Below are 72089 nucleotides of genomic sequence, written 5' to 3'. Positions count from 1 at the left end.
CATCCAGCAATGTGACCCAAGAGAGGCTGCAGCATGAAGGGCTAAGGGCAGGAAAATGCCAACTTTCTAAATGTGGCATTTTCAAATCTGTAATGATAAATTAAACTTTACCATTTATGAAAGTTTTCATGACAGTTCCATAGGTACCAAACTAGATATCTACCTCCTCTCATTTAGAAGTTACAGTTCATTAAATATAATAAGAAATCCCCAATGTTATCCTATGCGAGGGGTAGGCCTCACAGTAGTGAAAAATGCATTTGAGATTTGTTCACTTCTAGGACATCTAAAAATTAAACATATATCTTCTACCTTTTCATTACACCGTACCCTGCCCTTTGGGCTACTTATGGCCTACCTTAAGAGTGACTTATATGTAACAAAAGGGAAGACTAAGGCTTGGCACGGGGTTTAAATGGCAAGTGAACATGGCAGTATGACACTTCATTCAGTCTGTAGTGCCAAGCTTGGGGCATGTTTTAGAGGGCTACTTAAGTGAGTGGTACAGTAAGTGCTGCAGGCTCACTGGTAGCTTTTAATTTAGAGGCCCTGGGAATGTGGTATGCCACTCTACAAGGGACTTAGAAGTACATTAAATCTGCCAATTAGGTATATTCCAAAGGTACCATCTCTAGTTAAGGAGCACAAGCGCTTTAGCATTGGTTAGCACTGACACAGAGTCCTAAGGCCAACAAAAATGAATTCAGCAAAAGTAGAAGGAGGAAGGCAAAAAGTTTGGGGATGACCCTACAAAGAGGGCAGATTCCAGTACTGTTCATCCATATGTTAAGTGTTCTTCTCAGTTGTTCCTATCACTATTCTATTTCATCCCATATGCAACTCCAATCCTCTGTGCTGTGAAGAGTAATTTGACTCAGTGATGTCTAGGGTTGAGCCCATTTGAGAATTGTAGTGATCCTAAGGAATTGGCAGGCTCATGGACATGGGAATCTTTTAATGTTGACATCACTTTTGATACACAAGTCAACTCAGTGACATAGGAAGTGAACAATCCATTCTCTCTTCTTCAACAAACTAAGGGGCATATTTATACTTTTTGATGAAAAACTGCATTAACATAGTTTTGCATCAAAAAGTTTAGCACCGGCTTGCACCATTCCTAAGCACCAGATGGGCACCATATTTATGGAATTAAGCAAGCTGGTGCAAAGGGTGGTCTAGCGTAAACAGAAATGACGTTAGCCGGGTGGGGATGGCGATATGGGAGAAGGGGGGTTTGCACAAAAAATGAAGTTAGGCTGGTTAGAGGCAAAAAAATGCCTCTAACCAGCCTAGCATCATTTTCGGACGCAAAACCGCCCATACCACATGACTCCTGCCTTAGAAAAGACAGGAGTCATGCCCACCACTGCAGTGGCCAGCACAGGGGACCATTGTCCCCTGGGCATGGCCATTGCACCCTGTGCCATGCAGGGGGGCTCATGTTAGACCCCCATGGCACTTTAATTTGAAAAAATAATACTTACCTATACCCATCCTATTTACCTGGGATGGGGTACCCCATCCTCCGGTGTCCCTCTGGTATGAGTGCGGGTGTTCCTGCAGCTTCAGGAGAGCACTTGTGGACCCATTCCAGGGTGTTTAACCATGGAAATGGGTCACAGGTTCCCTAACGCCTGGTCTGACCAAGGCGTTAATTAATGGTGCAAAGCAAGCTTTGCACCATTATTTAGCCCCTCCTCCCACCCGATGGCTTGGCAGACTGCTGGTTTCAGCACCAAGTGCTGATGCTGAGCATAAAGGAGACATTCAATCTCAGATAGGCAAAAGTCTGCCTTGCATTGCAGTAATAATTTAGGAGAGGCGGCGCCAAAGATATCCAAGACCATCCAGCATCCTTTCTACCATGTTCTAAATGCAGATCCATTCCATGTGGGGGTGAAAGTGTCATTATAGTGTATAGATGTATGGGGGAAAGAATACATTACTAGCCATCTGGTCACCACAAGTGTCCATGCCCTCAGGGTAGTGTTTACAAATGGTCTTAAATATTCATTACGAGGTACGTAGGGTTTCTCTAAACAAAATAGATTACATAGCATTCTACAGGCAATGGCATGGTCCATCTGTATGCAGCTCTTTCTGATTCCAGCTTGGGATTGACCAAAATAAATACTTTGTCTCTGAAACTGAAATGGCTCCTTCCACTGGCACAAGAATTAAACAATGACATTAGTTTGGGTTCCAGCTAAGAGGTAGTAAAGCCATCCATCCCTGGTGCCTTGTTAGGTTTCAAAGATTTAATAGATAGCTTAACCTCTTGCAGTTATTTCGGTTGTTCACGTTGTGAATTATTAGAACTAGGAAGATGCACTTTGTCAAGAAATTCCAGTTGACGTGTCAGTGAGCATTTTTTCTTAGTTTAGAGGCTAGCATAGAAGCGGTGAAACTCAGCAGCCTTGTCTGCATCGTTAAAGATTTGCTCATCTCTAGAGTTCAAGAGGACCTGTAGATGGTCCTTTTCTCACTTTCCCTACAGTAGCTAAGCAAGCTGGGTTCCCTCCTTTTCATCCTCCACATACATGCACTTTTTAAGATGCAGGAGGCCTATTTCTGCCCTATCGGTGTATCTGTCCTCTAGCCACTATCAGATTGCACATGAGTTACGGAGTAGGAGTAGTAGCCCTCTCCTTCTCTAGGTCTCTGATTGCCTGCTTTAATTTATAGATTTCTAATTTATGCTGATGGAGGCTCTCCACTGCTACCGCAATAAACCTATAAGGGTAAAGTATTTATTGATATGATGACCCATCTCCTCGCATGTTATGGGATTCCTCAGTAAGGATGGTTTCAGGTGTGGGCTTCAGATGTGACCCAAGGCCCTTAGCACTACAGTAAGGGTACCGGACATGCTGTCAGAGACCGAGGTAAAACCAGTGTCAGACAAAAGTACTCCAGTCATGAATGTATTACTAACAAGGGCATAACTGATACCGGAATGGATTCGATGCACATGGGTATAGAATATATATTACATATTAGTAGGAAGCAGCTCCCTCCTTGCATTGCCCAAGCCCAGTTCTCAGAGATATCTCTGTAAGTGCTTGGGAAAATGTCCTCCCTGTCCCACCTGGGAGGTCTCCCTATCTCTTTGGTGATCCCAGTCTGCATTAAAGTCTTTAGTAAGCACTACCTTTACCTGGTCTATCTCTTCCATTGTTAAAAATTTGTATGGGAAAAATATCTTATGCTGTGTGGGATGCAAAGACTGAAGAGCGAGTGTGTAACCCTATAGAGGGTCAATTAAAACGAGGAATCTGCCCTCTTTGTCTATCTTAACAGAACCAACAATTCCTGAAAGAGAAAAACCCACTGAACAAGAGAGGATGTTGATTCTCTCAAAATAGCAACTTCAGGGAAGAAAGCGTTATCCCTGCAGCTTCCAAGAACAGGCCAGGAATGCTCTATTGTGCCGGCTACCTCCTCCACATGGCACCAAATCCAGAAGATGAGAAAAGGGGTCTGTCCTGCTCATAATCCAGCCACAAAAATAAAACATTTACTCCTCTGAACGAAAGCAGTGACAGAGAGGCGAGCACCTTAGCCCCCCTACAAACTATTAGATCCAGGAAGGGGCTGCTCTACAGTCTGAAGGTCAAGCTCAGCATAAAGCAGCACCAAGCATTGAAGCATCATGTAGAGGTTGAAACCCCTCAATGAGAGCAGTCAAATCATCCATCAGACCGAATCATTTCTGACTGGAGCTGTTCATGATCCTCTTAACCATGCATTGTAGAAGCACAGCTTCTTGGGTGGCTCCAGAAATTAAAAACATCATCAAAAAGCCAAGGTGCCAGATACTGGGTGGCATTCCACATCAAGTACCCTTGTCAACTCCAGATACCAGTGTATGTCTAAAGGGCTCCTGAGACAGGACGTCAAATCTGCCAAAGCGCCTCTGTATTATTAGACATCACATGTATTTTGCTCTAAAATTTAAAAGAAAGTCCATCTATACTTAATGCATCATCAGATTTTTTGTGACAGGATGCAGATCAGTGCAGTGTTGGAGAGTTCTCCGAGCCAAATCCTGGTATATCGCAAGGGAGAAGTTTTGGAAAGAAACTATTTGAAGTTCTCTCACTTTTGGGAGGACTGCCTCCTTCCCCACAAGAGTGACTCATCCACTTAGTGAAGGGCAGTGGATTCCACTTGTGTTAGTCTAGGGTCACCTCTGTACTTACTTTCACACCTCCACTGGACAGTGAGTTGCTGTACGACCAGAGCTCAAATCAGCATAGGTGTACACTGGGAGGGAGGGTAGCGCATCGGAAGCCAGCGCTCACTGGAGCAGATGCATTACAGAGGAGATGAAATAGGTGCAGCCCATGTGTCTTTCATCTGGACCCTGATATGAAGGCAGCGTCCCAGTTCTTTAGCTTTTTAGAGTTCCAGCCCAGTCTTCTTAGTGGCCCATCAGCAGTGCGATCATGCAGGCCAGCAGAGGCCCAACATGGCCTAATGGACATGCTGCTTGTTTTCTGAGTCATGGATCCTGGATACAGCAGGCAGGCCTGCTCACCTCACTGATTTTCACAGGGGCACTGACGGTCCCACAAGACACCACATGGCACTGTTCTCCAGAGAGCCAGTAGCACAAAATATCTCAGACAAACTTGGCAAGATTGGAAGCTCCAGGAGTGAGCGACCAACCACAAGCTTTCCCTCTGATGGTTTCAAGTTGCCTTGGAAGCCAAAGCAAAAAAAAAAAAAAACTACTGCAATCCAAGTCGAAGTAGTGCACAGAAGAACATTTATCAAGAAATCAATCAGTAACTGGCCCACGCAACGGGGAACAAAAGAAGCACACAGAGATGAAGTGAAGCCGACTGGTGCAGATACTTGCTCACCAATGAAAAGGAAAAAATAGATTGTCAATGAAGCCAACCAATGGTAAGTAATGGGTGGGCTAAAAGCTCCTTTCCAGCACTCTTTTTTTAGAAACAGATATTTACAAATGACAGCACATGCACTGTCTCCGACGAGACCTTACAATTGAGAAGATACAACTGATGTCCTCAAAAAATCATGAGTTACCACACTAAGGCCCTCATTACGACCCTGACGATCGGCGGTAATTTGGGGAAAGGTACTGCCAACAGGCTGTCGGTACCTTTTCTCAAATTATGACATTGGCGGTTTGGCTCAAGCCAAACTGCCAATGTACCACTCTGACCGCCAGCGTGGTAATGGGTGCTGAGCTGGAGACTTCGGTCTCCAGACAGGCGGCCGTCACAATTCCACCCTCGGGATTATGACCTCACCTACCGCCATGGTTTTCGTGGTCAGCGTACCGCCACGAAAACCATGGGGGTAGGCAGTATCAGTGCCAGGGAATTCCTTCCTTGGCATTGACAGGGGTCTTCTCCGCCCCATACCCACATCCACCAACACATACACACATAAATGCCCACACACCTCATTACACACCAACATACTTTATCGCACACTCCTATTCACAACCCACCACATACACGTACACTCACATTCAGGCATTCACGCACTCATTCTATGCGATTCACACCCGCATGCATGCATACCAAAACAGACACACACACCTCCACACATGCACACAACACCCCTGACCCCCTCTCCTGTTGGAGAACCCAACTTACCTGCTTGCAGGGGGGTCCTCCCGCTGGAGACGGGATGCTGCTTGGCTGTCAGCAGCAGCGTCCGCCAGCAAAACACCGCCAGGCCGTATCATTGCTCATGATACAGTAGGTGGTGTTTTGCTAGTATGGAGCTGCTGCTGACAGCAGCGCCACCGTACCGCTCTCTGCTGCCATGACCGTTGACGGAATTCTGCCAGACTTCTGGTGGAATTCCATCGAAGGTCATAATGCAGATGGGTGGCTGGTAGCCACGGTGACGGTATGTTGGCGGCCATCGCCGTGGCGGTAGGCGGCAGTTACTGCTAAAGTTGAAATGAGGGCCTAAATGTTTATCACTATGGCAACAGCCTCACGTTATTACCAACAACATAACTAACCACACATGAGTATGCACACAAACGAAGGGGCATATTTATACTCTGTTTGCGCCGAAATTGCGTCGTTTTTTTTGACGCAATTTCGACGCAAAACTAACTCCATATTTATACTTTGGCGTTAGACGCGTCTAGCGCCAAAGTCCATGGAGTTAGCGTCATTTTTTAGCGTGGACACCTACTTTGCGTTAATTATATGCAAGGTAGGCGTTCCCGTCTAAAAAATCGACTCCGAGGCATGTGCGTGGGATTTATACTCCCGGGCAAAAATCACGCCCGGGAGTGGGTGGGTCAAAAAAACCCGCATTAGCGCTGGATTTTAGAGCCTGGGTCAGGGCAGGCGTTAAGGGACCTGTGGGCTCAGAATGAGCCCAGAGGTGCACTCCCCTGCCCCCAGGGACACCCCCTGTCACCCTTGTCCACCCCAGGAGGACACCCAAGGATGGAGGGACCCACCCCAGGGACATTAAGGTAAGTTCAGGTAAGTATTTTTTGTGAATTTTTTTTGTGGCATAGGGGGGCCTGATTTGTGCCCCCCTACATGCCACTATGCCCAATGACCATGCCCAGGGGACAGAAGTCCCCTGGGCATGGCCATTGGGCAAGGGGGCATGACTCCTGTCTTTGCTAAGACAGGAGTCATTTCAATGGGGGTTGGGCGTCGTAAAAAAATGGCGCAAATCGGGTTGAGGCGATTTTTTTGCCTCAGCCTGACTTGCACCATTTGTGGACGCCCATACGCCATTTTCCCCCTACGCCGGTGCTGCCTGGTGTACGTCGTTTTTTTTAACGCACACCAGACGGCGCCGGCGGCTAACGCCGGCTAACGTCATTCAATAAATACGGCGCCCGCATGGCGCTTCAGAATGGCGTTAGCCGGCGCTAATTTTTTTGGCGCAAAACTGCGTCAGCGCAGTTTTGCGTCAAAAAGTATAAATATGGCCCTAAGCATTCATCTTAGATTGAAGTTGTTGTATCATCTTTATTTACTGTAGGCAGTAGTTGTGTCATGATGCAAAGACCAGAACTTTGAAGAGCAGAAGCCTTCTAGCCTCAGATTCTGACACTAGAAAGACAGATTCCATTGTAGAGATGGGCAATGTTAGATACTGGGTTACTGGTTCACTCTGGTGTGAAGCCTGGTCCAGCAGCAACCATAATCCTTGTCAGGGTAAGAAACAAGTGAACTCCAGTTTAACCTATGCTCACCTTCAGGTAGCTTGGCACAGAGCAGTCAGGTTTAACTTAGAGACAATGTGTAAAGTATTTGTGCAACAATTCAAACACTAAAACAGTGAACACACCACACAAAAGAGAAAAATAGAATAGAGCCTAATTTAAAAACTAAAATAAGACCACATGACAAATATCCAATCAGTAGAACCTGATTTACAAATTTGTAAAGAATAAACTGTAAAATAGTTCCTAAAAGCATAATGCACCAACAAAGGATATCTGGTTGCCCCAGACTGGGACAAAGTCACAAGTTCAGGCCAATTGCTATGGAGTCTGTGCCGGCTATGGGAACTAGACTAAGCCAATTAACAAAATTCATTAAATCTTAGTTGAGGAAAAATTTGTGGGTCAGATTCGAAGATACGCCATGCAGCAGAAGTGATGCGTCATTTCCAAGATGCATTGAGGCTGCAGTGTGAGGTCCTGTTGTTTCGTCATTGAGGATCCTGTCAATGGGGCTTCTGGTGCAAAGTCCGGTGTCGAGGAAGCAAAGTGCAGCTAGAAATGCATACGTTCAGAGGCACTGCGAGGATGCAATACTGAGTCCAGTGTTGTTGAGGCTGTGGTCAGCAAAGGTTGCAAGGACCTAGGTCGGGAATTTGCTGGGCCTTTGGGGCGATGCATCAGTTCTGGGGGCTCTGGAGGTGATGCCTGAATTTGTGACAAATCCAATCCATGCAGCAGCAGCGATGTATTGGTTCTGCTCGGAGATGAGCTGCTCAGAAGAAGAGAGGCATTGATTCTGCTGACAAGCACCTTAGGCCCACTTCCAAGGTTAAACGAATGGGGAGGCACCATTTGGCAGGATACACTCACCGATGACAGAATTTATGTGCTGGTGCAAAGTTGTTGAAAGCCTGTTATGTCCCTGAGACTTCAGATCAGGAGGCCAGCCTACTAGCCCTGAAGTCACTGTGGACTCTCGGTTCAAAGGATGCAGGTCCAGTGCTTCTTACCCAAGCAAGAGGACATCAGGCAGCAGTGCAGCACAAAAGGGCATCACTTCCTTCACAGCAGCAGTCCATCAGAGTAGCAGTCCTTCTTCCTGGCAGAATATCAACAGGTCCAGATGCACACTGAAGTGGTGTTGTGTGGGGTCTTTGAAGTTGGAAGAAACTTCTAGAGGCATGCCTTTGAAATGCACAGATGTCCTGCCTTCCTTACCCTGGCACCAGACTAACTACTGGGGGTATGCAGTCCTTTGTGTGGAGACAGGCCATAGCCTATGCAGGTGTAAGTGAGGCTGGTCCCAGTTCCTCCATCCCATCCTGAAAGAGATGGGCCATTTAATCACACCTAAGCTCCATAGGCTGCCTAGGCTGTCTAGGAAGAATACCGAAAGCCCGACTGCCAACTATACTCATTCGTATGAACAGACACAGGTTGCAGGCACCAAATGGCTCAGCAAGAAAATGCTAACTTTCTAAAAGTGTAACTTTCAGAATTTTTATGTAAAATCTGACTTCACCATAAGTTAGAATTTTAAATTAAGATTCTAGAGACACCAAACATTAACATATTGGGGGTCATTCTGAGTTTGGCTGGCGGCGGGTGCCGCCAGCCAAACGGGAACCGCCAGAATACCGCTGCGCGATCAAAAGACCGCCGCGGTTATTCTGAGTTTCCCGCTGGGCGGGCGGGCGACCACCAGAAGGCCGCCCGCCCGCCCAGCAGGAAACCCCTTCCCACAAGGATGCCGGCTCCGAATGGAGCCGGCGGAGTGGGAAGGGTGCGACGGGTGCAGTTGCACCCGTCGCGATTTTCAGTGTCTGCTATGCAGACACTGAAAATCTTAGTGGGGCCCTGTTAGGGGGCCCCTGCAGTGCCCATGCCCCACGACACCCGTTACCGCCAGCCAGGTTCTGGCGGTCAAAACCAGGCTGGCGGTAAGGGGGTCGGAATCCCCATGGCGGCGCTGCCTACAGCGCCACCATGGAGGATTCCCCAGGGCAGCGGATAACCGGCGGGACACCGCCGGTTTTCCGTTTCTGACCGCGGCTGTACCGCCGCGGTCAGAATGCCCATGGGAGCACCGCCAGCCTGTTGGCGCTGCTCCCGCGGTCGTTGGCGCCAGGGTCAGAATGACCCCCATTGTCTCCTCCTATTTAGAAATTATACTTATGAAATGTAATGACACAATTTCAATGTTATCCGATGGGGGGAATTGGCTTGGCAGTAGTGAAAAATGAATTTAAGATTTTTTTTTCACTAACAGAACATGAAAAACTTAAAAATACATGTCTAACTTTAAAATACATTGAACCTTCCCCTTGGGGCTGACTAAGGTCTACACTAGGGGTGACTAATATGTATTGAAAAGGAAGGTGTATGTCTGTCAAAATGTTGATTTTGCCAGGTTGAAATGGCAGGTTAAAAATGCACACACAGGCTCTGCAATTGGGGGCATGAGTCATGTTTAAAGGGCCACTTGGCATAATCAGTGCCACAGGCACACTAGTAGCATTTAATTTACAGGCTCTGGGCACACGTAGAACACTTTACTAGGGACTTATAAGTAAATTAAATATGTCAATTGGGTATAAGCCAATGTTACCATGTTTTAAGGAGAGGGCTGTCAGCATCACCAACCAGGCCCATGACATTCAAGGGGCTCTGTCCTATGTGGTTTCTTAGAGTGGGAGGCAGTGGCCCCATGCCTAGGGTCTGCACTCTGAGGTTGAACAGAGGCTGCCCCTTTATCTGGGGCCCTCTACCCTCCACTTGGGAGTGGTACCCCTAGAGTACTGAACTGTCTGGTGCTCTGGGCAGCCACCCCTCCCAGTTCCCCTGCCACCGGGAGGCAACTCATTCCCCAGATTGCAGTTGCTGGGCATCTGGAAACTAACTATAACTCTCCTCTGGGTCTCCTCCCTACCCTACTCCATGGATGCCAGGGCCATAGGGCCAAAGAAGTCCTGCTTGGGACCTGAAAGGGCCTACGTTATCCTAAACACCTGGCTGGTGTACTGCTCTGGAGAAACTAGCCTTCCCACTCCCATGTTCTGGCTAGACCCTCTGTACCTCAGAGCAGTGACTGGGACCCCATACACTTTCACCTGGTGGAAGTGATGGCTGCCAGCCTCAAGGTTCACCAACTCACCCTCTAAGTCAACGTAAGGGAGATCACAAAACAGTTTATTACCCTTCCCCTGGGGACTACTTACCCCTCCAGCCACATTGGTCACTCCTGTAGAGGTCCCACCAGTGGGTGGCGTCTTTGGACAGACAGAGTCCCTTTGCTGTTTCTCAAAAGGTGCCTGGGAACCCTCCCTTACCCCTTTTACTGTGGGACCTGACTTTGTCTCCCTAGACCTCCCCCCCACTCTGCTGGGGAGAACCTGAACCATCCTTCTTGGGGTCAGTCCCAGGTACCTTCTTTTGGACCCTGGTCCTTATCCTGTGGTCTGCATCCTTTGAAAGGTCCCTTAGGTGAGCGAGCTAACTATCAATCAGATGTTGGTGCAGAACTGCAAAACAAAGACTGAATATGCATTCCCTTACAATCAACTTGTACAGCCCCTGATAATCATTTAGTTCACTGCCCTTCACCCAACCATCCGGTCCTTTGCCGAGGGAATCCTTACAATGCACCAATGTTTGTTGAGCCAGTTTGTGACTGTCCCTAATCTTCTGTCTGTGCTTTTTTAAGTTTATACCATACTTCAGTACAAGGGGTTCTTTCATGGGGTAATACCTTATCCTGTCTCCCTTCTCTCTGGCGAGTAGGGTGTCCCACCCTTCACTAGGGATATATCATCTAGGGACTGCTCTCCCAATCCTCCTCAGGGATCCTATGCATTTGTAGGGCAATTTCATAAGCTGCAAAACACTTCTCACTATCGTCTGCCACAAATAGTCAGGCACAAGACCTTTAGAAATATAAACCCTCTTGTCTCCAGGGGGCACAGTAGAAATGTCACCATCACTGCTATAATCTGCTTCTCCAGCCTTGATGGCCAGCTCCGTAAGGCTCCTACGTGCCAAAAGCTCCAAGGTAAGTATCTATTCCATGGCCAGTTTCTTTGCTCCCCCCAAAATGGCCAGTCACTTTTCCTTCATTTTGATCTCCGCATTTCTAGCCAGTACTTCCTCTCCACCTTCCTCTCCGCCTGCTCCTCTAGGGACAGCTTTTAGGAGGGCACACTGCTCCCTGCACATGAAGGGATCTCTATTTCTGGAAGTAGGTTACCCCCTTCCTCAACTGGTCACAATCCAAGACCCTCCTGTGGGTCCTGCTCTGATCCTTCCTCATCCTTCTGGTCATCTGTTGAGACTGGCAGTTGATGGACTTCTCTCCATGCTCTCAAGTGTTTTTTGAGCTCCGCCTTCTTGATGCTCCTTCTAGAATGAAGACGCAAGTTCTAGCAAACCTTTTTGAGCTGAGCCACAGTATGGCTGTCCAGGTTGACAAACTCAAACTCTGTCTTTGCAGGTGGGGCCACAGACACAAATATCCAGGTAGAGTAAGAATAAATTTGGAAAAAGGAAAACGGCCAGTCACTGATAAATTGAACTTGAACTGGTATTAAATATGAGATGGTAGTGTATACCAAACCACTTTATGACACTGCACAATACAAGTCCTATCCCACCACTGCCACCAATGTTAGAAATTGTGTTGCTATTTGACTGGGGTGTGACTCCTGTTCAAGCAGCAACAACCGTCATTGTCAGGGTAAATAACAAGCAAACCCGAAATTAACACGTGCTCACCCCCTGGTAGCTTGGTACAGAGCAAAAAAATGTGGAAGAAGCAGAGACAGCATGGGGGTATACAAGCGCTCGTGTAGTTGATGAACCATTAGTAGAGAGGGATGCAAATAAAGTAGTGCTGGACAAAACAAGCATCTCTATGACCGTTACTGCCTCTCCTCCACAGACAGCCAGACATTGTGAATTTGTGCCGAATATATGTAATTCAAGAATACATACCTCTTCATCGCCAGCAATGGTGATGAAAATCACAGAGAATATAGCTGAATAGCTAGTTTACTGTGTTTTCTAATGTGGTGTATGCTGTTTCTGAAGCTAGATTAACACTGTACTCTATAAAAAAAAGTGACTTTTTCTCCAACTTCCAGACTAGTTGTTAATGCCATTATGTTTTCTTGTATTGCTTTTAAAATTTGATTGGAATGCCAAAATTCAACCACAAGCTTTTCTTCACTAGGCAGCCAGCTTATAGTAGGTACAAAAAAGTATCACATTGTTTCTGTACTAGAAAATCTAAATTGGCTCCCCTTGGAAATTAGGATTACGTTGAAAACTGCCTGCATTATTTTTAAAGCACTCTATCTTAAACACATACAAATACATGCACAATTCACTGAAAATTTCTGGTTTTCAGAGAAGTATAATGAGCAAAGACACTTTCCAACTGGAAACAAACAAAAAAAAACTTACATCATTGGGTTGCTAACAAGACTTTAACTGGACGGCCCCAACACTTTGGCATTTACTGCTAGGGGATTTCAGGTGTACTAAAAACTAAAAATACAAATATTCCAGCTCTATCTGAATGCTTGTCTCCGTTTGTGACTCATCAGTCGTTTTACTTTCCTGTTCTCTCATGATCCTCCTGCTTATGTTGCACATATCTTATTATCCTCCTCTATTGAGTCCAACTTTTCTCTCATTTGAGATTGAACTAAATCACAAAAATGCTTCCTGAATAACTAAATGTTACTTTACCTTTCTAAGATTCACCTTTACTTATTGCATCTGCTAGAGCAGGTGTTTCAATTAGAAATTTTAAGGAGTGTTTATTTAATTTGAAATATGAGTTTATGTAGAAAAAGAATAACGCATAAAAATAATCCACATGTTTAAAATGTGACCTCGAAGAATGGCCACCAGTGTTCATGAAATGTACTTTTATGATTAATACTTATGAAATATTGAAAGATGTACTAGATTAATGCAGTAATATGTCATATTAAGGGTTTGGAGTATGCTCTACTTTTATTAATTGTAGGCCTCAAATTAGCAAGTGTCTTGGCCTAGTTTGCCAGGCCTCATGCAGAAGCTATTTCTTAGCATTTAATAAAAATGCTGACCGAGTGAACTAAACTGTGAAATGTCCATTGACTTGGTAAAAGTGCTTAATAGAAGCTTTTTGTGAGAACCGACTAACAGGGGATGATGTTCCCCACTAGAGTACCAACTTGTGTGCAATGTGTGTGAGATGTACTTTCCCAGGACTAGAACAATGAAGTCACTGACTGGAGCTGAAGATGCAACAATATTGTTACCTGATGAGCCGGATGATGAGAACATCATAAAGTGAACCAATCAACTTCATGAGAAGAGTGAAATATTAGTATTCATAGATTTGGTATAGAAATATTATTGGGTAGAGTATAACCGTACTATTAACTGACTAATAGGGAATTAGGGGATAGTTTAGGTGACTTTGATATAACAACGTGACAGAGAAAAATCATTCAGACTAGAGGGAGATTCATAACCTTATTCCGATTGTGAAGAGAGAAGAGAGGTTCAAGATTCGTTCTGTCATTGGGCTCATACTCTCTGACTGAGAGCCTGATGCTTTGCTGATCGATTGATGACTTGAGGATGAAGACTGTTTCTGCTTGCTGACCAACTGTGCTGTCTTGATAGATCCATAGCTAGATGTTTTTCTAAAATTGTGTTCTAAATTGTTTTGCATGAAGCCCAACATGCTGATGCTAATCTGACGTTAGTTGAGGGCACTCAAATTGACTGATGAGTTACCGGGACTAATGACTGATGAGTTATCTTGCTGAAATGCTACGTACATTATAACCTTGTCACAACTGACTCTGCTGTTGATTTGTACTGTAGCTCTAGAATGTGTTGTGATTCAAGCTTTGGTTAGATTGTGTTTCTTTCACCGCTTTGGACAACCAGTATTGTTTTTATATGTGTTTCATTTGATTTTGAAATTAATCTACATAACTTTAGTATTGTTAATATAAGGGAAATAAACATACTAAACTTTTACTAAAGGTGTGGTTATTCATGGCTGAAAAGTCATGGTGTGTGACATTTACTGACTCCATTGAGTATTGACTTTATTGATTATTAATGATTATCGATTATTTTGAATTGATTGTTGATTTGTACCGGAGCTATGGTAAGAACATCTTAATACGAGTCAAAAGGTTCATCGACCTATTCGCGTCCACATGCAAGTTTACTTTTTGAGGTCTGATGCGCTAACAGTTGTGGTAGCAGACTGATGGTTTGTCTCTTTAAGAGTTTGCCATAGGTGTCCGGTGTAGAGTGATAGGTTTTACGGTTATGGTAGCGGTCGGAAGCTGGTCCTTTTGAGAATTTAGTATTAGTGAGATTTGGATTTTGTTTTTCAATAATGAGAATCAGAGAGAAAATTATGTCCCCTTAAGCCCAGAAATGACTTTCCCAGATCTTGGATCCTGCTAATGGTTGTTGAAGATGTTCCCGGTGGTCTAGTGATAGAGTGAGTGAATAGGTTGCGCTTGCATAGCTTATGCAAATCGCAGGTGCTTTGTGAGGTTGGAAGGATTTAAGGGAGTTTGCGTACTCCAAATTAAGTTTTAAAAGGAGTATGTGTACTCCGTAGCATGAGAGTAGGGAAGTTGTCGAACTTCACATGTGCGTGGCACTTTGTGCTCAAAAATTGTCCATGTGATTGTTGATGTATGGACCCTGCGTGGTCCAAGACTCCGGGGTATATTGAAAAGTGTATGAGACACTTGGTTACATGTTGTAATCTGTCTGGTTTAGTAGGTTTATCCTGCGTGGTCAACAAGTCAGTGTGTGAGTTGAGGTGGGGGAGAGGAAAATTTCAACTGAGATTTGGCGAGTCCTATGTGCACCAGGACAGATGATCAGCAGAGAGTAAAATTTGCGGGTCGAATTTTGCTTGCAAATCTGGGAGACTGAGAAAGAAGAATAGCTGCATGCGCGAAAGAGCCATCAGTGAAAATCTGTTAGGTTTCTGAAGCGATTGTGTTACCTTTCCTGCAGTGAACCAGCAGATTTGTTTTGGGTTTTTGTTTTTTTATTAGTGCTCGCAATATTTTGTATTAGTTTTGTGTGAATTGGAGTTTAGGAGGACGAGCTGCAAGACTTTCTCAGCCGCAGTACACGTAAGTGTGACGTCATTGAATCAGCGCTGGGATGGGTTGTTTAGTGAGAAGGGTCGCACACGGATTGGCAGCTGTCCGTGAGAGGCAATTGGTTGAGAACGTGGGTGAAAGGAATCTTGTGATTAAAAGTAATTTCGTGATTTGATTTGAGTAAACAAAAAGTAGAAAGGATGACGTTTTTCAAGGCATTGAAAAGTGCCCTAAGGGGAGATACGTATATTGAAGCGAGCGTAAACACCGCCAGAAGGTACACCAGCTTACATTGTAATAGAAGAGAGAGGTGCAGCCCCATGTCTTTGGTTAAAGCAATGGTGCAAATTGAGAGAGAAAAATGGGAACTTAGTATTTCCTGAAAATGGGACATTCAATTTGAGAATTCTGGAGCAATTGCGGATGGCTCTGTATGAATCGAAGCCCCTTCCGAGACCAGTACAGTTTGAAGCATTAGCAGTTTGGGAGCTGGTAGTTAGACAGCAACAGCAATTGAAATTTGAGAGAAGAATAAGAAGAGTAGAAAAGACTTTAGAGGAAGTGAGATGGGATCGGGAGCAGAAGAAATGGAGATCAGAGACTTTGCAAGGAGTTAAGTGGTTTCCAGCTGTTACGCAGGAAGATGAGGAGGAAGGGAGGAAGGAGACTGTGAGAAAGTAGCCTCTTTCTAGCATGGTTACGGCCACTTTTGGCATATTTGTGAGTGCTCGTCAGTTTGTTTTTACTGTGTCACTGGGATCCTGCTAGCCTGGACCCCAGTGCTCATAGATAAAAACCTATATGTCAGTGTGTTTTGCCTGCCTCACTGGGATCCTGCTTGCCAGGACCCTAGTGCTCCTAGTTTATGGCCTAATGTGAATGCCTGTGTAGTGCCTAACTGTGTCACTGAGTCTCTGCTAATCAGAACCTCAGTCCTTATGCTCTCTCTGCTTTTAAATTTGTCACTGTAGGCCAGTGACTTCAATTACCAATTTCAATTGGCACACTGGACCCCCCTTATAAGTCTCTAGTATATGGTACCTAGGTACCCAAGGCACTGGGGTTCCAAGAGATCTATATGGGCTGCAGCATTTCTTTTGGCACCCATAAGGAGCTCAAACAAACCCTTACACAGGACTGCCATTACAGCCTGCGTGAAATAACACACACGTTATTTCACAGCCATTTAAACTCCACTTGAGTAATTTATAAGTCACCTAAATGTCTAACCTTCACTTGCTGAAGGTTAGATGCAAAGATACTAAGTGTGCGCACTAGCAAAGGTGCCCCCACATAGTTCATGGCCATTTCCACGGAATTTGTGAGTGTGGGGACACCATTACACGCGTGCAGTACATGTAGATCAATACCTATATGTAGCTTCACAATGGTCACTCCGAATATGGCCATGTAACATGTCTAACATCATGGAATTGTTCCAAATCTGGTATTGGGGAGCCAATTCCATGCATCCCGGGTGCTCCACCATGGACCCCCAGTACTGCCAAACCATCTCTCTGAGGCTTGCACTGCAGCTACAGCTGCTGCCACCTCACAGACAGGGTTCTACCCTCCTGGGGTCTGGGCAGCCCAGTCACAGGAAGGCAGAACAAAGCATTTCCACTGAGAGCAGGGTGTTACAACCTCTCCCTTTGGAAATAGGTGTTACAGGCTGGGGAGGGGTAGCCTCTCCCAGCCTCTGGAAATGCTTTGAAGGGCACAGATGGTTCCCTCATTGCATAAACCAGTCTACACCGGTTCAGTGACCCCTTCTCCCCTGCTCTGACGCAAAACGGGACAAAGGAAAGGGGAGTGACCACTCCACTGTCCATCACCACCCCAGGGGTGGTGCCTAGAGCTCCTCCAGTGTGTCCCAGACTTCAGATGTCTTGCTTTGCAAGGTGTGGGGGCACTCTGGAGGGCTTTGAGTGGCCAGTGCCAGCAGGTGACGTCAGAGACCCCTCCTGATAGGTCCTTAGGTGATAAGGTAGCCAATCTGCCTCTCAGGGCTATTTAGTGTCTCTCCTGTGGGTTCTCTTCAGATTCTGCATGCAAGTTTCCTTCAGGAATCCTCTGCAACAACTTCAGACTCTTTTGTCCTCGGATCAACCGCAGCCTGCTCCAAGAAATGCTGTAACTGCAACAAAGTGTCTACAAGAGACACTTTTCTTCAGCAACCTCAGCTTCAAGTCAGCAACTGCAACAGTTTCCATGGTGTGCATGCTCTGGAAACTCCCTGTCTTCATCCTGCACCAGAAGGACCAAATAAATCTCCCGTGGAGTAACGGAGTCACTCCCCTGCTCCAAGCAGGCACCTTCCAAGATGACGACCAGTACCCTGGGACTCCTCTCACAGCAATAAGCCTGCTCCTAAGGACACAGAGGGTGGACATCATCGACATAGACTGTCCTGAGGTCCTGCTGAAGCAATTTGGCAGAGGTAAGACCTTGCCTTCCCTGAGAGCGATGGTAGCCCTGTGTGCTGCATCTTCTTCACCTCCTGAGGCATCTGTGCACTCTTTGCAAAATTCCTTTGTGCACAGCCTGGCCCAGGTCCCCAGCACTCCATCCTGTGATACTCAACTCACTGAGTTGTTCTCCGGCGGCGTGGGACCTTCTTTTGTTGTGCTGCATCAACTGCATTTTGCACCTCCTGTGAACCCGGATCCTGTGGCTTCTGGGGGAGCTGATTGGCATCCTGAGGGCTCTATAAAGTGCTGAAGGCCCCCTGTAACTCCTCACATAGAGTTGAGGCCCCCAGGTGCCTCCTAGGTCCATCCAGTGCCATTTTGATGTAAAACACATTTTTGTCATAGCCAAGGCTTGTTGGCACCTTCCCACATGAAATCTCATCTGCAGCAATCTTCACAGCGTGGTACATCTTTTGCATCATTTAGAAAACCACTGGCACCTTCCTGGGGTGCATTTCTGCAGTCTTCGACCCACAGGGGACTTTTCCTTTGCACCCTCTTCTGGGTTGACAAGGGATCCTGTCCTTCCTGGAACTTCTTTTGACTTCTGGACTTTGTCCCCTTCCTTTGCAGGTCCTCAGGTCCAATAATCCATCAGTTGCTCTTGGCAGACTTGGTTGGCTGCTTCAAAATCCCCAAAATGACGTGTATTGTGTCCTAAGGACACTTGCAGTACTTCACTCCTGCTTTTCTGGGCTCTTGGGTGGGGTAATTTACTTACCTTTACTGTATTCTTACTCTCCCAGCGATTCTGCACACACTACACTTGTCTAGGGGGGAATTTGTGATTCACATTCTACTTTCTTAGTGTATGGTTTGTGTTGCCCCAGAATTATTTTCTCCCATTGCATTCTCTAGGATTTCCTACTCTTTGCATTGTTCTATGACTATTTATTTGTCTAATTTTGGTGCCTAGTGTATATATTGTGTATAATACTTACCTCCAGAAGGAGTATTGTCTAGAAGATATTTTTGGTACTGTGTCACCCAAATAAATACCTTTATTTTTGGTAACACTGAGTATTGTCTTTACTTGTGTAGACGTACTGTGTAACTATAAGTGGTATTGCATGAGCTTTGCATGTCTCCTAGTTCAGCCTAAGATGCTCTGCTATAGCTACCTCTATCAGCCTAAGCTGATAGAACACTACTATGTTTCACTAATAAGGGATAACTGGACCTGGTATAAGGTGTAAGTACCCAAGGTACCCACTACAAACCAGGCCAGCCTCCTACAGCAACTAGAAAAACTAATAGAAGTCTGTCTGAGAGTAAGGAAGCTAGAAGGTCTTCAACAGTAGAGGAGTAATCAGATGCTGAAGATCTTGTTACAGTTATTGAGAGATCGACCACCACCAAATATGGTACATGAGAGAGGTCCGAGTACTAGTGCTGATCCGACAGCTCCGGCACAGGTAACGGGGACAGCAATTCTGGTACAGGTTAATGCTAACCTGACACCAAATGTGATGATAAGTTATTATAATGTGCAGACTACTCCTGTAGTGCAGACACAGATACAGCCACCACAGATACAGAGAATGTATCCTCATGTGCCTATTTTAGATACAACTTCAAATTTAGTGGTGCCTACGGAGCAGGTGATTCCGAGACCATTGCTGGTCCAGACTGAGACGACTCCAATTTTGTTGCCCCAAGTGCAGCCGCAGGTAATGCCAAGATTTACACCAATGACGGGGACACAGTAAGACATGACTCCGATAATGAATGAGAGTATGGGAGTTACTCTCCCACAGAGAGTAGGTGCTAGAGCAGCCCCTGATGCAATATCACTGACGATTACTGTTCATCCAGCGGTACCATTATTTGCACAAAAGAAACCAATTACAAGTGAACAGGGAGCAATGACCCAGAGTCTAATGAGGCGAGGACATAATGAACAAGTTCAGGTAGTCTCTTCTGTGGGTCAGACTTTTGATGGATCAAGATCATTGTTAGATCTTAGTCCTCTTGTTGCACTTCCAGACGCCGTGACTGGACCAAATGCAGGTTAGAGCATGAAAATATTGACACCTCAGACTCCGAATGCAGGGGTACAGCGGGTGCCACCGGTCCAAGTGAGTAACATTTTGTTACAGGGACTGACAGCTCAGTAGTTGACTGAATGGTTAGACAATCTGGATAATCCACAGAATGCCTCCAAAGGTGAGGAGCAATTGAATTGTGTCAGATGAAGCATGGAAGTGGGTGAGTTAGTTGAAGAAACGATGGGGTGAATACATTAGAGTCTTACACAGAGCCAGAGTTGAGATCCTGGTGCCCAAGGATTACGAGAGAGGTGAGCAAGGTATATCAGAGATTAGCAGATTTGGCAGAGAAAGATGGCATAGAAATTGAGAAGACAAAACATTTGAAGAGGAGTTACAGGTTAGATTTTGAAGCGAAAGATTTTGAACACATTAGGTCAACCGGAATGAAGGCACACCTTAAGGAATTACTGCAGAGTGCTCGGGTCTAGGGAGCATTATACAAGTGGGAAGGTAGATGGGTAAAGAAAAGAGACAAGAAGAAAAGAGATTCCTTGGAGCTGACTGAGAATGAACAGCAGGATAAGGATCCAGTGACGATTTTACCAATGAGGGAAATTCCAGGGGGAAACTTTGTTCATGTCCCTTGGAGTAGGAGTGACATTCTTTCATTCACAAATGATTATCCAAAATTGAGAGAGAAGCCAGTTGAATGGTATCAGGAGACAGACAAGTTCTTTAGACTTGCAAAGTGTTTGTGGGAAGACTTGAACACATTACTGCAGTTAGTGGTTCCAGCTGACTTATGGTTTGAATGTAAAAGGACCGTAGACTGGCCAGCAAGTGAACTGGAGAGAGGTAAGAATACAGGTGCACCTTCTCCTGAGGTAATGAAATATTACTGTAAGGTGATTGAGTTTCTGAAAACAAGGATTTCGCCCAAGAATATTGATTGACAGAGGATTGATAGGACAGTGCAGGAAGCAAAGGAGTTGATAGATGCGTACTATGAGAGATGGTTGAAGGCGTTCAAGGAGTACAGTGGTAGAGAAGCAATTTAACTGAAAGACATGTTGCATTTTGCATTCAGATTTGTGGAAGGATTGAGACCTGAAATTGGTTAGGTGATTAAGAGTTATTTGATTTGCTGGCAAGCAAAGACGATTGATGAAGTGTTGTGGTATGCAAAGTACTGTAGTGATGAGATTGAGTTGAAACAGAAAACGTTGAATGAGAAGGAGATGGTGATGCAGATTAAAGCAGCTTGAACAGGAGTGCAAGGAAATTTTGTGCAGCAGATGCCGCAGCAGCAGGGAAATGTCATGTTTCAGGCCCAGATGAGAGGTAGAGGTCGTGGAGGTAATATGAATTGTGATCCAGATTTGAATACTGTAATGGTTCAGAATGATGTGCAGGGAATGAGAAAACTATTGCTGTGTCACATATGTGTAGCCGTGGGGCATTAGAAGCTGGAGTGTCCTATGAAGGTGCAGGAAGTTGTTGTTCAGCAATGTAATGACATCAATTAATTTCAGAATATGAGAGGACCAAGACTAAGGGGTCCTAATTCAACTTTTCAGAATAATGTGAATCAGATGCAACATTTTCAGCCCATGCAACAGGTGCAAATGCCCTGCAGACAAGTGTCACAGTTGCAGCCTATGCAGCAGCAGGTTCCCATGGTACCTAGACAGCAAATGCAGATACCTCAAGCCCTGATGAAGCAGCAACAGATGACGCTTTCTCAACAAGTCACAGGTCAGAGACAAGATAGACATAGTAACACAATGTACCAATTCCCAGTACACAGCGAGGATGAAATAAATGGTGAATGGATGAGTGACAGTTCAGAAGAGGAGCCATGTGTGCTTGCGACTTCTTTGGAAGTAGATCAGAGAGGACCCTATGTGAGGGGAAGGTTATGGGTCCCAGAGTTTAATTCTTGGTGGACACAGGAGCTACATGCTCTACAGTGAGAAGCACAGAAGTCCCGAATTTGCCCCTTTCAGGTAGAACAGTTCAGGTTGTGGGGGTAGCAAATCAATATCTGACAAACCCAATCACTGATCCAGTGCATGTTGAGATTGGCAACTTCCAGGGACTGCATGAATTTTGTAGTCTGCGATTCATGTTCGGTATCCCTATTGGGAAGGGACTTATTGTGTAAGACAAAGTGTTTGATTACTTGCTCAAATGATGGAACTGAGATTCAGACAAATTGCGATGATGAGGAAGACCAAGCCCCAGAAACATAGTGTGAAACTACAAATGAGGAGTGCCCCTTGATTGAGTTTTTCCCGCTGTTCACAGTGAAAGAGCTCCATTCCAATTTGCAGGGAACAGTACAAGAGAACGTGTGGGATTTGACAGGAAAGGAAGTAGGTCTGATCAAAGGAGTGGAGCCAGTCAAGGTTACCTTAAAGCAGAATGCAGTTTTTCCCCAACTTCCACAGTACAACATGCCACAAGATGTCTTGATGAAAGTGGCTCAGATAATTGCAGATTTTGTTCAGCAGGTAGTTTTGAAGGAAATGTTGAGCAGTCCATGTAATTCACCAATAATGGGTTTGAAGAAGCCCTGTGGGAAGGTTTGGATTGTTCAGGATTTAAGGAAAATAAATGAGACTGTGGTCATTGATTTGTCACAAGCGTTCTTTTCTGTGCCTCTTCATGATCATAGCCAATTTCTCTTTTGTTTGAAATTCCTGGATCGAGTCTATTGCTGGTGTACACTTCCTCAAGGGTACACAGAGTCATATTCCTTGTTTAACCTGTTCTTGAAAAAGAATCTGGAGTCATTAGAATTGCCTTTCCAATTGACTTTGGTGCAGTACAGTGATGACTTATTGATTGCGTCCAAGACAAGAGACAAGTGTAAGTATGACTCGATTGCCCTGTTGAACCATATGGGAAAATATGGTCATAAAGTGTCACCACTGAAATTGCGGTACTACCAGAAGGTAGTAAAGTATTTGGTTCACCAAATAGAGAAAGGGTTGAGGAAAATATCCAGAGAAAGGATTACAGTGATACTGCAGATAAGTCCCCCGACTACACAGAGAGATGTCAGGATGTTCCTAGAAATGGTGGGTTATTGTCGCCAATGGATCCTGAATTTTTCAGTCATTTCAAGACCATTGCAGAAGCTGATTCATAAGGAAGTCACAGATCCCATAGTGCTAGACCAGGATGAAATGAGAGCTTTCACTGAGATGAGAGAGAGTTTGTGCAGAGCTTCAGCGTTGGGTATACCTGACTACACAAAGGCTTTTACATTGTTTTGTCATGAGTGTTATGCATGTTCTTTGTCTGTCTTGACACAGGTCCATGGAGATGCTCATCGCCTTGTAGCATATTTTTCAGCTACTTTGGACCCAGTTTCAGCAGCCTTACCAGGTTGTTTGCATGCAGTGGCCGCAGTTGGTCAGAGTCTTTCATGGTGTGAAGGCGTGGTGATGGGATATCCCCTTACTGTAATGGCACTCACTCGATTGCGATTTTACTGACAAGGACGAAAACCCAATACTTGACATTGTGCTAGGTTGACTAGGGGTGTGACGAGTATTTTGGGATCACCAAACGTGACACTGAAAAGATGTACGGTGCTGAACCCGGCAACTTTACTTCTGAGTGAAAATACTGAAATTGAGAAAGAGGAGGATGTTGAAAAGTATTGTCTCGAAGTAACTGAGTCGTGCACAAAACTGAGACCTGACATTAGAGATACCTGATTGGAAGAAAATGACCAAAATAGTTTTGTTGATGGTTCATGTCTAAGAGACAACACAGGGACACAGAGCGCAGGATATGCTGTGTGTACGATTACAGGTACCTTAGAAGCTTCATGGCGTCAAGGAGTGTATTCTGCCCAGGTAGTGGAACTGGTCGCTCTTACTAGAGCGTGCCATGTTTCTGCTCAATTAAGAGTTACTATCTATATGGATAGGCAATATGGATTCGGAATAGTTCATGATTTTGGTCATTTGTGGTCGCAGAGAGGTTTCCTGGCCTCTTCTGGTTCACCAGTGAGAAATAGAGAGAGAATAAAGGAGCTGTTATATGCAATTCAATTGCCTGAAAAGATTGCCCTGGTGAAATGCAGTGCACATCTAAAATCGCAGGACTACGTGTCATTGGGAAATGGATATGTGGATCAAGTCGCAAGGTTTTGCGCATTGAACTGTATATCATTCAAGGACAAGTGGGAGCTGTTACCTGAAGAAGATACAACATGTACGACTTATGCATTGAATGTAATTGGCACTTTGGAAGAATGAAAATCTTTGCAGAGTAATGTTGACAAAGAGGAGAAACATTCATGGAGCAAAATGAAATGTGTTCAAAGACAAGATGAATTGTGGATTTCTGAGGAGGGTCAATTGGTTTTGCCAAATAGCCTGTTGACTCAGATGGCTAGGTACTGTCATGGTCAGACACAGATTGGGAGGGATGCCATGGTTCGTCTTTTCAAGATTGATTGGTTCAACCCCAAGTTTAGACAAGATGCTGAAGCAGTTTGTCATCGTTGTGTCATTTGCCAACATTTAAATGCGGGGAAAGGGACAGTGGTTAACTTGAGCCACATTGGAAAAGCAAGAGGTCCATTCAGCAGATTGCAGATGGATTTTACTGAGATGCCTGTGTGTGGAAGTTTGAGAAATGTGCTGGTGATTGTTAGCATCTTTAGTCACTGGATTGAAGCGTACCCTCCATGAAGAAATTATAGTCTCACAGTGGTGAAATTGCTATTTAAGGAACTGATACCGCGTTTCAGGTTTCTGATCTCTTTAGAATCAGATAGGGGAAGTCACTTCCATAACGAGGTGATTAAATTATTGTGTGGAGCACTGAACATTGAGCAGAAGTTGCATACGGCCGCAAAGCATCAGGACTAGTGGAGCAGATGAATGGTACCTTGAAGTCAAGAATTGCAAAGATATGGGCAGCTACGAATTTGAAATGGCCAGATGCATTGCCTTTAGTATTGATGTCAATGAGAAACACACCACGCAGGAAGATAGGACTGTCGCCTCATGAGATTCTCATGGGCAGAGCAATTAGCTTACCAGCGGTGCTAGCAAATGCACTTGTCAACATTACAGATGATATGGTGTTGGATTACTGCAAGTGTCTGGCTGATGTAGTCTGCTCTTTTTCTCATCAGGTGGAGGCCACCACACTGCCGCCCATCCATGACCCAGGGCACAAACTGAGAGCTGGAGACTGGGTTGTCGTCCAAAAGCATGTGAGAAAGATGTGTTTGGAGCCCCGTTGGAAGGGCCCGTATCAAGTGGTCCTGACAACTACGACAGCTGTGAAGTGTGCTGGGATCCCAAACTGGATTCACACAAGTCACACGAAGAAAGTGGCATGTCCACTGGATCATGAAGAAGCGTTATTGAGAGTACCAACAACAGTGAGACAAGTCTCAGAGCCGGAAAGAGAACAAAGAGGAACGGAGACTGGATCTGAGCTCGTTGAGGGCGGTTCAGTCACTCCTGTGGGAGACGAGAGTGGAGACCTCCAGGAGAGTATCGGAGAACCTATCTCAACTGAAGCAGCAGGAAAGCCTTATCAGAGGAGGGCTTTCCCAGAAGCAGATGATTCTGAGAGACAAGCAGAGCAATTGCCAGATCCAGGAGTGGAAGGAGTTGAGGTGGATCAAAGTCAAAGGGATCTGACTCCTCCTGAACCGGTTGCAGGTCCGTCAAGAGAAAACACCACAGAGAAAGAAAAGGGTTCAAGTTCAATCTTGAAGAGAATACTGACAGAAGGCTCACTGAAAGGAGATAAGTGGCCGAAATCGCAAGAGGGGAAAAGGAAAGAGGTGATTGTCGAAACAACCGTAGAGGAAGAGGTAGATACTACGAGAAAAAAAGAATTAAGCGAAGGAGAGTTGAATGATGATTGAAAGTTGAAGAGAAAGAGAATAGCAAGTCGAAGATACACACGTCCTGAATGGGCGCATGCAACTACAAACGAATGGCAACAAGAGTTTATGGCCCTCATTACAACATTGGCGGTAAAAGCCGCTTACCGCCGTGCAGAAGACCGCCAACACACCGCCGCCGTGGCTGCGGAATTCCACTACAGCTATTACGACCCACTGCACTGAAACTGCCAAAATCTAGACACCCACACAAGTCCACCACACCAAAGGTCAGTGATAAACTGGCGATACCAAAACCTCTACGTCACGCCAACAGGAATACGCCCACACTATCACGACCCATGAATCCACGCGGCAAACTTTCAACCGCGGTATTCCATTGGTGGAACACACCGCCGCGATCAAAATACACACACTCTTACAAAACACAATCACATTGGACAATTCCAAATACACACACCTGATACACATACACACACCACTCCCACACACCCAATACTATATAAAACACATACCCACATTATCCACAAATCCTTACTACCCAAAAATCTGAAGAAGGCCAGAGAGACAGCAAAGCAAAGACAACACCAGCATACAGAGGCACACAACACCATCACACATCCACACACAAAACACTACACACCCCTAAACATCACCCCACACATCACAAAACACACCACCTCACACATCACCCACACCACCCCATGGCACCGCAAAGACACCCCAGGTTTTCTGAGGAGGAGCTCAGGGTCATGGTGGAGGAAATCATCCGGGTAGAGCCACAGCTATTCGGATCACAGGTGCAGCACACCACCATAGCTAGGAAGATGGAACTCTGGCGCAGAATCTTGGACAGGGTTAACGCAGTGGGACAGCACCCAAGAACACGGTATGACATCAGGAAGAGGTGGAACAACCTACGGGGGAAGGTGTATTCCTTGGTCTCAAGACAACACATTGCGGTTCAGAGGACTGGCAGCGGACCCCCATCTCCTCCCCCACAACTAACAACATGGGAGGAGCAGTTCTTGGCTATACTGCATCCTGAGGGCCTCGCAGGAGTAGCTGGAGGAATGGACTCTGGTAAGTCAAATCTTTCACTACTTCATCCCCCACCCTACCTGCATGCTTTCACATACCCCCACCCTCGCCATCACTCCCATCACTCCAACTCCTCACATATGTCCCACTAGCAAAAACCACACATCCCAAAACCAAGCCCTGCATGCAACAACAAAGCATCAACACCCATTACCAATGCATGTCCACTATACATACCCACACAGACCCCTAAACAATTATCACACAAGCTCTGACACAGGAATGGAAGCACTGGGGTACAGGGTCACCCGTCCATTGCACACAATGGCACACACAGAAACTAAAACTATGCATTTATACCCCTGCAGGACCCCTACCCAACGTCACCGGACAGGAGGTTCCAGACATGTCCACTCCCCCCCACAGAAGAGGCCCACAGTGATGACAGCAGCTCTGTCCAACTGGATCTAAATGACCAGCCCGGCCCATCTGGGACCTCAGGACAGTCAGTTCCCCTCACACTGGCACAGGCCACCACAGAGCCTCCCCCTTCAGGAAACACCAGCACAGCACCCACCCAGCGGGCCCATACCTCTGTCCCCAGGACACGTCAAGCAGCAGTGTGTCCACCATTACTGGGAACCCAGGCTAACCCACCACCACAAGAACTGCAGGGACCTTGGGGGAGTGGTAGTGGGCACACGGTTCAGGTGACAGAGGCACAGGAACACAGGGGAACTGGGAGGGCTGCTGTGCGACAGGGGGAGGACAGGCCCAGGGAACCCACTCTCCACGAGGCCCTCTCCAACATCATGGGAGCCTACCACCATTCCCAGGAGACGATGGCAACGGTACTGGCCAAGTTTCAGGAGACTCAGCAGCTGCAGGAGGAACAGTATTTGGGCTTCAGTGAGGAACTCAAGTCCATCAATACCACCCTGGGCACCATTGTAGGGGTGCTGAAGGACCTCGTGAACACCAGGAGGGACACTGTGGCACAACAAGGGGCCCCTGACACTAGCCTGGACGTTAAACTGCCCTCCACCTCCGCCGGTGCTAGTGGACAGGAGGCACCACCACAGGACCACGACACCAGAACCCCACCCCCTGCAGATGGAGAACCACCCCGCAAACGGTCCCTGAGATCCAGGACAAAGACAAAGAACAATGCCAAGACCCTGCCAAGAAATGAAACCACCCTGATTGTCATCCTTCTGTCCCACTTTGTCACCCTTCAACTACCCTAGCTCCACTTCCTATGCCCCTTTGGACAATGCACCTGTGAGACAAATAGACTGGACTTTGCCATGGACATTCCTCCACCATCACCCCTGCCCATTTTACAGCCCCCTCCACTAATTTGCACTTAAATAAACACCCTTGAATCACAAAACAATCTGGAGTCAGACTGTGCTTTCACAAATGTGTCTTAGCTATAACTAAGGAAAATAGCAATGTCCATAGTATTGTCAACATACCTATGTCACACACCTCTAGTCCATAAGGTTACATAGCAGAGGTCACACAGTGGGACCCACATCTGTGAATGCGAAAGGGAAAGTTACAAATCAGGGTCCATACACTGGGTGAACGTGACAGACAGATGAGAGGTTGAACAATTTGATCTGATATAGGAGGCAGTGATGTCTTCTTACCTGTGTATCACTGGAAGTATTGATGGATCACAGTGTTTCTGTTGTCTATGTCCTCTTCTTCTGGCTCCTCTTCTTCACTGTCCACAGGCTCTGCAGCTGCCACAAGATCTCCATCTGGACCATTCTCCTGCAGAAAAAGCACCTGTTGTTGCAAAGCCAAGTTGTGCAGCACACAGCAGGCCATGATGATCTGGCACACCTTCTTTGGTGAGTAGTAGAGGGAACCACCTGTCATATGGAGGCACCGGTACCTGGCCTTCAGGAGGCTGAAGGTCCTCTCTATAACCCTCCTATTTCGCCCATGTGCCTCATTGTAGCGTTCCTCTGCCCTTGTCCTGGGATTACTCACTGGGGTCAGTAGCCATGACAGGTTGGGGTACCCAGAGTCACCTGCAAATGTCGAGGGACAACTGTTAGACACACACTAACCCTTATGGACAACTCCAGACAACTATTCACACTGTATAGGGTCCATGTCCTCACCTAATAGCCACACACAGTGCCTCTGGAGTTGCCCCATCACATAAGGGATGCTGCTATTCCTTAGAATGTAAGCGTCATGCACTGAGCCAGGAAACTTGGTGTTCACATGGGAGATGTACTGGTCTGCCAAACACACCATCTGCACATTCATTGAATGGTAACTCTTCCGGTTTCTGTACACCTGTTCACTCCTGCGGGGGGTAACCAAAGCCACATGTGTCCCATCAGTGGCACCTATGATGTTGGGGATATGTCATAGAGCATAGAAGTCACCTTTCACTGTAGGCAAATCCTCCACCTGAGGGAACACGATGTAGCTGCGCATGTGTTTCAGGAGGGCAGACAACACTCGGGACAACACGTTTGAGAACATAGGCTGGGACATCCCTGATGCTATAGCCACTGTAGTTTGAAAAGACCCACTTGCCAGGAAATGGAGTACTGACAGGACCTGCACTAGAGGGGGATTCCTGTGGGATGGCTGATAGCTGACATCAGGTCTGGCACCAACTGGGCACACAGTTCCTGGATTGTGGCACAATCAAGTCTGGAGGTCTCTAGTACATGTCACTCTTCCATTGTCGACAGGTCCACCAGCGGTCTGTACACCGGAGGATGCCGCCATCTCCTCACCTGCCCCAGCGGACGTCCTCTATGAATGAGAACAGCGAACAGAAGGTCAGCCAACACTGAGGTACAAAAACCCAAATTTATTGCACACATTTGTCAATCCGCTATGTGTCTGTCATAGTGTGTATGCAATGCCTAGATTTGTGTGACGCATTCAAAATTAATGGCATGTGGCCCTCTGAAATGGCGGATGCCTGACCTGTAATGTGGGACAAGGGGATATGAGGTAACTGCGTTGGCGTTGTACACTGTCGTGGTAGGCGGTCGAAGACCGCGGCGCAATCCTGCATTGGTTAACATTGGACCCTATGGGTCCGAGGAGCCAATGACGATGTACGCCGGCGGTGACGCTACGCACCGCCGCGGACGTGATTGCCATTTTCTGTCTGACCTCAATCTGGAAGCGACAATGGCTCAAGTGTCTGGGGAAAGGGCCCCTGCCTTCACATCTGAGGAGTTGGACAAACTGGTGGATGAGGTCTACCCCCAGTACACGCTACCCTACGGTCCTCCAGACAAACAGGTGAGTACACTGTGAGCATGCTGTATGGGCAATGCCTGTTTGGAGTGGTGTGGATGGGAGATGGGGGAGGGAATGAGGCATGCATGAAACGACGGTGAGTGGATGTGTGTCAGGGCAAGGGTGGGAACGTAGGCCAATGACTGTGACGGTCCGGACGGTTATAGTTTCTCCTATTCCTCTGTACTATTCCTGTAGGTCAGCGCCCACCAGGAGAAGGATATTTGGCGTGCCATCGCCAAGGAAGTCCAGACCCTGGGGGTCCACCACAGACGGACCACCCACTGTCGTAAAAGATGGGAGGACATTCACTGCTGGAGCAAGAAGACGGCGGAGGCCCAGCTGGGGATGGCCTCCCAATGTGGGAGGGGTGCCCGTCGCACCATGACCCCCCTGATGTTCCGGGAACTGGTGGTGGCGAATCTGGAGTTGGATGGACGCTTGAGGGCATCACAGCAGCCACAAGGGGGTGAGTACAGTCACATTCATCTGATTCAGTGGGCATGGGAGGTGTCTGGGTGGGGGAGGTGGGCAGTGGGTGAGATTTGCAGGCAAGGTCCCTTCGTTAGGCAGGCTATGTGGCACCCAACCCCACCAGTATTAAGAGCCATCTACCCCTAGTCAGGCTCCTGTGACTTCCATGTGTGCAGCAATCTGGCATAGGCCTTGTACCCCATGGCCCTGTGAATAATTAGGGAACCCTAAGTGCATGGTGTAGTGCAGAGGGCTGCTGTGTCTGTAGCGTCCGCCGACTGTAGCGGTATTGCATGCACTGAACACGTCTTTCTTCTTTCGTTCACCCCCTTTTTGTGGTCTCCCTGTTCTTGTGTGCATTATCATCATCACACGGAGGAGCAGTGCCACCGGAGCAGGAGGGAACTACATCCCACGTGGCCATGGAAGGCGAGACTACGGACTCCGAATTCACCAGTGGGATGGAGGGCGAGGGAAACTCCACAGCGGGGACAGGAGCTGAGCCCAGTGACACTGTCTCCTCCTCTGATGGGAGCTCCCTTGCAGTGGCGGACCCCTTGGTGCCCCCGCATCTACAGGTACAGCCGGCACCCACCCTACCAGCACCGTCCTCCCAGCAGCCCCTCAGTGTGTGCCCCGTGGCCGCTCACCCAGGAGGGTGGGTATCACCTTTGCCCCAGGCACCTCAGCCCCTGCCCCTGTCAGCCCTGCTGACCTCAGTGAGGAGGCCATTGACCTCCTCATATCCCTCACTGTTGGGCAGTCTACCATTCTGAATGCCATCCAGGGTGTAGAGAGGCAGTTGCAACAGACAAATGCATACCTGGAGGGCATTCATTCTGGCCAGGCAGCCCAACAGAGAGCATTTCAGGCTCTGGCCTCAGCACTGATGGCGGCCATTGTCCCTGTGTCCAGCCTCCCCCCTCCAACTTCTTCCACCCAGACCCAATCCCCAGTACCTCAGCCTATCCCAAGCACACCATCTGACCAGCATGCACACACCTCAACACACAAGGGTAGCTCTGGCAAACATAAGCACCACACATCCCACAGGCACTCACAAAAGCATCATACCCATACAGACATACCAACAGCCACTGCCTCCACTGTGTCCCCCTTCTCCACATCTCCCTCCTCCCTCCCTGTCACGTCTCCACTTACACCAGCATGCACTACATGTTCAGCCACTACGTCTATCACCAGCATGCCCATCACCACACACCGCTCACGTGCACTCACCACCCCCACTACCATTCACACATCCCCTGTGTCCTCTATAAGTGTGTCTGTGAGCCCTCCTCCCAAACTACACAAACACAGTCACACACCCACCCAACAGCCATCCACCTCATGACAGCCTCCAGCCCATGCACCTTCACCCAAAGTCAGCAAACGTACACCTCCTACAACCACTACCTCTTCCTCCACTCCCAAACCCCCTCTATCAACCCATCCCAGTGTGTCTAAAAAAAAATTCCTGGCAAACCTTGACCTCTTCCCTCCACCTCCTCCACCCCTTCCATCCCCTAGGGCCTGCCTTTCAAGGTCCCAACCCAGCACCTCAGCCACCACATCACCGGGAACAGTGGTGCCAGCAGTCACCGGCTTCTGGAGTGCGCCAAGCAGCAGGGCAGCCAGTGTGCCAAGGAGCCAGGCCAAGGACATTCCCCCACCTCATAAACAAAAGAAGTTGGCCACAGCCCGGAGGGAGAAGGCCAAAACACCTGCCACCAAGGGCTCTCCCAGGACTACAGTTGGGAGTGGCAAGACAGCTGCGCCACAATCCAAGGTGGGGAAGGGCCAGAGACAGAAAGGGAACTTGCCGCCAACCTGCATGGTGGAGAAGACCGCCACCGCCACATACACCGCCACCACGGGCGCCGCCGCTCATGACCCTGCCACCAGCAGCATGCTCACTGAGCCACCCACCAGCACCGCTGCCCAGGACACCGCCGCCAGAAGCACACTCACTGAGCCACCCACCAGCACCGCTGCCCAATGAGCGCCGCAAGCACCGCCGATACTGAGGCTGCCACCAGCACCGCCAGCACCGCCAACGGGCACGCCACATCCTGTGCCAGTGGCACCACCGCAGACATGGCTGCCATCCCCAGTGGTCAGTCGTACAAGGCTAGTGGTCACTTCCAGGGGCCTGGACAGCTTCCATGTTGGCCCACCTCCACTACCTCAGTCCTTGGCAGGATGAAGCACTCTGGGCACCAAGCCCCCTCCAGAACCAGTGGAGAAAGGCATCCACTACCTCAGTCCTTGGCAGGATGAAGCACTCTGGGCACCGAGCCCCCTCCAGAACCAGTGGAGTATCACATCCATTACCCCAGTCCTTGGCAGGATGAAGCACTCTGGGCACTAACTCCCCTCCAGAACCAGTGAAGAAAGGCATCCATTACCTCAGTCCCTGGCAGGATGAAGCACTCTGGGCACCAAGCCCCCTCCAGAACCAGTGGGGTAACACATCCACTACCTCAGTCCTTGACAGGATGAAGCACTCTGGGCACCAAGCCCCCTCCAGAACTAGTGGAGAAAGGCATCCACTACCTCAGTCCTTGGCAGGATGAAGTCCTCTGGGCACCAAGCCCCCTCCAGAACCAGTGGAGACTGTTATCCACTTGAGAGACTGTGGCTTTGTACTCCCCAGGATAAAGCAGTGGGCAACTCACCCACTAGAAAGACTTGAGAGACTGTGGCTTTGCACTCCCCAGGATGCAGCAGTGGGCAACCCACCCACTGTAAAGACTTGAGAGACTGTGGCTTTGCACTCCCCAGGATAAGTCAGTGGGCAAACCACCCACTGGAGTGACTTGAGAGGCTGTGGCTTTGCACTCCCCAGGATACATCAATGGGCATGGAGCCCCCTCGTGGAGCTGGCGTCGTGCACTCTTCCGGCTGAGGTGCCCCCCCTTCCCTTCCCCCTGAGGTGCCTGTTTTATTTCGATCTGATGCCCCTGCAGTGTTCTCTCCATTTGGATCAGGTATTGAGTGTGGGCCTCGCCCATGCATTTTGGGCCCAGTGGTCCACGGACTATGTAGGTGCAGTACATGGACTTGGAATCTTGGTGAACATATTTGTTAATAGTGTATATATATTTTTGAGTAATGGATTTTTCCTGACTACAATCGTTCAAATAATTTCCTTTTGTCATTGCGTTCTTCCAGGGGGGGTTGGAGGGTGTAAATGTAATGTTTCGACATGTATTGGTGTGTGTGTTTTGGTGTGAGAGGGTGGGGGTGTTGCATGTTGGGTGTGTGTTTCACTCTCTTTTCCCTCCCCCCTCCCCTGTGTCGTAGGTGCAGTACTCACCGTGGTCATCACCGCCGTCGGTCGTGCTCCTGGTAGAGGAGCAGGAAGACAAGGGCAGGTAGAATTTGGAGTTCCGGCTCCATGGCGTACTGGTTCCTCGTGGGGTGTGTAGAGGTGAGCGTATTCCCTTCCAGGTCCTGTTTCTGCCATATTTTTGTTTGCGTTGAATCCGCCCCGGAAAAGGTGGTGGATTGGCCTCTCATAATGGGGTGGGTGGTACATTGTCTTCCGCCTGTCTGTTGGTGGTGACCACCATGCTGTTTGTTTGTAGCGCAGTGGCAGTCGGAGTGTTAAAGTGGCTGTCTATGTTGGTGGTTTCCGCCATGGTCGTGATTCAATTTTTTTTTCCCGCCGGCCTTTTGGCAGTCTTACCGCCGCTTTACCACCGACCGCCAGGGTTGTAATGAGGACCTATGTCTTTTAGTTTTGATAGGGAAGTTCTGAGTCAATATTTTGAAGTAACGTGAAGAACATTATGAACTGAACTGTTGAAACAAATCTGAGAGAAAATCTTTGAGAAAGAGACTGTTGAAACTAACTGGAAAAGACATTTGATAACCTGATTTGACTTTTTTATACCTGATTTGACAAAGCTGCTAACTGATCTTGACAAGGAAGAAGGGTTCCTGGAAGTGAAACTGAACTGCTGAAAGAAGAATTGTCTATTTTTGATTTTGCTGCAAGTGTTTCTAAATTTCCTTCTGCTTTCTGAATCTTTACAGATCATGGATGATTTAGATAAGCAGGTTACAGATGCTAAATGCTGTAAATATACATGAGCATTGGTTTGGCAATTATGTGTGGGATATTGTTTGTGGCATTAATTGTGGGTATGTCTGTTCTTGATTCGAAAGGAGCCAACCATAATTCTGCTTTTGAGATGACTCCTACATTAACAGCATTAGAGAATTTTAAGTTAGACGAGAAATATTTTCATGATTATACTAATGCACAGGGAGAACTTTCTTCTAATGTTTTCTATCGCTCAGTGAGTGAGTATGTTGAGACAAAGTATGTGAAGAATTGTTTTGTGTGTACACAGATTCCTTCATCAGTCGAGGAAGGAGTCACCTATCAAAGTTTGCCCTTAACATATGGAATAAGTTGTAGTCTGTTACTAACAAGGTTTTTATAACCAGGAGTATAGTCAATACTTCTACTCTAACCATGATGTTGTGTTTTCATTTGTTCCTATAATTAGATATTTGAGTAAAATAGCTAAGGATAATGACATAGTATTAGAGGATTTTTTGAATCTACATTGACTTTTGGCACAGCCTACATGAATAAGAATAATTTAACATGCTTGCTTACACCTTTAGAGAAGAGCTTCTTAGAACATACTGATGACAGGAGAAAGGCACTGAAGGAGAAAAAAGGCTTAGAGAAAAGGACTTACAAGAATGATTATGCTTATAGTGCAATTAAAATGCAAGGGAAATTAGCTTTAGATGCACTAAAGGTAGGGATTTTCTGGATGCGTGAAACCGCCTTGCGTTAATGACATGCAAGGTAAGCATTCCCGTCCAAAAAACACCGGTGTGCCATATTTATCTTACCACTCAAAAATCCTGCATGGCCTGGAGGCTGAGGCGGAAAATGACGCACAGCCTGATTTGCGTAAAAAAATAACACCTGGTTCAGGGCAGGCGTTAAATTGGGGTAAACACACCACTACATAAGGAAAACACACAGAAGCAACATCAGAGCTCCAGAAGGAAGACATGGAGGTGTTATTCATCCAGCATGCACGAAGACGCAGAGTACAGGACCAACACCAGCAGCTTCCACCGTACCAGTAGGGACCCCAAAGGCAACGCAGAAGGCAGGAGAGGATATTCAGTACCAGGACAACCCTTCTGGGACTCAGGCAACAAGACATCATCCAGAGGTAAAAACTCAACTGGCAAGCCATTCAGCAGCTGCTGCGCCACATTTAGCCACATTTGGCACCCAGCCTGCAGACACCCACATCATTCCACCATAGGCCAAGCTGCTAGCTGTCCTCCACATGTTGGCCAGTGGCTCATTTCAAACTACTGGTGCCCTGGTTGCCGGGATCTCACAGCCATCATTCTCTGCCTTCCTACCCAAAGTATTGGATGCCATAATCTCCCTCACACCCTGCCATATCAGCTTCCCCAACACACAGCAGAAGCAGCAGGAGACCAAACAGGGATTCTATCAAATCAACGGCTCCCCACACATGCTTGGTGCCATTGACTACACACATGTACAGATTGTGCCACCTGCTGCAACCGAACATCTATACCGCAACAGGAAGCACACACACTCCATCAATGTGCAGGCCATTGTCGATCACCGGGGTTTGATCACAAACATCATGGCAAAGTATCCTGGGAATGTACATGATTCATTCATCTTCCACCACTGCACCATCAATGAACACTTCCAGGATGGACAATATGGAAATGGCCTACTTGTTGGTAAGTACAGAAACCCAGTTATATACACACAGCACAGCAACCCTGTAGGACACACAACACATCCACCACTACATTGACACGTGCCCAGGAAGACACTGAGGTTGTGACACTGCTAGTCATGTGTGATATCCTCACCCAATGGACACACACCTAGGCACAAGTGACAGATGCAAATAACAACAGATGCCACTCCACAGACACAATGGAACAATTTAAAACCACACACTGACAATGACATGCCCTTAACTGCCAGTAAAACGTGGAAGAATAATCTTACAATATCACAACAATAACACTCAATCACACACCCTTCCAAACAATATGTACAGTGTAAGGTGTATGCAGTGTGTTTTGCTGCAGGTACAACACAATGACACACATAGCATGATGATGATGACTCTAATGAATGGGACATGGAATCATTGAGGCTGCACCAACATCTCACATCACACTGGGCTGACTTTGCCCACTGCCAATAAGCAAGTGGACTGTACTAAGAATACATATTGATGTGACACTATTGCAAAGTGCACATTCCTACACATATGGTTTGAGACAGTTACACATATACACAACAGATGTACTGGCACATGGACCTTCTGACAATTAAACCATCAAACCCACAACCAAGTTTGCCAGCTGAACTGGACCAGGTTCAGTAGTGTCGGTACACGTTTGAACATGAGTCAACTCGGTAAGGGCAGATAAATAGGTCTGCAGAGAACTTGTCACACATGGGATACTTGTGCATTGTCAATTGTCAACACGTCATAACTGGACTATCCCCATGTGTGTTGTCAATTTCTCTCTGGCTTTCGTTCAATTCTGCTTCTTCTGTAATCTTCTTCTGTACTCTTCTTTCCCCCGTCTTCACTCTTCTTCTCTTCTTCCTCATCTTCTTCTGTGGTCTTCTGCCCTCTGTTCTTCGTTTTCTGTATCTTCTTCTGTGTTCTTCTGTGTTCTTCTGTGTTCTTCCGGTCTTCCTTTCTTCTCTCCTTCCGGTCTTCTGATATTCCTTTCTTCTCTCCTTCCGGTCTTCTGTTCTTCTGTTCTTCTGTTCTTCTTGTCTTCTGTTCTTCTTGTCTTCTGCCTTCGGCTCTTCAGCCTCCTCCGTCCTCTTCTCCCCGCGCCTGCCCTCCTGCTCCTGCCTCATCCCCCTCCCCCACTCGCATCCCCCTCTCTATCTCCCCTATCTAACCCGTTCACTATCTACCTCTCTCACTCCTCCTATCTACCTATCTCTCTATCTCTCTATCCCACTATCTAACTCCCTCACTCTCCACCTCCTCCTATCTTCCTATCTCTCTATCTATTTCCCTATCTATCCATTTCCCTATCTATCCATTTCCCTATCTATCCATTTTCTCTATCAATTTCTCTATCTCTCCCCCCCTCCCTCACTCCCTCTATTACCTATCTTCCTATCCTCTCACTCTACCTCTCACCCTCACCCACCTCTACAACCCCCCCTCCCCTATCTTCTCAACCCCACTCCTATCTTTCTCCCTTATCTCCTAAACCTCCTAACACTCACCCCCTCCACCCTTAAACCCCCCTGCCCCAGCTCTTCTCACTCTACCTGTCCCCCCCTCCCTCGCGCTTTCCCGCCGCGACCTCCTGCACGCCCCCGCCCCCCAGCTCCCATTCGCCCCCACCTGACCCCTCCCCCCCTCCTACCTCATATGGCGGCCGCTGCGCGACAGTGGTAGCGACCCTTGACCCAAGAGTAGGTCGCTCCCCCTGCCGCTGCAGCTCCTCCAGGTTCCTGAGTTCCTGAGACCCACCTCACAGTAAGTACCCCCCCCCAGCCCCTCGCTCTGCCCCGCGCTACTCACCCTCTCTCCTGCTCCTGCTTCTTTTCTTCTTTTCTTCTTCTCTGTTCTTCTGTTCTTCCTCCTCGCTCCTCGTCTGTAATCTTCTTCTGTACTCTTCTTTCCCCCGTCTTCACTCTTCTTCTCTTCTTTCTCATCTTCTTCTGTGGTCTTCTGCCCTCTGTTCTTCGTTTTCTGTATCTTCTTCTGTGTTCTTCTGTGTTCTTCCGGTCTTCCTTTCTTCTCTCCTTCCGGTCTTCTGATCTTCCTTTCTTGTCTCCTTCCGGTCTTCTGTTCTTCTGTTCTTCTTGTCTTCTGTTCTTCTTGTCTCCTGCCTTCAGCTCTTCTGCCTCCTCCGTCCTCTTCTCCCCGCGCCTGTCCTCCTGCTCCTGCCTCATCCCCCTCCCCCACTCGCATCCTCCTCTCTATCTCCCCTATCTAACCCATTCACTATCTACCTCCCTCACTCCTCCTATCTACCTATCTCTCTATCTCTCTATCCCACTATCTAACTCCCTCACTCTCCACCTCCTCCTATCTTCCTATCTCTCTATCTATTTCCCTATCTATTGATTTCCCTATCTATCCATTTTCTCTATCAATTTCTCTATCTCTCCCCCCCTCCCTCACCCCCTCTATTACCTATCTTCCTATCCTCTCACTCTACCTCTCACCCTCACCCACCTCTACAACCCCCCCTCCCCTATCTTCTCAACCCTACTCCTATCTTTCTCCCTTATCTCCTAAACCTCCTAACACTCACCCCCCTCTACCCTTAAACCCCCCTCCCCCAGCTCTTCTCACTCTACCTGTCCCCCCTCCCTCGCGCTTTCCCGCCGTGACCTCCTGCACGCCCCCGCCCCCCAGCTCCCATTCGCCCCCACCTGACCCCTCCCCCCCTCCTACCTCATATGGCGGCCGCTGCGCGACAGTGGTAGCGACCCTTGACCCAAGGGTAGGTCGCTCCCCCTGCCGCTGCAGCTCCTCCAGGTTCCTGGTTCCTGAGACCCACCTCACAGTAAGTACCCCCCCCTCCCAGCCCCTCGCTCTGCCCCGCGCTACTCACCCTCTCTCCTGCTCCTGCTTCTTTTCTTCTTTTCTTCTTCTCTGTTCTTCTGTTCTTCCTCCTCGCTCCTCGTCTGTAATCTTCTTCTGTACTCTTCTTTCCCCCGTCTTCACTCTTCTTCTCTTCTTCCTCATCTTCTTCTGTGGTCTTCTGCCCTCTGTTCTTCGTTTTCTGTATCTTCTTCTGTGTTCTTCTGTGTTCTTCTGTGTTCTTCCGGTCTTTCTTTCTTCTCTCCTTCCGGTCTTCTGATCTTCCTTTTTTCTCTCCTTCCGGTCTTCTGTTCTTCTGTTCTTCTTGTCTTCTGTTCTTCTTGTCTTCTGCCTTCGGCTCTTCTGCCTCCTCTGTCCTTTTCTCCCCGCGCCTGCCCTCCTGCTCCTGCCTCATCCCCCTCCCCCACTCGCATCCCCCTCTCTATCTCCCCTATCTAACCCGTTCACTATCTACCTCCCTCACTCCTCCTATCTACCTATCTCTCTATCTCTCTATCCCACTATCTAACTCACTCACTCTCCACCTCCTCCTATCTTCCTATCTCTCTATCTATTTCCCTATCTATCGATTTCCCTATCTATCCATTTTCTCTATCTATTTCTCTATCTCCCCCCTTCCCTCACCCCCTCTATTACCTATCTTCCTATCCTCTCACTCTACCTCTCACCCTCACCCACCTCTACAACCCCCCTCCCCTATCTTCTCAACCCTAGTCCTATCTTTCTCCCTTATCTCCTAAACCTCCTAACACTCAACCCCCTCCACCCTTAAACCCCCCCTCCCCCAGCTCTTCTCACTCTACCTGTCCCCCCTCCCTCGTGCTTTCCCGCCGCGACCTCCTGCACGCCCCCGCCCCCCAGCTCCCATTCACCCCCACCTGACCCCTCCCCCCCCTCCTACCTCATATGGCGGCCGCTGGCGCGCCAGAGGCGCGCCACAGGCAAGCCCGGATGCGCCCGTCCGCGCCTGTCCCGCGCCTGTCCCGCGCCCAGCGCCACGACCCCTGGTCCCCAGCTCTCCCAAGCCCCGCTGACCCGCTACGACCCCACCACCCTCCACGCCCTCAACCCAGGACGCTCCAACACTTGCTTCCAAGCTCACCCCAAACGCACCCATGGAACCTTTGCCTGCAACTCCTGCAAACGCACCTTCCACCACGCAACAACCACGACCACAAGCCCACGCGCCATCAACCACCTCAAGTGCATCCTAGTCAACGCTCGCTCCGTCCACAAACACGCCGTTGAACTCTGGGACCTCCTAGACTCCATAGCACCGGACGTCGCCTTCATCACGGAGACCTGGATGAACGCCTCCTCGGCCCCTGACATCGCCACTGCCATCCCCGAAGGCTACAAGATCTCCAGAAAAGACCGCACCAACCAGGTAAGAGGAGGTATCGCCATCGTCTTCAAAGACTCCATCAGCGTCACCACCTCCACCGAAGACACCCCTCTCGCCGCTGAACACCTGCATTTTCAGATTCGCACCGATCCGAGGACCACCCTCAGAGGATCCCTCATCTACCGTCCTCCCGGGCCACGCGCCCCTTTCAGCGACGCCATCGCCGACTTCATCTCCCCGCACGCCCTTGCCTCGCCGGACTACATCCTCCTAGGTGACCTCAACTTCCATCTGGAACAAAACAACGACCCCAACACCACCAATCTGCTCGCCAACCTCGCCAACCTCGGCCTCAAACAACTGGTGAACACCGCCACCCACATCGCTGGACACACGCTTGACCCCATCTTCTCCGCCAGCAAACACGTCTTCTTCAGCCACGCCTCCACCCTACACTGGACCGACCACAGCTGCGTCCACTTCACATTCCGACGCGAGACCCGCCACCTCCGCACCCAACCCATCCCTTGTCGACAGTGGAGCAAGATCCCCGAAGAGCAACTCTTCTCCGCACTCTACGCCAACCAACCCACCCTCACCACCGACCCCAACGATGCAGCCCTCAACCTCACAAACTGGATGTCCAACTGCGCAGACATCCTTGCTCCCCTCAAACGCACGCATCGACAGACCAACACCAAAAAACCTCTCTGGTTCTCTGACACCCTCAAAGAATCAAAGAAAACTTGTCGCGCCCTTGAGAAAGCCTGGCGCAAGGACCGCACCGCTGACAACATGACTGCCCTCAAGAACGTTACCCGCGAACACCACCACCTGATCCGCGCTGCCAAAAGGAACTTTTTCACCGACAGACTGGACAAAAACAGACACAACAGCAGAGAACTCTTCAGCATCGTCAAGGAGTTCTCCAACCCCAGCGCCAACGCCAACGCCGTCACGCCCTCACAGGATCTGTGCGAATCCCTCGCCACTTTCTTCCATCGCAAGATTAGCGACCTCCACGACAGCTTCGGACACCAGACCCAACCAAACACCACCGAACCGGCATCCACGGCCATCACCCTCAACAACTGGTCCCACATCAACACGGAAGAAACCAAATCCATCATGAACTCTATCCACTCCAGCGCCCCTTCGGACCCCTGCCCGCACTTCATCTTTAACAAAGCCGACGACATCATCGCCCCGCACCTCCAGACCGTCATCAACTCTTCTTTTTCTTCTGCTACCTTCCCCGAATGCTGGAAACACGCCGAAGTCAACGCCCTACTAAAGAAACCTACGGCTGACCCGAGCGACCTGAAAAACTTCCGCCCCATCTCTCTTCTGCCTTTCCCAGCCAAAGTAATAGAGAAGACCGTCAACAAACAGCTGACCACCTTCCTGGAAGACAACAACCTGCTCGACCCCTCACAAACCGGATTCCGAACCAACCACAGCACTGAAACCGCCCTCATCTCAGTCACTGACGACATCAGAACCCTGATGGACAATGTTGAAACAGTCGCCCTCATTCTGCTCGACCTCTCGGCTGCCTTTGACACCGTCTGTCACCGCACCCTAATCACCCGCCTCCGCTCCACCGGAATCCAAGGCCAGGCCCTGGACTGGATCGCCTCCTTCCTCTCAAACCGTTCCCAAAGAGTTTACCTCCCTCCGTTTCGCTCAGAACCCACCGAGATCATCTGCGGCGTACCCCAAGGCTCATCACTCAGCCCGACACTCTTCAATGTCTACATGAGCCCCCTCGCCAACATCGTACGCAAGCACGACATCATCATCACCTCCTACGCCGACGACACCCAACTTATACTCTCCCTCACCAAGGACCCCGCCAGCGCCAAGACCAACCTACAAGAGGGTATGAAGGACGTCGCAGATTGGATGAGGCTCAGCCGCCTAAAGCTGAACTCTGAAAAAACTGAAGTCCTCATCCTCGGCAACACCCCGTCCGCCTGGGACGACTCCTGGTGGCCCACGGCCCTCGGCACCGCACCGACCCACACAGACCACGCCCGCAACCTCGGCCTCATCTTGGACCCTCTTCTCACCATGACCAAGCAAGTCAACGCCATGTCCTCCGCCTGCTTCCTCACCCTCCGCATGCTCCGCAAGATCTTCCGCTGGATCCCCGCCGATACCAGAAAAACCGTGACCCACGCCCTCGTCACGAGCCGCCTGGACTACGGCAACAATCTCCACGCCGGGACCACAGCCAAACTCCAAAATCGCCTGCAACGCATTCAAAACGCCTCGGCCCACCTCATCCTCGACATACCCCGCAGCAGCCACATCTCCGCCCACCTGAGACACCTGCATTGGCTCCCAGTCAGCAAAAGGATCACCTTCCGACTTCTCACCCACGCACACAAAGCCCTCCACGACAAGGGACCGGAATACCTCAACAGACGCCTCAGCTTCTACGTCCCCACCCGCCTCCTCCGCTCCTCTGGCATCGCACTCGCTGCTGTCCCTCGCATCCGCCGCTCCACGGCGGGTGGGAGATCTTTCTCCTTCCTGGCAGCCAAGACCTGGAACTCCCTCCCCACCAGCCTCAGGACCACCCAGGACCACTCCGCTTTCCGGAGACTCCTAAAGACCTGGCTGTTCGAGCAGCGATAACCCCCCTTTTTCCCCTAGCGCCTTGAGACCCGCACGGGTGAGTAGCGCGCTTTATAAATGTTAATGATTTGATTTGATTTGATTTGAAGGATATTCTGTTAATGCAGGGAATGGCTCCACAGACTCATGACTAGACCTGCACGTAACTGTGACAACATGGACCCCAATAATGACACAGTGTACACATGGCCACACACTTGAACTGGACACTTTTGTGCAATTAACCAATCGAAATATGTGAACACGTGCTGCTTGGTCTGCTGGTCCTCCACTGCCACAAGAGAAACATAGGTCATGTATATGACTCAAGCTGTGGAGTGACATAACATTTTTGGATTGGTTTTGGGACTCTGTGTCACAAACACAGTACCCACATAGCATTACCAAATGCCTGACTCATGATTAGTATACAAACAAGTGACCAGGAAGATGGCTTACTCTTGCAACATTGCCATTATCACCCGTCCTCTATCTATCTTGTGCATAGTTTGTCTTGGGAGATGCTTTGGTCCCAAAATTCAGGGAAGTACACACAGCATTTGTTGCTACGTGTATGACAAACACATTTCCTGACTCATTGCCACACTGAATTGCATCCAATGGTTATCCACATTTACAACACATGCATACAAGCACATTTATGAAAACACGTCTTGTGATGTTCACACAGAGGGCCAACTAAAAATGAAATAGCCAATTCACAGACATTGACACACAGACAATAAGTTAATGTATTAAGTTGCGTAGCCTTGCTATCTTCCATTGACGCACAACCTGCCCAAACTGGGTAATACCAATTTGTATTCCAAAAGTTGGGGTATCTATTGCGTCAGTGAAGAGTGCTAATCCTGTATAACAACTAGAGGATCATGGTCTGCAGTGATCTGCCACATGTGCCCAAACAGTGGAATGTACAATGTAGGTGCAAACAGCCTTTCTATGTATAGGTACAGCTGTCATGTACTATAAAAATGTGAGAAATGACCCAAACCCAGTAAAAGACATAGATTTTGACGCACATGCGTCAAAAAAGATGCATATGCGTAAAAATTTGCCACATATGCGTAGACAAATGACGCTCACAGCCATGATACATCCATTGGCCCGAGCGGTAATTCCTACACTGTACCCTATGAAATTGGTTACCAATGCTAAATATTTGGAACTATGGATGTGGGGTAATTTTTAAGCATGTGGATCAAATAAAATTGACACATCTTAATTTTAAACACACCGCATTTGAGGCAGGAAGTTATGTAATAGGATATCCTATTTACAGAATTGGCACAGTGGGTGTACTTTCACTTTCCCTTTGCAGTCTGTGATTGTTCTAGACTGTGTGGATGTGATTAGAGTTTTGTCTGTCCCAATTGTGATTTTGTCTCCTGTGTGCCATCCAATTTGTCATCTGTGTCATTTCTAATTATCTCACTTGTTCATTGTAAGTGTTTTTTTGTCATTTTTGGTGTCTAATTTTGTCTTTGTACTGTTTGGAGTCTGTTGTGGGTATTGTTAGTTTAGAGATAGTTGGGCTGTTTTAGGGTTACTTTTATTTCATTTTCCTCCCTCCTTTCCCTTTATTATCCTCTGTATCCTTTAATTCTCATAATATTTCCATCATGTTAGGTAGGCCACGTCTGGGGAGAATGGGTGAGGAGGAGCTGGGGGGATTCATTTGGCTGGTGTGCCACTTCCTCCCCTTAATGATCAAAGCAGGTGGCAGGGTGATACAGGGGTTTCACACAGAGGCGAGGAGGCTCTGGTGGTCAAAGGTCTTGTACCATCTGTGACGCGTCGACAACACACCGCACAACAACCAACTAAAGCACCGTTGGGCTGACCTTGTTGCCATAGAGCAAGACCTGCTGGACCACCTGGGTATTGTGATTGTTGGCCCTGTTGGTGAGTACAATTCAGAGTAATGTGCACATTTAAATGCTCTATAGGGACAGTAGCAGATTTGTTGATATGCTGCAGGCAATGTTTTTGGACATGTGGAATGTAAGTTAAACATACAGTAGCCCTGAGTTATACAATAATTGCTACACATTACCGTCAGTTGGAGAAGTGGCTCGATTTGCGGACCCAGACGTATCCAATAAGTGTTGATATTTCACTTCTGTGTTGTGTTTGCAGCTGTTGTGTGATTGACTCCTGTGTGTTCGATACGTAGCAAGGTATGATGTGCTGGCACATGATCTGATATGTAACTTCACTGAAGTTTCACTTTTTTCCATATTTGAGTTGGACAATCAGTAGCATATAGTCATATTTTGGGATTGTAGTGCAGCCCTGTAGGCATGGCCATGTGAAGAGGGTGACATTTGTTTTTGAAATTTTTATAAAGAAAAATTAGCAGAGGGTCATATTCATGATTTAGTCAGCAAGTCAGACCCCGAATCTCTCAGAATAGGGATGCCAAAGTCTTACCCACAGACTTGAGCCTCCCTGTTCACTAATGAACATGTTCGACTGTATGTTTGACTTCATAGCAGCATGTAGCTCCACATGTTGTGCTACGTGTATGTGGCACTTGAGTACAATGTCACAGGTGTGCATGCCGCTCATGGCCAGATGTGTGCTTGCATCTATCTGCTTGTTGTAGGACAGGTATTAGTGGTATCAAATGATTTTGACAATTGTCTGCAATTACAAACATAAATGTGGATGGGGTTGTCCAAGGTTTGTGTCTATCCTAGTTGGACACACTCCTTACCTGTGGTAGACTGCCTAAACCCATGTACAGCTGTCCAAAGCTTCCTGGGTGTCCTTGGTGTTTGAATGTATGTGTTGCTTGTCCATCCCTCCCCGAGGCACAGGCTTAGGGTTATGAAATGTGTACCTAGGTGTGACTATCCAAGTTTAGTACACAGACATGTAAATCTGTAAATCACTTGTCCAAACCTAGGATACCCACTCTTGATTACCAACTGCATACCATTGTGGTAATTCCATTTACAAATCACAGATCTTGTGGCCCTTGATTGTCATCCAGAAGATAGTCATTGGTTGGCCTGTCACATGTGGAGGACTTGCAGCATTTTTTATGTGACTAATGGCTGAACAATGATGCATTGGTCATTTAAGTTGGTACACATCTTTTAGAGCATTGCTGTTTTGTTAGATAGGACATGTGCAGACTGCGTTGGCATGTACTTCCTCAGGGAGAATCTGTGATCTGTATGGTGATATGGCCTGTTTCAGCTACATTAGGTGTATTGCTGATTCTCATCAGTAGCTATATCACACAATGAAGTACCTAATGTTTGGCTTTATCTTTTTTAACAGCAGCCAATATGGATGCCAGCCAGATCTGTGAGTTTCAGCAGCAGGCGATGCGTTACCGCCATATTCTGGACGTGGAGTCTGGGTTCCGCCATATGACACGGCGTTATCACCATGACAGAGCCTCAGGGGTGTGGAGGGCATTTGCCCAAGGGAGCCCTTCGGTGTCCACAAAAGTCGCCACCACCAGCACCACCACTACGACCCAGGTGGCACCAAGGATGACAGCCACCACTGCAGGACCATCGACTTCCTCAGCTCTAGGACCACTGACAGCAACACCTGCACCTCCCCCTCCAAGCATGGCACCACCAACCGGACAAACCTCAACAACTGGCACTCAGACCACCCCTGCTGCAGTCATTGACCCTGGTGATTTTAGAGCAATTCAACGTGACATGCAATGTATTGTGCTAAGACTGGACAGGCTGCAGCAGGAGGTGTCACAAATCAATAAGAGGGTGCGTGCCATAAAGAAGACCCTGCAGAGGGTGAACTTGTGACTATAATATCTTCAGCCATGATTCCCTCCCCTCCCTCCTCTTTCCTGGTTCTTTTAATTAGTGAGTTTAGGGGGCTTAGGTGGTCATCTCAACCCTGGCGGACAGTGTTAAAGCAGCGGTAACAAAATTTGAATTCCGACCGTGGCGGAAACCGCCAACAAAGACAGGCACTTTAACACTCCGACCACCACGGCGGTACAGACAAACAGCTTGGCGGTCACAGCCAACAGACAGGCGGAAGTCAATGTACCGCCCATAGTATCACAACCTACCAATCCGCCACCTTTTCCGGGGCGGATTCACCGCAGACAAAAACACGGCGGAAACAGGACTTCGAAGGGGAAAACGCTCACCTCTACATACCCCACGAGGAATCCGGACGCCATGGAACCAGAGCTGCACATTTTTCCGTCCCTCATCTTCTTGCTCCTCTACCAGGAGCAGGAACGGCGGCGGTGAAGACAACGGTGAGTACTGCACCCACGACACAGGGGAGGGGGGAGGGAAAAAACAGGGATACACACACGCAACACCCCCACCCCCACCCTCACCCACTACAACACACACACTAATACATATTTATACATTATAGTTACACCCCCCAATCCCGCCGGAAGAATGCAAAGACAAAAGGAAATGAGTGTAACCATTGTAATATATTAAAATCAAGCACACAAAAATATATATATACATCATAAACAAAATATACACCAATCTCAGTAGTCCAGGTAGTGCTCCAATGAAGTCCGTGGAACACTCGGCCCACACGGTATGGGCGAGGCCCACACAAGATCCCCGACCATGACAGAGAGAACACTGCAGGGGCATCAGAGAGCAAGAAAACAGGCACCTCAGGGGAGGGAAAGGAGGGGCACCTCTGCCGGTTGAGTGCACGACGCCAAATCCACGAGGGGGCCACATGCCCACTGTTCAATCCTGGGGAGTGCAAAGCCACAGTCTCTGAAGTCTCTACAGTGGGTGGGTTGCCCACTGTTCCATCCTGGGGAGTGCAAACCCACAGTCTCTCAAGTCTCTACAGTGGGTGGGTTGCCCACTGCTGCATCCTGGGGAGTGCAAAGCCACAGTCTCTCAAGTCACTACAGTGGGTGGGTTGCCCACTGCTGCATCCTGGGGAGTGCAAAGCCACAGTCTCTTAAGTGGATAACAGTCTCCACTGGTTCTGGAGGGGGCCTGGTGACCAGAGTGCTCCATCCTGCTAAGGACAGAGGTAGTGGATGTGATACTCCACTGGTTCTGGAGGGGGCTTTGTGTCCAAAGTGCTTCATCCTGCCAAGGACAGAGGTAGTGGATGTGATACTCCACTGGTTCTGGAGGGGGCTTTGTGCCCAGAGTGCTTCATCCTGCCAAGCAAGGACAGAGGTAGTGGATGTGAATCTCCACTGGTTCTGGAGGGGGCCTGGTGCCCAGAGTGCTTCATCCTGCTAAGGACAAAGGTAGTGGATGTGCTACTCCACTGGTTCTGGAGGGGGCCTGGTGCCCAGAGTGCTTCATCCTGCTTGTGACTGACTCAGTAGCGCCAGTGCCCTTAGCGCTCATGGGCCAGCGGTGCTTGGAGCGGCGGTGCCCTGTTCAGCGGTGCTTGAGGCGGCGGTGCCCTGTTCAGCGGTGCTTGTGGTGGCGGTGCCCTGTTCAGCTGTGCCCTGTTCAGCGGTGCTTGAGGCGGCGGTGCCCTGTTCAGCGGTGCTTGGAGCGGCGGTGCCCTGTTCAGCGGTGCTTGAGGCGGCGGTGCCCTGTTCAGCAGTGCTTGGAGCGGCGGTGCCCTGTTCAGCGGTGCTTGAGGCAGCGGTGCCCTGTTCAGCGGTGCCCTGTTCAGCGGTGCTTGAGGTGGCGGTGACCTGTTCAGTGGTGCTTGAGGCGGCAGTGCCCTGTTCAGCGGTGCTTGGAGTGGCGGTGCCCTGTTCCGCGGTGCTTGAGGCGGTGGTGCCCTGTTCAGCGGTGCTTGAGGTGGTGGTGCCCTGTTCAGCGGTGCTTGAGGCGTTGGTGCCCTGTTCAGCGGTGCTTGAGGCGGCAGGCTCCTTTGCAGCGACTCAGCTGCTGGCGGTCCTCTCTGTCCCAGCAGGGCTTGTGCTGGCGGTCCACTCTGTCCCAGCGGGGCTTGTGCTGCTGGTACTCTCTGTCCCAGCGGGGCTTGTGCGGAGAGAACACTGCAGGGGCATCAGAGAGCAAGAAAACAGGCACCTCAGGGGGAGGGAAAGGGGGGGCACCTCAGCCGGTTGAGTGCACAGCGCCAAATCCATGAGGGGGCCACATGCCCACTGTTCAATCCTGGGGAGTGCAAAGCCACAGTCTCTCAAGTCACTACAGTTGGTGGGTTGCTCACTGTTTCATCCTGGGGAGTGCAAAGCCACAGTCTCTCAAGTCACTACAGTGGGTGGGTTGCCCACTGTTCCATCCTGGGGAGTGCAAAGCCACAGTCTCTCAAGTCTCTACAGTGGGTGGGTTGCCCACTGCTGCATCCTGGGGAGTGCAAAGCCAGTCTCTCACGTCACTACAGTGGGTGGGTTGCCCACTGCTGCATCCTGGGGAGTGCAAAGCCACAGTCTCTCAGGTGGATAACAGTCTCCACTGGTTCTGGAGGGGGCCTGGTGCCCAGAATGCTTCATCCTGCTAAGGACAGAGGTAGTGGATGTGATACTCCACTGGTTCTGGAGGGGGCCTGGTGCCCAGAGTGCTTCATCCTGCTTGTGACTGACTCAGTAGCGTCAGTGCCCTTAGCGCTCATGGGGCAGCGGTGCTTGGAGCGGCGGTGCCCTGTTCCGCGGTGCTTGAGGCGGCGGTGCCCTGTTCAGAAGTGCTTGAGGTGGTGGTGCCCTGTTCAGCGGTGCTTGAGGCGGCGGTGCCCTGTTTAGCGGTGCTTGAGGCGGCGGGCTCCTTTGCAGCGACTCAGCTGCTGGCGGTCCTCTCTGTCCCAGCAGGGCTTGTGCTGGCGGTCCTCTCTGTCCCAGCGGGGCTTGTGCTGGTGGTCCTCTCTGTCCCAGCGGGGCTTGTGCTGGCAGTCCTCTCTGGCCCAGCGGGGCTTGTGCTGGCGGTCCTCTCTAGCCCAGCGGGGCTTGTGCTGGTGGTCTTCTCTGTCCCAGCGGGGCTTGTGCTGGGGATCCTCTCTGGCCCAGCGGGGCTTGTGCTGGCGGTCCTCTCTAGCCCAGCGAGGTTTGCGGCTTCGGTCCTCTCTGTCCCAGTGGGGCTTGTGCTGGCGGTCCTCTCTGGCCCAGCGGGGATGATGGCTGTGGCCTCCTGGGCAGCGGGGATGATGGCGGTGGCCTCCTGGGCAGCGGGGATGATGGCGGTCTCCTCCACCGTGCTGCGCCTCCCAGACTTGCCGGGTTTCTTGTGGCCCTTTCCCACCTTTAAAGGTGTTGTAGCTGACTCCACACTCCCACCGGGACCCCTGGGAGTGGCTTTGGTGGCTGGAGTCTTCCCCCTCTCCCGCCAGGCACTGGCCAACTTCTGATGCTTGACAGGTGGGGGACTGTCCATGCTGTGGCTCCGTGCCACACTGGCTGCCCTGGTGGCCGATGCACTCCAGATTCTGGCGACTACAGGCACCACTGGTCCCGGAGATGTTGTGGTTGAGATGCTAGGTTGGGACCTGGAGAGTCAGGACCTAGGAGACGGACGGGGTGGGGGAGGTGTGGGAAAGAGGTCAAGGTTGGACAGGAAATGTTTTTTGGAGTCACTGGGACGGGTAGCTGGAGGGGGTTTGGGAGTGGAGGAAGAGATTGTGGTTGTAGGAGGTGTTCGTTTGGTGACTTTGGGTGAAGGTGCATGCGCTGGAGCCTGTCGTGAGGTGGATGGCTGTTGGGTGGGTGTGTGCCTGCGTTTGTGTATCTTGGGAGGTGGCGTCACAGACACACTGGGAGAGGACACAGGGGATGTGTGGATGGTAGTGGGGGTGGTGACTGCACGTGAGGGGGGTGTGGTGGTGTGTGTGCTGTGATGGCAGTAGTGGCTGCAGATGTAGTGCATGCAGGTGTGAGTGTAGACGAGACTGGGAGGGAGGAGGGAGACGAGGAGGAAGGAGACACAGTGGAGGCAGTGGATGTTGGTGTGTCTGCATGTGTGTGATGCTTGCGTGAGTGCCTGTGGGATGTGTGGTGCTTATGTCTGCCTGAGCTATCTTGTGTGTTGAGGTGTGTGCATGCTGGTCTGAAGGTGTGCTTGGGATAGGCTGGGGTACAGGGGATTGGGTATGGGTGGAGGAAGTTGGAGGGGGGAGGCTAGAGACAGGGACAATGGCTGCCATCAGTGCTGAGGCCAGAGTCTGAAAAGCTCGCTGAAGGGCCGCCTGACCAGAATGAATGCCCTTCAGGAATGCACTATTTGTTGCAACTGCCTTTCTACACCCTGGATGGCATTCAAAATGGTAAACTGCCCAACAGTGAGGGACCTGAGGAGGTCAATGGCCTCCTCACTGAGGGCAGCAGGGGTGACTGGGGCAGGGCCTGAGGTGCCTCGGGCGAAGGTGATACCCACCCTCCTGGGTGAGCGGGCACAGGGCAAAGGCTGAGGGGCTGCTGGGAGGGCGGTGCTGGTAGGGGGGGTGGCGGCTGTACCTGTAGATGCGGGGGGCACAGATGTTGCCGCCAGCACAAGGGAGCTCCCATCAGAGGACGAGTCGGTGTCACTGGTGTCAGCTCCTGTCCCCACCGTGGAGCTCCCCTCGCCCTCCATCCCACTGGTGAACTCCGAGTCCGTAGTTTCGCCTTCCATGGACTTGTGGGATGCAGCTCCCTCGTGCTCCGGTGCCACTGCTCCTCCGCCTGATGATGCTAATGCACACAAGAACAGGGAGTCCACAAAAAGGGGGGGGATGACAGAAGAAAGACATGTTGAGTGCATGCATTACCACTACCGTTGGTGGACACGACAGACACAGAAGCCCCCTGCACTACGCCGCACTCTTGGGCTCCACTGTGCAATCCCTGGGACATGTCCTACTAGGCTATGGGTGACATCTTCACACATGGATGACACAGGGGCATGACTAGGTTTACTTGGCACTCTACAGAGGTGGGGTGGGGTGCCACATGGCCTGCCTTATGGAGGGACCTTGCCTACTAAACTCGCCCTGGCCTAGGCAAACCCACAGCCCACCTCCCCCACCTAGACACATCCACTGCACACTAAATCAGCAGGATGAGAGTGTACTCACCCCCTTGTGGCTGCTGTGATGCCCTCAAGCGCCCATCCAACTCCGGGTACGCCACCGCCAGGATCCTGAACATCAGGAGGGGTCATGGTGCGACGGCCACCCCTCCCACGTTGGGAGGCCATCCCCAGCTGAGCCTCCACCGTCTTCTTGCTCCAGCGGCGAATGTCCTCCCATCTTTTCCAGCAGTGGGTGCTCCGTCTGTGGTAGACCCCCAGGGTCCGGACGTCCTTGGCGATGGCACGCCAAATATCTTTTTTCTGGTGGGCGCTGACCTACATGATTTGTATAGGGGGAAGAGTAACTTATTACCAACTGCACCGTCACAGTCATTGGCCGCCATCCCTACTCTTGGCATGTGGCACATGTATTCATGCATGCCGCACTCTCCTCCCTTCCTTCTTACATCCACCCCTCTCCACACAGGCATAGCCCACACAGCATGCTCCCAGTGTACTTACCTGTTTGTCTGGAGGACCGTCGAATAGCGTGTACTGGGGGAGGACCCCATCCACGAGTTTCTCCAACTCCTCCGATGTGAAGGCAGGGGCCCTTTCCCCAGACACTCGAGCCATTGTCTCTTCAAGACTGAGGTCACAGCAGCACTTGCAGTGTAGGTCCTCTCCTGTCGAAGGTCAGGTATCGAGTGATTGAACAGATAGAAAATGGCAGACACGTCCGCGGCGGTGCATTCCGTCACTGCCGGCATACATCGTCATTGGCTCCTGGGACCCATAGGGTCCAATGTTAACCAATGCAGCATTGCGCCGCGGTCTTCGACCGCCTAACGCAACGGTGTACAACGCCAGTGCAGTTACCTCACATCCAATTGTCCCACTTTAGAGGTCAGACAGCCGCCATTTCAGGGGCCCACATGGCTTTATTTGTAACTGCGTCACACATACCTATACCTAGACTCTACACACATACAGGCCACTTCTCGGATTATGATTTGTGTTCTGTGTAAACTGTGGGTACGTACCTCTGAGATGGTTGACTCTGTGCTCGCTGTTGTCCTTCATAGGCACCGTCCGCTGGGACATGTAAGGAGATGGCGGCATCCTCCGGTGTACAGACCGCTGGTGGATCTATCGACAATGGAGGAAAGACATGCGATCATCAGATACAGGCTTGACCGTGCAACAATCCATGAACTGTGTACCCAGCTGGAGCCAGACCTGATGTCAGCTATCCGCCATCCGGCAGGAATCCCCCCTCAAGTGCAGGTGCTGTCAGTGCTCCATTTCCTTGCAAGTGAGTCATTTTAAACAACAGTGGCCGTAGCATCAGGAATGTCCCAGCCTATGTTTTCCAACGTGTTGTCCAGAGTGTTGTCTGCCCTGCTGAAACACATGCGGAACTACATCGTTTTCCCACAGCTGGAGGATTTGCCTACAGTGAAAGGTGACTTCTATGCCCTGGGACATATCCCCAACATCATAGGTGCCATTGATGGGACACATGTGGCTTTCGTCCCCCCGCAGGAGGGAAAAGGTGTACAGAAACCGGAAGAGTTATCATTCCATGAATGTGCAGATGGTATGTTTGGCCGACCAGTACATCACCCATGTGAATGCCAAGTTCCCTGGCTCAGTGCATGACGCCTACATCCTGCGGAATAGCAGCATCCCTTATGTGATGGGTCAACTCCAGGGGCACTGTGTGTGGCTATTAGGTGAGCACCTGGAAGCAAGTCAGTGGGAATGGTTGTCTGGGTCTGGGGATATCCCTACAGGTTAGTGTGTGTCTAACAGTTGTCCCTCATCATTTGCAGGTGACTCTGGTTACCACAACCTGTCATGGCTACTGACCCCAGTGAGGAATCCCAGGACAAGGGCTGAGGAATGCTACAATGAGGCCCATGGGCGAACACGGCAGATAATCGAGCGGACCTTCGGCCTCCTGAAGGCCAGGTTCCGGTGCCTCCATATGACCGGTGGATCCCTATTCTACTGACCAAAGAAGGTGTGCTAGATCATCGTGGCCTGCTGTATGCAGCACAACTTGGTTTTGCGACGACAGGTGCCTTTTCTGCAGGAGGGTGGTCCAGATGGTGGTGTGGTTGCAGCTGTGGAGCCTGTGGACAGCGAAGACGAGGAAGCAGAAGAAGAGGACATTGACAACAGGGACTCAGTGATCCTGCAATATTTCCAGTGAGACACAGGTAAGAATACAAACCTGCCTACTACATGTACTTTAAAATTACTACCTCTCTACTGTCTGTCGTTTTCACCCAGTGTATGGTCACTGAGTTGTCACTTTCCCTTACGATTTCACAGATGTGGGTCCCACTGTGTGACATCTACTTTTATTCCTCATGGACTAGAGCTGTGTGACATAGGCATGTTGACATTACAATTGTAAGACCTTTTTGCCACAGTAATTGATAATACACTAATTTGAAATCACAGACTGACTCCAGATTGTTTTGTGCTTCAAGGGTGTTTATTTAAGTGCCCAATATTGGAGGGAGTTGCAAAATGGGGAGGGGTGATGGTGGAGGTATGTCCATGGCAGAGTCCAGTCTATTAGTCTCACAGGTGCATTGCCCAAATGGGCATAGGAAGTGGAGCTGGGGCAGTTTGAGGATGGACAGGGTGACAAAGTGGGACAAAAAGATGACATTCAGGGTGGTCTCATTTCTTGGCGGGGGTCTTGGCATCATTCTCTGTCTTTGTCCTGGATCTCAGGGACCGTTTGCAGGGTGGTTCTCCCTCTGCAGGGGATGGGGTGCTGGTGTGGTGGTCCTGTGGCGGTGCCCCCTGTCCACTAGCGCCAGCGGTGGGCAGTTCATCATCCAGGCTAGTGTCAGGGGCCCCTTGTTGTTCCACAGTGTCCCTCCTGGTGTTGAGTACTTCCTTCAGCACCCCTATGATGGTGCCCAGGGTGGAATTGATGGCTCCGAGTTACTCCCTGAAGCCCAGATACTGTTCCTCCTGCAGCCGCTGGGTCTCCTGAAACTTGGCCAGTACCATTGCCATCGTCTCCTGGGAGTGGTGGTAGGCTCCCATGATGTTGGAGAGGGCCTTGTGGAGAGTGGGTTCTCTTGGCCTGTCCTCCCCCTGTCGCACAGCAGCCCTCCCAGTTCCCCTGTGTTCCTGGGCCTCTGTCCCCTGAACGGTGTGCCCACTGCCCCCAGGTCCATGGTGTTGTTGGGGTGGTGGGTTTGCCTGGGTTCCCTGTAGTGGTGGACACACTGCTGCTTGACGTGTCCTGGGGACAGAGGTACGGGCCCGCTGGATGGGTGCTGTGCTAGTGTTTCCAGAGGGGGGAAGCTCTGTAGTGTCCTGTGACTGTGTGAGGGGAACCGACTGTCCCGAGGTCCCCGATGGGCCGGGCTGGTCATCTAGATCCAGTTGGACAGAGCTGCTGTCATCACTGTGGGCCTCTTCTGTTGGTGGTGTGGACATGTGTGGACCCTCCTGTGCGGTGACGTTGGGTAGGGGTCCTGCAGGGGTGTAAAAGCATGATTATTGCATCTGTGTATGCCATGGTGTGCAATGGGTGGTTGACCGTGTACCCCAGTGCTTGCATTCCTGCGTGGGACCTTGTGTGAGGATGGTTTAGGGGGGTGTATGGGTTTGTGCAGTGGGCATGCTTTGGTGTTGGTTGTCCATGCTTTGTTGTTGCATGCAGGGCTTGGTGTTGGGATGTGTGGTTTGTGATATTGGGACATTTGTGAGGAGTTGGAGTGATGGGGTGAGGGTGGGGATATGTGATGGCATGCAGGTTGGGTGGGGGATGAAATAGTGAGAGATTTGACTTACCAGAGTGCATTCCTCCTGCTACTCCTATGAGGACCTCAGGATGCAGAATCGCCAAGACCTGCTCCTCCAATGTTGTTAGTTGTGGGGGAGGAGGTGGGGGTCCGCCGCCAGTCCGCTGAACCGCAAGGTGGTGTCTTGAGACCACGGAACGCACCTTCCCCTGTATGTCATTCCACCTCTTCCTTATGTCATTCCTATTTCTTGGGTGCTGTCCCACTGCGTTGACCCTGTCCACTATTCTTCGCCATAGCTCCAGCTTCCTAGCAATGGAGGTGTGCTGCACCTGTGATCCGAATAGCTGTGGCTCTACCCGGACGATTTCCTCCACCATGACCCTGAGCTCGTCCTCCGAGAACCTGGGGTGTCTTTGCCTTGCCATGGGGTGGTGTGGGTGATGTGTGGGGTGGTATGTGTTGTTAGTTGTGGGGGAGGAGGTGGGGATCCGCCGCCAGTCCGCTGAACCGCAAGGTGGTGTCTTGAGACCACGGAACGCACCTTCCCCTGTATGTCATTCCACCTCTTCCTTATGTCATTCCTATTTCTTGGGTGCTGTCCCACTGCGTTGACCCTGTCCACTATTCTTCGCCATAGCTCCAGCTTCCTAGCAATGGAGGTGTGCTGCACCTGTGATCCGAATAGCTGTGGCTCTACCCGGACGATTTCCTCCACCATGACCCTGAGCTCGTCCTCCGAGAACCTGGGGTGTCTTTGCCTTGCCATGGGGTGGTGTGGGTGATGTGTGGGGTGGTGTGTGTGGTGATAAGTGTGCTGATATGTAGTGGTGTGCAGTGTGAGGTGCGTGGAAGTTATGTGGGTGATGGTGTTGAGTGCCTGTGGATGCTAGTTTGTTGATGGTGGTGTCTCTCTCTGGCCTTCTCTCAGTGATTCTGATTGTAGGGGTTAGTGGGTGATGTGGGTGTGTGTTTTATGTAGTATTGGGTGTGTGGGAGTGGTGTGTGTATGTGTATCAGGTGTGTGTATTATGATTTGTCCAATGTGGTTGTGTTTTGTAAATGTGTGTGTATTTTGAGCGCGGCGGTGTGTACCGCCAATGGAATCCCACGGTTGAAAGTCCGCTGCGTGGATTCGTGGGTCGTGATAGTGTGGGCATATTTTTGTTGGCGTGACGGTGGAGGTTTTGTTTTCGCCAGTTTATCACTGACCTTTGATGTGGCGGACTTGTGTGGGTTTCTGAATTTTGGCGGATTCCGAGCTGTGGGTCATAATAGCTGTGGAGGATTTCCGGGGCCGTGGCGGTGTGTTGGCGGTCTTCTGCACGGCGGTAAGCGACTTTTACCGCCAATGTTGTAATGACTGCCTTAGTGTTAGGTTAGAATAGGCTGTTAGTTTAGTTAGTAGTAGTGGGTTGGGGGTATGATCTTTTTACCTGTTTTTATATGTGTGTGGGTGGGTGGGTGTCGGATGATGTTGGGGTTTTTGTGTTTTAAAAAAATAACAAAAACAATATATATATATATATATATATATATATATATATATAAAAATACAACAAAAATATATATTTGTTTAGTATAAGATAACATGTGTTTAGGTTAGTATATGTTGTCCTCCATGTGTCCTGTCTTATAAGGGGAATGGGGGGGTTGATGTTTAGAGTGTTTAGTTAAATGTGATAAGTAAGTTTAGCTTAGGTTAGTTAGGGCCAGTTGTGGGTAATGTGTAGTTAGGATAGGTTAGGTTAGTTAAGGTGTTTCCCTTGGTTTTAGTATCCTTTTTTACAGTTAAATAAATATTTAGGTACTCCTTTACAGTATGAATCATATGCTTGGGGATCAGGGCCTTGGCATGGGTGAACAGTGTCTATTTACTATTTGCATTTGTGTTCCATCCTGCATCCAAATCCCAATTGAGCTGTCACATTGGCAGCTACACCAAAGCTACTTCACTGGGAATCTTCAATCCATTGCACCCACCACTCAAGATTACTATGGATCCCAATGTGCTGTTAAGTTTTGATGTATGTTTACAATCTGACATACTTTGGGACCAGATTTGGTATTGAGGACACTGTGTTACGTCTGCCTGCAGCCTGATGTTCATGTGAACCCTGATAAGGTGAGTGATTGTATAATCTCATGTAGTATAGTACACATAACTCACACCTATCATTTATGACATTGTACAGCCAGGTTACTTATTTGTACATACACTCATACACATCCATTCCTGCTGTATGGTGTGTGAGGAAAAAATTGCGACAAATGTCACATATGGAAAGATTGTCTGGAAGAAACATTTGAAGGCAATATTTTTCTGCTTAGACATCCCTTGAAGAAGACTTATTATGTCCAACACAGCATTCTACTGTATAGTTTCTAGTTACCTGAGATTTAACCCTCAGGAAGGTTAGATGATGGTACAATCCAGACCACAGTGCATAGTTATCAGCCCACATTCTTTCAGGGCAGTTCTATTGACATTCTATGGGTATTGACATGAGGCAAACATCGCTAATCTCCCTCACGGTTGACGTGTCACATTACACAGAGACAAAGTGGTTGCCTAAGTGCTATTTATTTTAAAGTGCTGTGGTGCTATTTTACATAGTCCAGGATTGTGAGTACATTAGTGTGACACCTTCCATTATGATCCTACACAAGTGCAAATGGACATGTCATCAGACATGCTGGGGTGAAGTGTCATACAGTGCAGAGTGACATGAATTGCCAATGAGGTAGTGAGAGACAATCACAGGGCAGAGTGACAAGATAAACAGTGGACTGGAGAACAGTGCTTGTGAGCAGCTGTTGCAAGACTGGCATGTTACAAAGCACAGGACCTTGGTTATAAGTGGCCATGTGGCATGGACTTGTGCTACTGGGTACTCTTACGGGTAAAGGTAATCTGTTCCACGTCTTCATCTTCTGATGTGTGTGTCATCTCCTCTGCCCTTGGTGGTGGTGGGTTTGAAGGGTCAACACACACTTCAGTGTTTGAAGACGTGGAGTCGGAAATCTCGGTAGCTGCCAACTGTGGGGCTATTAAGGGCAGTACTGCAGCAAGGAGGAGCTGCTGGTTATTCAGGATAGCAGCTACATCACTGTGGTAGGCAGCCAGGTCTGCCCTGAGGGGGTCAATATTGCATTTGTGCACTCGTTGAAAGGTTTGTTGTTAGAGGTGTTGTGTCAACTCCCTTACTGCTGTGCTGATTTCCTTCACACTTTGTTGCGGTTCTTGCAAGATAGATGTTCGCCCTTGCATGGCTGCTGCTTGTTATGCAGTCGTCATCATACACAAACGCACCCCTTCTAGGCTGGCTGCCATATTTTGCATCCCCACCTGCACCTCCTTGGCCAGCTCCCGCTGTACTCCAACTACAGTTCCCTCAAAGCTGGTACCAGTGTTGTCAGAGTCCTCAGCTGGGTTGGAGCTGGCAGGTCGTACAATTGGGGTGGTGGGTGTTGTATCTGTGCTCATACTTGCGACTGAAGGTGGGGTCTGGAGGGTTCCGAGGACATCTTGGAGGGTCTGCTGGCTCAAGTTTGTCAGCTCGTCATCCTTGTCATCAGGGAAGTCCAGGACAGGCATAACCTCAGGAGAGCCATCGTCCTCTGCTATGAGATATGGTACAATTAGTGTGTCCGCGTTGTGGCATTTGTAATGTGATGTGCCTGACTTCCTATTAGTTGAACATTGTGATCTTGGTTCCTGTTCATTGTTCCTGTCATTCATATTAGCATTCTCCCAGGCCTATGCCCCACCTGCATGTCACATGCAGTGTGGGCAGTTTGGGGCAATGTCAGAGTCATATCCTCTAGGTGTGGGTTCTGCCCAAATTGTATGTTGCCAACTTCTTGTCCTACTCAACCCTCTATCTACTTCTATTCTCATGTTGTGGCCTTGCACTGGCTGTGGTTGTTCTGATGGCACTTTCACCACACTTAACAATGTGGAACTGCCCCAGTCTCAGATATTTCACATCCAGCTATATGTTTCTGAGACCTAGCATATACTATGTATAGCATTGGCATGGCACACCACAGATGTCAGCATTGGTAGTGTGTAATGTTGATGTTGGGGAATGTGTGCTACATTGGATTGCACTGATGGTCCTAGCAGTGTTCCAGTTCCTCCTCTGACAGTGCTGGTGTATTTCACTAGCCAGTTACTTAATCCTCCCCCTCAATGCTGTTGTCTGAGCAGTATGACAGTTGGGATGTTGCATGGTGTCATTGCAGCTATTGTGACCCAGGCACAGGGTGGACCCTGACATATGCAGCATGGGTATGACATTACTGCTGTGTACCTCATAATGTTTATGACAATGGCAGATGTTTGTAGCAACTATGGACATTCACATTTGACAGGTTTAGCACATTTTTATTGATTTCAGGGGATTGATAACGTTGTCATCCTGAACTCTCTAATTTGGGTGTGTTTGATCCATGGGCACTTAACTGCCATTAGCTACTTGACCTGCACACACAGCAGAGGTGGTAGTGCCCATTGTTGCCAATGTTAAATTCCACTTGCGGATATGACCTGAGACTGTTAATTGAGCCCTAGTTATGTAGCGACAATACCAGCTGTCATGTGGCAGCAGGCCAGTTTTATGTTGTACGCTACACTCCTGGACTGGCTTTACCTTTCCATCATCCTTGGCATGGCAGCATACCCCAATGCTAAGGTTGGTGGTGTAGTACTGTGCCCCAAGTTTCCCCTGAACAGCCCATGCCCCGTGTCGTGCCCCTTTGCCCATTCCACTCCCTGAATATCATGACTTCCATGCATTGTGTAGTAGGATACTGAATTGGCTGCGGATAGAGCTATGTCTCTTCAAAATCATCTTGCTTTAGACATTCTTTTAGCGAAGGATGGCGGAGACTGTAGAATGATTAACTCTAGGCATTGTTGTTCATTTATTCCTGACGATAGTAAAGAGATAAGAGACTTACTTGCTAATCTGACTAATGCACATGCTGATTTGAAAGAATTGAAAGAACCAGAAGAACCAGGTGTTTGGGAAAGGGTTGGCAAAAGGTTTGCTTCTGTGGGAAATTGGCTCAGCAACATTTGGAATGGGGTTCTATTGCAAATATTACAGGTAATATTAATTGCTGTGGTTTGTCTAATTGGGATATGGGGATTATGCACATTGTGAAAAAGAATTACATTTAAAAAGGTCTATAAATAATCAGAGGTGGTAAGAGAAGAAAAGGGAAAGAATTTACAGTGAAAATTCAAGGAGAAGACAACATTTTGAAGAAATCAAATTATAAAAGTTGTGAGTAGAAATTAGTGTGTTGACACATTTAGTCATCAGAGGAGGGATTGCTAGAGCAGGTGCTTTAATTTGAAATTTTAATGAGTGTTTATGTAATTTGAATAATGAGTTTATGTAGAAAATGAACAACAAAGAAAAATAATGTTCATGAAATGCATAAATTTATGATTAATACTTGTGAAATATTGGAAAATTTACTAGATTAATGTAGTAATATGTCATATTAAGGGTTATGGAGTATGCTCTAGTTTTATTAATTGTAGGCCTTAACTTATTGAGTGTCTTTGCCTAGTTTACCAGGCCTCATGCAGAAGCTGTATTTCTTAGCATTTCATAAAAATGCTGACTGAGTGAACTAAACTATGAAATGTCCATTGTCTTGATAAAAGTGCTTAATAGAAGCTTTTTGTGAGAACCGACAAACAGGAGATGATGTTCCCGTTAGAGTACCAACTTGTGTATAATGTGTGTGAGATGTACTTTCCCATGGACAAGAACAATGAAGGCACTGACTGAAGCTGAAGATGCAACAATATTGATACCTGACGAGCCGGATGATGAGGACTTCTTAAAGTAAACCAATCAACTTCATGATAACAGTGAAATATTAGAATTCATAGATTTAGATTTGGTATAGAAATATTATTGGGTAGAGTATAACTGTATGATTTACTGACCTGTAGGGAATTAGGGGATAGTTTAGGTGACTGATATAATAACGCGACAGAGGAAAATTATTCAAACTAGAGGGAGATTCCAGACCTTATTCCGATTGAGGCTAGATAAGAGATTCGAGATTCGTTCTGTCATTGGGCTCAGACTCTCTGACAGAGAGCCTGATGCTTTGCTGATCAATTGATGGCTTGAGGACAAAGACTGATTCTGCTTGCTGGCCCATACTGTGGATAGGACAAAAAGAAAAAAGGGAGCACACTGCCTCACACTCAAGCAAAAGGTTAGCCCCAATGCATCATGGTAAATGCAGTCACTTCGTTTTGTGCTGAAAAAGTAATCAAAAGTCTTTCACCTAAGTAGGTGCAGCAAGTGCTGTGTATCTCTGGACACGTGTTTCTAGGTTTAGCCCGTCATCAGCAGAGAGCAGCCAAGTCTGTGGGGTTGCTTGAAATGCCGCCAAAAGTCTTCTCAGGTTTATGTACCACTCACTGGCGCACAGGTGCCTCTCCAGAGCTCGTCAGCTCGTTAGCTCAAGGGAGCAGTCATTGGACAAAAAGAAAAAAGGGAGCACACTGCCTCACACTCAAGCAAAAGGTTAGCCCCAATGCATCATGGTAAATGCAGTCACTTCGTTTTGTGCTGAAAAAGTAATCAAAAGTCTTTCACCTAAGTAGGTGCAGCAAGTGCTGTGTATCTCTGGACACGTGTTTCTAGGTTTAGCCCGTCATCAGCAGAGAGCAGCCAAGTCTGTGGGGTTGCTTGAAATGCCGCCAAAAGTCTTCTCAGGTTTATGTACCACTCACTGGCGCACAGGTGCCTCTCCAGAGCTCGTCAGCTCGTTAGCTCAAGGGAGCAGTCATTGGACAAAAAGAAAAAAGGGAGCACACTGCCTCACACTCAAGCAAAAGGTTAGCCCCAATGCATCATGGTAAATGCCATACTGTGGATAGGTAAACATGACGCAAAGTAACTGTTATGCATTTTATGCCTTTTCTTTCTAGGTACCAATTGCGCTGTCTTGATAGATCCATAGCTAGATGTTTTTCTAAATTTGTGTTCTAAATTGTTTTACATGAAGCCCAACATGCTGATGCTAATCTGACGTTAGTTGAGGGCACTCAAATTGACTGACGAGTTACAGGGACTAATGATTGATGAGTTATCTTGCTGAACTTCTATGTACATTATAACCTTGTCACAACTGACTCTGCTATTGATTTGTACTGTAGCTCTAGAATGTGTTGTGATTCAAGCTTTGGTTAGATTGCGGGTTTTTTTGCCGCTTTGGACAACCAGCATTGTTTTTATATGTCTTTTATTTGATTTTGAGATTAATCTGCATAATTTTAGTATTGTTAATAGAAGGAAAATAAACAGACTAAACTTTTACTAAAGGTGCGGTTATTAATGGCTGAAAAGTCATGGTGCGTGTCATTTACTGACTCCATTGATCATTGACTTCATTGATTACTAATGATTATCAATTATTGTGTATTGATTGTTGATTTGTACCGGAGCTATGGCAAGAACATCTTAATACGAGTCAAAAGGTTCATCAACCTATGTGCGTCCCCTTGTAACTTTACTTATTGAGGTCTAACGCGCTAACACTTCTCATTTGCTTCTCTTCTCTTTTTGCTTCTCCTCTCATCCCAATCTAGCACTTCCATCTGATTCGTAGAGCTCTGGGATTCTCTAGATTAATTGTCTTCCTCCTGTCTAGCTCTCACTTTTTCCTCACCTCATTGCCTCTATAACCTCCTCTCCCTATGCTCTTGGCTTCTCTAAGCTGATGATCATCACATTTTTAAGAAATATTTATGAATATTTGTTTTAGAGTTCACAGTCTTTGTCCTTATTATGCCATATTCTGTGCAAGAGACATCTACTTCTATTGTTTGGTTGCCTGTAAAAGTGCGCTTGCGCCACTTTAGTTATGCTGCGCCATATAAAAATGTAAACGTATGTAAATAAAATAGATATTTGGTTTGCTTTAAATTTGAATGAAAATTGTCCAAAGTATGGGAGTTAGTCACATAGTGTTAGCATGATACTGATACATATGCCTTTGCAAGCATTTTTTAGATTTGCTGGTACTTGTTTCCAAAATAATCGCAGACAGTGATGCTAAAGGAGAACTGATCTGCATGTTAGTTGTTGATTTCCTTACACGCAAAACATAAAGACTCCCCGTAAAGCTTTTCTAGAGAAAAGTGTGACGTATGTATTTTGTTTCTAAATTGGATGTTTGAAATATATTTGTGTGGCGGTGAAAAGGCCTGCTGCAGCACAATAAGGGCCATATTTATACTCCGTTTGCGCCGAAATAGCGTCGTTTTTTTTGACGCAATTTCGACGCAAAACTAACGCCAACTAACGCCATATTTATACTATGGCGTTAGAGGCGAATAGCGCCAAAGTTCCCGGAATGTGCGTCATTTTTTAGCGTGAACCCCTTCCTTGCGTTAATGATATGCAAGGGAGGCGTTCCCGTCTAAAAAATGACTCCCAGGCCTTTACGTGGTATTTATACTCCCGGGCAAAAGAGACGCCCGGGAGTTGGCGTGGCTAAAAACGGCGCATTTGCGCCGCTTTTTAACGCCTGGGTCAGGCATGGCGTTAAGGGACAAGTGGGCTCAAAATGAGCCCAGAGTGCCCTCCCCTGCCCCCAGGGACCCCCCCTGCCACCCTTGCCCACCCCAGGAGGACACCCAAGGCTGGAGGGACCCACCCCAGGGACATTCAGGTAAGTTCAGGTAAGTATTTTTTTTTTTTTTTTTAATAATATTTTGTGGCATAGGGGGGCCTGATTTGTGCCCCCCTACATGCCACTATGCCCAATGACCATGCCCAGGGGACAGAAGTCCCCTGGGCATGGCCATTGGGCAAGGGGGCATGACTCCTATCTTTACAATGATAGGAGTCATGTTGATGGGGGATGGGCGTCGTTAAAAAATGGCGCAAGTCGGGTTAAGACGATTTTTTCGACGTAACCTGACTTGCCCCATTTTAAGACGCCCATGCGCCATTTTCCCCCTACGCCGGCGCTGTCTGGTCTACGTGGTTTTTTCCCACGCAAACCAGGCAGCGCCGGTCTGATTGCGCCGTCTAACGCCATTCCATAAATACGGCGCCCGCATGGCGCTTCAGAATGGCGTTAGACGGCGCAAAACTTTTTGACGCTAAACTGCGTTAGCGCAGTTTAGCGTCAAAAAGTATAAATATGGGCCTAAGTATCTCCTTGTTCCATTCTCATGGCTCGAAAAGCAGCAGCCTGAAATCTGATTACAAATACTAACTGCTGCATTGAAATGGTAAAAAATCAGGACAGCAGGCCCGGAGCTCATGCAGAACGAACACTTCACACCGGCGTCTTCTAGGGTGAACGTTCTGATAAAATATGTTAGAAGCGATAAATAAACAGAATCTCTGCTTCAAAAAAGCAAAGATTAGTGGCGAACAGATAAATCACTCTTTTGTAGATGTGAAGCTTTCTTTACTGTGCGTTGTGACTAATTGACAGCTATGTGGTTTTCAGAGAGAAGAAAAGGTTTGAGTTGGCACCCATCCCATTACCACAGCCTAGCTGGAGTTCAGCCATCTGTCACAGCTGCTGCTCGCTTGCTCGCTTTAACTGCCACTCTAATTGACAATGAACCCATAGACCTGTAATAATTGTGGCTCTCGGTAACTTCAGCAGGTAATGCCTTCATTTTAGGAGCCATCAAGCCCCCATCTGTGCACCGCCGCTGGCTTCCTCTCAGAATGCCTGGTTATGTTTGATTCTCCATCTAGGACGGCACTTTCGGAAGGTTCGACTCATTAAGGAAGCTTTTCTTAGGCCTAAGGGAAGTCATGCCCACAATGAAATTGAAAACCTGAAACTCCTTGTAAGATTTTAATCCTATTGCCAGACATACAAAACATCTGCTATTCAGGCTGTGCCTAATAAACCTTCATCTCTTATGTTCTGCCAGATCTGTTGGCCTCCGTAATGTTTTATGAAGTTTGCTGTTTGGGCTTGTTTCTTCCGATTGCTCTTGATATAAGCAGCGCAACATCACATGCCGTTCTGGCAGATAATTGACTTTGTGAACCACAGGATAGTTTCCTTCCTCATAATACTTCCGATTCAGATATTTCCAGCAAGGATTTTTGTTAAACATTTCAGCCCTATTTTCTCTTTGGATATATGTTGTACCGTAGATTATAATACAAAATACTTTCAAAGAGAAATTAGAGAACACTGGTTATCATTGAAGTTGGTTCGATGTTTTAACGTGCCGTAGAGTGCGCGTGAAGATGCTTTATCACGATCTGAGTGGGCAGTACATATGGCACGACGGCTACAAAGTAGTGACAAAATGTCGATTAATTGATCTTTTAATAGGCAAGGGCCCTCACTTCGAGCGGCCCAGTCAGTAATCTGATATTTATTGCACCCAATACAATCCGACTCTGCCACGTTGGAATTCATGGGTTGTGATGAATAGCACTAAGGAACGCATTTTTTGGAATAGAATGCGGACTTTTATGCTTATCGCATTAAAATCCAAAATTCCGGTGAAGGATTGACTTCCTGACATTTAGCACAAAAATCATAAGTGTGATTTATGTGGTAATTGCCGCTCATGATGAAGGCCAAGGAGGGAAAAGGGTGAATGATTTGTGAACACGTCTTATCACACCTGCTTAGAATATCATCCTTATTACTTATTGTAAATAGTTTTAAAGTTATTCCTCAATTAACCACTCACAAATTATTCAGGCTTTCATCTGCCTAAAAAGAAGAACGGCCGACCCAATAAATCGCATGAGCTCAAAGTAGGAAATCTGGCTACCACTAGGATATCCATGAACTTCTGCATGCTGCAACATTATGACCTCCTGCTGCTTCCAGAACCATTCCATCATTACAAATTGTATGTTCACTGTTAGAAATAAGGCCCATCGTAGGCAGTCATTTTACACCCCATCCAAGTATGGACCATCACTCTAGTCAGGGTAAGAGAGATACACAGCTCAGATAACCCTTGGTAGCTTGGCAAAAGCAGTCAGGCTTCTCTCCAAGGTAATGTGTGAAGTATTTTCACAAACACATACAGGAAGGCAATGAAAGCACCACAAAAGGACTCCACGCCAGTTTAGAAAAATAGTCAATATATATCTAAATCAAACAAGACCAATACGACAAAAATCCAACATACACAAGAAAAAATATACATTTTTAAAGTAAAAATAGTCTTGACCATAGAAATCAATGGATGCATTATTTTAGCACAAAGTACCTGGTATACATCAAAAATAAAGTTGCGTGGGCGAGCGTGCATTGGAAAAGCAAGCAATGCATCAATTCCTTACTCGCAAGTGAGGCTGTGCATTGCTTCTCCGCCAGGCAGGGATGCTTCGGTTTCCAGACAAGCAGCGTTGGGTCCGTGCTGTGATGTTGAAGCTTTTGGCGCCCAGGGACGATGTATGGAAAATTCAGATGCATGGCATTGATGAATCCATGCTCAACAGGCAATGTGTTGATTTCACTAGCACTGCATCAATTTTTAGCCATGGTGCAGGTGCTGTGTCAATTTTTCTTCTGGCTTTTACTTCCAGGGGTGTAGGGACTGGATGTGGCATCACTTGGTAAGTCGGGGGTCTCAGCGAGAGATCCCAGGTGCTGGCAGATAAAGTTTTTGTTGTCCGTGAGACGTCTTCTCACAGGAAGCAGGCTCAGTCCAAGGCCTTGGAGAACCTTCACAAGCAGGATACACAGCAAAGTCCAGTCTTTTCATTCCCAGGGCAGAAGTAGCAGGAGCAGGCCAGCACAGCAAAGCAACAGGCACAGGGGCAGGTCCTCCCTAAGCATCCAGTTCTTCTCCCTGGCAGAGGTTCCTCTTGAGGTCAGCAGTTCATACTCATACTCATTTCTGCTTTTGAAGTACTCAAATCTCAAAGGAAAGTCTCTGTAGTTCACAAGACCCCGCCTCTCTCTGTCCTGACCCCAGACACACTCTAGGGGGTTGAAGACTGTATTGTGTGAGGACAGGCATTGCCTTTTCAGGTGCAGGTGTTATATCCTCCCACCCCTGTAGCCCAAGAAGACTCATTATGATATGCAGGACACACCTCAGCTCCCTTTGTGTCACTGTGAAGATTGAATTCACAAAGAGTACCAACTGTCAGTCTGACCCAGACGTGTATTTCACAGCCTGGCAGAGTGACAGAAGGATTAAGTAAGAACATGCCTACTTTCTAAAACTAACAATCTAAAAAACAACTTTGGTAAAATATATATTATTAAATTGTGAGTTTGGAGACCCCAAATTCCACATCTCTATCTGCTCCCAATGGAAAACTGCACTTAAAAGATATTTCAAGGCAATTCCCGTGTTGCCCTATGAGAGAGATAGGCTTTACAATATTGAGAAACAAATTTAGTAGTATTTCACCTGCAGGACATGTAAAACATACCAGTACATATCATACCTTATGAATACACTGCACCCTACCCATGGGGCTGCCTTGGGCCTACCTTTGGGGTGACTTACATATAGTAAAAGGCAGGGTTTGGACCTGCAAGTAGGTGCACTTGCCAGGTCGAACTGACAGTATAAAACTGCACACACAGGCGCTGCAGTGGCAGGCCTGAGACTGGTTTACAGGGCTACTTGTAGCATTTGATTTACAGGTCCTGGGCACACATTGTGCACTTTAGTAGGGATTTACCAGCAAGTCAAATATGGCAATTATGGATTAACCAAAAACCTATCCAATTTAGACAGAGATCACTTGCACTTTTGCACTGGTCAGCAGTGGTAAAGTGCCAGAGTCCTAAAATTAGCTAAAGCAGATCAGACAAATAGGAGGAAGAAGGCAAAAAGTTTAAGGGATAACCCTGCAAAAATGGCCATTTCCAACACAACCTCTTTCCAGCCAAAAGCCAGGGTGGGCCAATCAATACCTTGCTGGACTTACCTGCTTAGGGTGATAGAACCTGGACAGTGACCCACTACTGCAGGGGGTCTTGCCAGTTCTACGCCTCTCTGAACCCAGGTGGATCTCTCTGCCTACACTCTCAGGGCTACAGAACTAACCCAAGGGGAACCCTTCTCATCTGTGGACTCCATCTGTGCAGCACCTAACCTTGCTTACTCAGGGATGCATCCCAGTAGGCAGGCAGTACCACCACGGTCAACAGTGATATATGGCCCATTCGACCCCTTGGGCCTGACTTTGGTTCCCCACCCAGGGAAAACTCTGACCACAATGATAACAACCAACAAAGGCCACTGCCAGCTGTCAGTGTCAAGAGCCAGGCCTCAGACACATTGGGGCCTCTACCCTCTGTGGCTTTGAAAAGTGGGGGGCAGTAGCCCCAGGTTCCTGGCACACCTTTTCCATTTCACCTCCCAGCAGTTCAGGGGTGGTATCCTGAGACTGATCACTCACCTTAGGGTCTGTACCCTCAGGCTGAGCAGGGGACAGGAGTGAACTCTCTCTCCTCCTGTCTCTTTTGCTTTGGTCCTATACCTTCCATTTTGGAGGAGTACCCCCAGAAAACTGAACCATTAGAGCCCCCTTGGCGGCTGCCCTTCCCAGTTCCCCCAACAACTGGAACAACTCATTCCCCAGAAGGTAGTCTATGGGGATCTGGGGACTAACTATGACCCTCCTCTGGGTCACCTCCCCACCCACTCTAGGGATACCAGGGCCATAGGGCAGAAGAAGTCCTGACCTTCGCCCGGTGTCACCCTACACACCTGGCCAGTGTACTGCTATAGGATGAAAAGCCTTTCTACCATCATGGTATGGCTAGCCCCACTGTCTCTCAGAGCAGTGACTGGGACCCCATTCACTGTCACATGACCTGGTTGAAGTGACAACTCCCAACCTCAGAGATCACCAGCTCACCCTCTGAGTTCACCTCACAGCAAAAAGATATCATGGCTTGGTCTATGACCTGCCCCTGGGGAATACCTTCTCCTAAGGCCACATTCTTTTAGGCCAGACAGAGTCCCCTTTCTTGTTTCCTAACTGGGAACACTCAAATTACTTGAAAATGGGATGACATGGGCCACAGCCCACCAGAACCTCTCTCCTTCCTATAAGAAGGGACATGGGACCCATTTTCTACCCCTTATTCTGGGACCTTTCTGTGTCTCCCTTGACCTCCCCCTTCTTCTTCTATTGGGGACACTCCCCACCCTTGGCTGAGTCTCCCACATACAACTATTTTTGGACCCTAATGCTGAGTCAGAGTTCTGCCTTCTTGGCAAGCTTCCTGGGGTCAGTAAGCTCGCTGTCAATCAAGTGCTTGTTCAGCTCTGGAAAAAAATGATTAGAAAAGAGCTCACATGTAATCAAATTGTGTAGCCCCTGGTAGTCTGTAACCTTGCTGCCCTTCACCCAACCATCCAGTGTTCTGCAAAAAGAATCCACATACTCCACCCAAGTTTGTGACCGAAGTTTGGAACTCTCCCTAAACGTGACCCTGTAATTATCTAGGGTGAGACCTTACCTTTTGGTTAGTGTGTCCTTCGTGGCAGGGCACCTCATCTGATCCTGTACTTCTAAGGCTAACAAGGCATCCTATCCCTAAATTACTTCCACAGGCCTGACTCACAATCGCTCCCAGGGACCCTGTGCATTCTCAGTGCCACCCCATAACCCTTGAGCCACTGCTCTATGTCATCACCCACAACAAAATAATTTACCACATCCTTGGGTATATATAACTTTCCATCAGACTGCACTGGAGAGTTGCTGCCATCATCTGTGCTGGACCTGCTCTTTAGATCCAGCCCCTTCAAGCTCAGCTCTTGGGCAAAGATTTGTTTCTTCTCTTCCATGGCAAGCTTGTCTTTTTCTTCTTCCCTTCTTATTCTAGCCAGCTGCAGCTCCCTTGCATGCTGGAGTCTGAGCTTCTCCATTTGTAGTTCATGCCTCCTGTTTTCCCACCTGTTCTCTGGTTCCTCCTGGGTCAGGCCTTTGGAAGAAAGACTGCTGCCTGTCCTGGAGGTACTCTCTCCAGGCAAGTCCTGGTTATCCAACAAAACATAATGTTTGTTCTGCTTTTCCTCATCCACAGCAGTATTCTGCTTTGCTGTGCTCTGCCTCTTCTGCTGCCAACCAGGCCCTCATTGCCTTTTGCAGCTTCTCCTTCTTGGTGAAGCTTTTGACTGGACACTTGAACTCCTGGCAAAACTGCTTGAGCTCGGCTACTGTGTAATCCTGCAACTTCCCCAGCTAAAACACCACGGCTCATATTTATGCTTTTTTAGCATCACATTTGCATCAGTTTTTGACACAAAGGCGGCCAAAACTTACAAAATACAATTGTATTTTATAAGTTGTGCCACTTTTGTGTCAAAAAATGATGCATATGCAGCAATAAAAAAGTATAAATATGGGCCCACATTTGTAGCAACTGATGATGGCTTAAGACTGAAACATGCTTGTGGATAAGGCTCAACAAAGGTGCAAAGTTTCAGAAGGCAAGGGGAATCTAAAAGGAAAAAGAAAAGCAAAAATCTAAGACAAAAAACAGTATGCGGTTGTGTAATGGTCTGCACTGAAACAGTAGTGTACACCAATCACTGTATGTCAAGTACAAGTACAAGTCCTATCCTCATGACTGATCACCAATGTTAGAAATGGGGTCTCTAGTTGGCTGTCAGTTTACACCCTGTCCAAATAGTGACCTTCACTGTAGTCAAGGTAAGGGAGATACACAGCTCAGAAAACCCCTGCTTGCTCCCTTGGTAGCTTGGAACAAGCAGTCAGGCTTAATTTAGAGGCAATGTATAAAGTATTTGCACATACAGTAACACAGTGAAAACACCACAAAAAGACTCTAAAGCAGTTCAGAAACCTAGCCAATATGTATCTAAATCAAACAAGAACAATAAACAGAGGGATAGGGAGGGATAATGGTCCAGTGTATATCCTCCCGATGCTAATACTATGAAAATAGTAAAGTGCAAATGAGTAAAGGGTTACAAAGGAATCCTAAAGCGGCAGACATGACACACGTGTGCATGCAAAAAAAGGGGGGGTTGACAGCTTACCCTCCTGGTCCAGGAACGTGCTTCGTGGGACCACATCGGCCGATGGCCGGGCGCGAAACACTCTAAGGATGAGATAGAGTAATCAACAAACAACAATAAAGACCATTATTGTGTGCAATGAATTAACTAGTTACACAAAATGATAGTAAATTGGTAACTGGCTAATACCCAACCAGGCAATGAAACTGTGTTTCCCACTGTTTGACACCATCTTGCTGATGTTATAAATCCATGACATCATCACAACATAGTAATTTGTTATTTCTGCTACGTCTGATTGACC

The sequence above is a fragment of the Pleurodeles waltl genome, chromosome 5 (genome assembly GCF_031143425.1).
Source record: "Pleurodeles waltl isolate 20211129_DDA chromosome 5, aPleWal1.hap1.20221129, whole genome shotgun sequence".
Taxonomy (NCBI): Eukaryota; Metazoa; Chordata; class Amphibia; order Caudata; family Salamandridae; genus Pleurodeles; species Pleurodeles waltl.
The sequence above is the reverse complement of the archived record's forward strand: the minus strand, read 5'-3'. Positions refer to the sequence as shown.